At 39.5% G+C, this 72089-nt stretch overlaps 2 protein-coding genes across 2 annotated transcripts; both read right to left on the bottom strand.

Annotated features, from left to right (window-relative positions):
- Window positions 1-19979: 19979 nt before the first annotated feature.
- Window positions 19980-20780, bottom strand: LOC141590102 (uncharacterized). Its single transcript, XM_074410713.1, has 2 exons — window positions 20337-20780; window positions 19980-20288 (listed from the first exon to the last, which is right to left on the bottom strand). The coding sequence occupies exons 1-2, from the start codon at window positions 20778-20780 to the stop codon at window positions 19980-19982; spliced, it is 753 nt and encodes a 250-aa protein (XP_074266814.1).
- A 206-nt stretch (window positions 20781-20986) lies between these two features.
- On the bottom strand, window positions 20987-21604 carry LOC141590103 (uncharacterized). Its single transcript, XM_074410714.1, has one exon. It carries the CDS (start codon window positions 21602-21604, stop codon window positions 20987-20989), a length of 618 nt encoding a protein of 205 aa, XP_074266815.1.
- Between the last annotated feature and the right edge of the window lie 50485 nt (window positions 21605-72089).

Below are 72089 nucleotides of genomic sequence, written 5' to 3' on the forward strand. Positions count from 1 at the left end.
TTTCTATCCTAATTCAAGCTACAAATGCAAATTAAAGTAAACACTAGATACGTACCTGGATTTATCATGATTTGTGGTGGATTTTGATCAAGTTTTTGTTGATTATTTGGGTTGTGTCAAAGAGAAAAGAAGAAGAAAGTTTTCTGTTTAAATGAAATAGAACTCGCGCTGAGTTCTGTTTTACTTAGGCATAGACGAGCTTGGGAGAAAACACGGCAATTGTTGCGCTCTTTCCCCAGCCCATATACCTGCTGCGCCTATTTTCCAGTAGGTTTCACAGCAGCCCTTGCTTTCAATTCGTTACAAATTCGTTATTTACGGGCCCAAGCCCCTTATTTTCCCACTTTTGGATACTTCCTCTAGTGCTAGGGGTATTTTTTTGCTCCGTATGTTTCGTACGGATGTATTTCTTCACTCAATTAGTCTGAATTCTCCCTAGCGGTTGTAACAATTTTTTCCCCAATGAGAGTTCGTTACCGCTATACAGCCCATGTATTTCTTTAATACAAGTTCGATGCAAATTAATTAACAGTGATTGTTTTGGTAAGATTTTACCGACTAAAGATTTGTGAGTCAATACGGCTATTCCAATTAAAATACGATATTAAAGACTTAAGTAGGTCAGTAGTAAGAACATAGCGAGAATGAAAGTAAACAACTAGTACGAAAGAGAAACAAATGAAAAGAAAGAGAGACAAACGACACAAGCAAAATGGTGACGCGGGAAACCCAAAATGTGGGAAAAACCGCGGGGGGAATGGTATCCCACCAATGATCCACTAGTAGTAATAGTATTCGAGGGTGAACCTAGCTGGAACGATCAGGGGGTACAGCAGTGATCTCCAAATGATTAAGTACAAATGATACGAACGATGTATAAATTTCTAAGTGTGTTAATGGTATTAATTGTTGCAGGTGGTGAATGATATTTTTTCAAGTGGAGTCAATGATGAATGCCCTTGAATCTGATGTCCGTTGCTCTTTTATAGCCCTCCTTTGAATTGTCGTACATGCTCCCTACATATGCTCAACCATACGCTCCACTTCCTATGAAATAGGAAGTGGTTGCTGACTTTTTTAAAGCTTTTGCTGATCACTGCAATGTTCCTGCTGGCTGCGTGTTACTTAATTCAAACGTGGCCTTTGTATCACTTGAATGTCTAGGTTCATCCCCCCATGTTCTTCCTTGCGGCAAGCAGCCTGCTGCCTTGTTATTGATCCGTCTGCCTTTATTTTATCCAATTGCGAGTTGCCACGTCATGATGAGAATGAGAAGGTATTTTTACCCATACAATTACCCCCAAGCAGCTGCCAGGTTCTGTTCTTGCTCGATGGATGCTGGGAGTTGCTTCCCTCCTTTGGTGCAAAGGATCTTGCGTCACTAAAGGTTGGCGATCTGCCAGCTTGCGCCTCATGCATGGCGCATTCTGGTTTCACTCTGCATCCTCGCTGAGGATCACGCTCTGGGGATTGGTCTGGGTGACCTCGCCCTGCTCTATACTTTCAGGCCCTATGTTGCCGGGTTTATCACCTTGAGGTCCTGCGACACCAGCAACCCTGGCGTGATCCTTCCTCCCATAGTGAGGGATGAAGGCTGGAATACGAAATTCATCTTCGTTAAGATTGACTCTCTTAACCCCAACCCCGAGTACTTATTTGATAAGTGGGGGGCCTCTAAAGGTAATTTTAGTTTCTGGGTGTCTGTGGTTTTTCTTTTATCTTAATGTTCTTACTGGTGTACTGCTGCAAGTTTGAAGCAGCCAGTTCCCTCAAGAGATCACAACGTGATTAGCCATTTATTTTCTCTTCCTGTTGCAACTCGTTCTTACCCTGGTGTAATTTCTTCCCCTGTTGGTGCATCTGCCTCCGAACCTCTTGACATTAGTGAAAGAGAGCAAGAGGAGGAAGAAGAGAGAGAAGAAGAGGAGGAAGAAGAGGAAGAGGAAGAAGAAGAAAAGGAAGATGAAGAAGAGGAAGTTGGTACGCCCACCAGTCAGCAAGAACCCCCAGCTGCCGAATTCCAGATGTCATCTGGTAAGGGTCTGTTTTTTATAGGTTTTCATTCTTGTTATATGGTCATTTGCGTTTATGCTCTAATTGTGTTCCTGTACTAGGGAATACTTCTGTTTCCTCTCTCTCCCTACTGGATAGAAAGAGGAAGCAAGTTGCTTCTGCCTCCTCCGGTCCTTCTCCCAGGAAGAGGCCATCGCTCCCGCTGAAAAGGAGTTGGTTAACACGCCTGACCTTATTGAGATTTCTCCTCTGGCTGCAGTGGCTCCTAGGCCTCCTCTGCCCAATACCACCACCGTAATCCGCCTTCCCAAGGGGTATGCCTCCAGTGGGGTGCCCCTCTAGCCTCAAATGGAACAACTCCTTCTCCTTGCTGCTGTCCATTCCTTGGGAAATACTCCTCTTCCTACAGTACTAGATGAAGCTCCTGGACGCGCCCTGCAGGTACTTTTTTAATTCCTTTTGTGCTTCATTGGTCTTTTTTTTTGTGCTGCTGACTGTTCTTCTTGCAGGTCTTGTAAGACGGCCTGTTCCTACGTAGGGAGGTTGCCAGCTTGATGAGGGAGGTGAACAACCTCAACGTCAACCCGGGGAAGGTGGAGGCAGATCTGGCGATGGCTAGGAGGGAGAAGGTGGCAACCCAAAAGAAGCTGGCTGAGGAGAAGGCGGCTGCCCAGAAGCAGCTGGATGCTGATAGGAGGGCGGCAGAGAGGCGTATGGAAGAGGCTCACAAGGAGGTAGAGCTGTTGAAGGATCTGCTCTTGGACTCTACATTGGTTTCCGCCTGGGAAACAAATATAAACTGCATCAAGGAGTTTGAGGCGGGTGAACACTCCAACTGGGACCTTGCTGAGGAGGAACAGCTGTTTAATGTTGCATATCCAATCAAGCCGGACTTCAGCCTCATCAACGACTTGCTGGGTGGTGTAGATACCCGTATCCGTCGATATTAGAATTTATAGAGAACCCGACAAACACCCGATGATGATAGGACACATGTATTCATTAGTTTGTCATTGTCATTATTTGGGTTCGTTTTACGATGTAGAATGAGCGTTGTCGACGAAGTATTTTATTAATTTAAATGATATTTAAATTAAAGCTTTTTTAAGGTGAATTCATTATTGCTTTATTTTGAATTTATTTTCTCAAGTTTATTTTATTGAAAATAAAATAAATAATTGATTTGAAAAATCATTTTATGAGTGTATTTGATTTGAAAAATCATTTATTTTAATGTGTTATTTGATTTGAAAAATCGAATTTGAAAATCGAAAGCTCGTTTCAACCACGCGTTTTGGAGCTCGATTATAGCTCGGTTTTTGAGCCCGTTTTCTTTACGAGTTGGCACGAATCTCGAGTACACTAACCAACCTAGGCCTCTACCAATCCAACCCCAGTTCGAACCCCCATATCCACACCCAAATCTCGTCCCAAACATCCCCCCGACACAGCCCAATTTCTTCCTTTACCCGTGTTTGTATAGCCCGTCGAAAGCCTTTCTAAACCGACTCAAACTTGGTCCAAACCCGCAACCCATCACCACCAATCCATGCTCCACATTACCCACAATAACCCAGCACCTAGACACCGCAAAACCCATCCAAATCCCGTCCCAAATACTCCCCAAACAGCCCGCAACACAAGCAGCCCCCCCCCTGTTTTGCGTGCTCAATCCCGAGCCCAAAACCCGCTCCAAACACCACATAAACCCGTGTCCATTAACCCTACACCATACCCTAGTATCCTACCCATATTAACGTAGCTTAACCACCAAGCAAACCCCCCATACAAACCCTAAAAACCCCACGAATAGCTGATGGGCAGCAGCTATGCGAAACAGGCCCGACTGCTTGTTGCCCTACTTCTACCCTTCGAAACTCCTTATAAATACCCCCCCTTCACCATACATTCATTCCTCTAAGTTCTCCATACATACTACCGTCACTTACAAGCTTTAAACTCCAGAAACAAACCCTAATTGCCTCTCAAAAACCCTCAACAAAACCGACATACAAAACTGAGAATCAGTTTGTGTGTCCTCTTTGGAACCCTTCGTTCAACCCTCAAATCTCCATTAAAATTCGAGTTTCTTGTTCCTAATTAACCACACAACATTCATCTACATATTAGACAAAGATTTACGAGCCAAATTGCCCTTGAGAGTACACGAATTCCCTCGAAAAAGAGAGTGTTATACACTCTGTTTTCGCGACTTTTCCTGTCTGTCCAGTTCTGTTTGTGCTCGTTTTTCGTGCCCAATAACTCAAAACGAGCAGGGATTGTTTTAAGATCTCTGTTCTCCTCTCTTTCTAGTTTTCAAAACATCTATTAAATCGAATTTTCACCGTGAAACGAGAGAGAAATCGCAGTTTGAAAGTTGCTGTCCAGATTTGCAAAAAACGTGTTGTTTGCTTTGTTTCTTCGTCGGCGCCCTCTCGAGATAAAATCTACCATCGATTACGACCCAAGACGGTGTCAACGATACATGTAGGTTGAGGGTGCATCAAATCCTCCTCTTTCTCCCTTTTATTTCGTTTTTTTTATGTTTGTTTTTTTATTGTTTCGTTTTATTTTGTTTATCGTTTGTTTTCATTAACTATGAAACTAGTTTAATCCGAGTATGATTTAAAGTACCACCATGAACACCCGCGTTGACTTGAGATGGTAAAGAAATCCGCTACATCAGTCGGTCGTAACCCCCGTCTCATTTACATATCCTCGTGTTCAAGGTAGGGCATTAATAAAACGAATTCTAACTTCGCTCTTCGCTTTTGATCCCTCTCTTGTTTCGTGTAATTCGACCCACCCTAGGACCCATCACATGTTAGTATGACCTCTGATTGTTAACATATAACTCATTTAGATGACATTAGATCAATTTAATAACCTAATTAGACACGTTAGGGTACATCGACGTAGCTTTAAAAACCGATTAACAATTTTGTAACTTAATTGAATGCATCTCTCTCTTTCACATAATTTCTCGCTAGTATAAGAGTGCGTGATTAGCACCTTCTTATTAACACTCGACGAGTTAATTTAATTAGCAAACTTGACCTAATTTGACCCCTTTAGGCCGTGTAGAATACGCGTTTGCAAGACATCTTTTCAATCGATCAACGTCGTTTCTAACTTGTTTTCTAGCCCGCTTTCGAACTTGTTTCGCAAATCTATCTAACTAATGAATCTAACCTAGGAACTAGGGTGGACGTGGGTTTAGGCCGTGAGGGTGGCCGTGCCTCTTCTTGTTTCGTTTGTTTTATATCATTTGTTCTTTGTCGTTTCGTAGCCTGTAATTTACAGTTTGTTCATCGAGTTGTAACTTTCAAGTTTGTTTTACTTTTATCGAGTCAAAACTTCTTCAAAAACCTTAGTCTTGTTTGGTTAGATGGTTGTGCCCCAATGCATGTAAGAGCGTAGTAAATCGCATGTTGTTTAAAGCAACATGGCCCGATTTATGCTAATGCATGCTTTGGTGTGTGACCCAATGTCGAATTCGATAAAATTAAGCGAAAGCACGCATCACGAGGAGTGACCCAAGGCCGTGAGTCATGTAAGCCGTGGGCCACCCCCTTGTGCACGTTTCCCTAGGCCGAGTTGGCCGTGTAATGTGTCGTGTACGGTTTTGTGTATAGCGTTGTATTTTAGGTCGAGTTGTATCTTTAATTTATCGTTGTGTCGGCATGAAATGCCTGGATTGTAATAGGGTAGATCACAACGGCTCCCCCATTCCCATCAAGCCTTGTTTGTTTCGTTTATATGTTGTTAGATCAATCAACCCACATGCTAAATTACAACTTTGACAAAGTTAGTTTAGTTGCATCTAAAACGACATAGAAACTTCACATGTTAGGGTTTTAAAACGATGTTTGCATATCATATATCGTAGTAGCTATGACCTTGTTTGAAATCCGACACTTGACTTAGTAGAGGCCGTTATTGACGGGCGGGGTTAGGTGTCCTTATGGGCTTCCTAACACGTACCCTCACCCCTTACTCAAGATCTATGGTTTGCGGATCCGTCTAAATACCATTGGATTACGAGAGTCATTCAAATCGAGTGATATAGGGTACAAGTCTTTATCTTTAATCACTCGTAGTCGATGGGCTTTATGCTTTTCGATGAAAGGTGTAAAGTTGACTTGAACGGTTCCAAGTTCCCAAAAAACTTGGTGGCGACTCTAATTTGTCTTAATTCGATTCGAAAGAACCTCGAGTCGATTATGCCTAGTGTGGATCCCGCGGACGCAGCTTCCGCGGCGTTGTCCACGATTTGGCGACTCCATTTGGGAAAAGAGGACTAGTTACACTTTGTTTCTAGGGTCTTTTCCTCCGAGGTGAAACTTGAAAAGAAAGTATTGGAAAGTAAAACATTACTCATAGTGCTACGATTCATGCATAAACCCTTAAGGACTTTCCTGGGCCGTCCCAGCGTTTCTTTGTGATGCGTGGGGGGCGACGTCCCACTATGCCAGGAACTTGCACATTGCTTGCTTCCGCTCCTCCTCGTCGTGGTTCTTGATGGTGGGGATGCTCTTCTAGGTACTCTACCTAAAGGCCCTTGCTCTATAAGACCCAAAAAGGATGGAGGGCATATACCTTCTTGTAGAAGACTTGCCGAGACTTAGAGATGTCTAGGAGCATACATCCTTATAACATGAGAATGACAATGTGCAAGGTGTTTTTCCCGAGTCTTTTCAAATTTTCCGTATCGATTTCAAAACCGAACTTTTGAACAACTTACTTTCAAAATAGCATGGTTTTAAAAACGCGGAATGCTGCCCAAGTAGGACTAGATTTTTCGGCCGAAAATGAGCTTTTATAGCCGGCATGCTGCCCATTTTAAATCTCATTTTTCAAATCGATTTTTTCGTTTTTTTCAAATTCAATCCAAAATGTTTCTCGAACCTTAACCAGGCATGAAATGCATCGAGTCGTGTCCGGGTCCTGGCCGTGTTAGGCTAGGCGTGTCTTGCCCCGAGAGTCTAGAACACGACCTTGTTGGGTCACCCAAGCTCACCTCTTTGGCTTCGAGTCATGTTAGTCCACCTTTTTGTCTAGGATAGTCCACAGAAACGTCCAAGCTAGGCCATTGTGGACGTTTCACGCGAACCTATGGGCTATGTTAGTCCAATCACGGGTTTAGTCACACCGAGTCCGGGTTAGAACCAAGTTATGATGGTTCGGATCGTGTCGTTTGTCGAGTCCAAAATGAATCGAGGTCTAAATCCAACCGTGAGTCGAACCTTTTGGTTAATCAGTCTCAAGTAGAGTTTTTGTTTGAGTCAAGTTGGTGTCGTGTCCTTAAGTGTGCAGGGGCTCTTACATTCGAATATTGACTCAGTTCGGGGTTTTCTTGTAGAAAGGCCGCCAAAAACCCGACTTCAAGCAATGGAAGATGCTGTTAACAAACTCACCGAGGCCGTGAACCTCATGATGACCCGAGAATGGATGCGATCGAATCCAAGGCTGGTGAAGATTCCTCTTCATCTACCCCACCTCTGACTGATCTGGAGAAACGGTTCAAATTCATTGAAGACCGTCTGAAACTCTCCTAAGGGAAGAACATCCACTACGAAAATGCTAGGGTCTATGCCCCAGTTCAGGATAAGTTGCCCACAAACATGGTACTCACTGATATCCCAAAGTTTAAGGGCACAGAAGATCCAGTCCACCATGTTAAGGCCTATAAGGGGTACTTAGCACTGAAGGGAGTACCTGCTGAAATGCTCTCTGAAATTTTCGCTCAATCTCTGGATGAACACCCGAAGGCGTAGTTCTATAATCTGGACCTTAAGAACTTCCCTACCTTCGAAGATATCACGGTGAAGTTTTGTAAGCACTATGCTGACAATGTCGAGATTCGGACCAATATAAGAACGCTAGAGGTTATGACACAGAAAGAAAAGGAAGGCTTTACTGAATTCCTTGCAAGATGGCGCGCTGAAAGCGTGAAATTAGCCAAGAAGCCTGATGAAGTTGAAATGGTAGATAAGTTCGTAAAGAATCTACGACCTATTTACCGCAATGCTCTGAAATACCAGAATTTTGGCTCTTTCAAAGAATTGATAAGAATCGGGATAAAGGTAGAAGATGATGTCATAAGGGCAGAGGCTGAAAAGCCGAAAGGGTACCAAGGGGCCTCATCGTCTAAGGGCAAGGCCCCAACAACGGCCCATATTGATGAAGCCATCAATCTCTTAGAAGGGCAATCGAAGAATTCGCAGCGCCAAACACCTAGGGCATTCACCGATATCGGATGCACTTATACATACACTCTCCAAAGGCTCATAGCCCAAGGAAAGCTGAAGCCTATTGGTCCAACTCCGGACCCTCCCGCTGATCAACAAGGTAAATGGTATAAACCAAATGCCTACTATGCCTTTCATCAAGGGAAAGGCCATGATATCTTGAAAGGTGCTATCGATCAAGCACGAAATCCAAGACATGATTGAGAATGGAACACTCCCAATCCCAACTGTTAAACCCAATAACATCACCAATCCATTTGGCGATCACGCCAACTTTGTTTCTGTCGAAGACAATGTCGATTATTCCCATCTTATCCGCCCATGTCACTTAAAAGGGGTGTTTATCGGGAAAATATTTGTGGATTGCTTTGAATTCTTGCCAAACCCGAAGAATGAAATTCGAGTCGGGAGTCTTGCTCTAGAATGTACTCCTCTCATTAACGAAGTTAATAAAAGACAATTCGATTCACCAACCTTCATCATTGGCGTAGATCCTCAGAGGACTACCTCGGGATGGAGGCGGACCATCGAAGGGATCAAGGACAAAAGCCGAGCATCTAAGTTGACAGCTGAACAAGGGAAAGCTCATGACCAGATTTGAAATTATGAGTCGGGATCTGTTTTCTTATCTTAGTCAAGTCGAGTCTAGGACTTTCTTTTCCTGAAGTTGAGTCGTTTGTTCCGCGATGACCTAGGGTGTGTCCTAGGAATCGTTCCTTCGAGTCTTTTAAGCATTTGTCATTCCAATAAAAGTCGCAGTTTCGTTTCCAAATATGTCTTGTTTCCAATCCTCAATCATTCCGAAAACATGATAAAATGCACAACACACTCGAAGGCATCCCTGGGGTGGAAGTATGTCCCGTTTCAAAATGTAAGGATACTTTAGGATCCCATGTCTGTTTCTTTTACCTATTCCATGTCTGGCGGTAGAAAACCTCCATCTGAACCAATGTTTGTGACAAGCTTTTAGATGATTCTATGACGAACCCGGACTAGCTCCTTGTTTCCCCTATCGATGATGGAAGGCAAGCCTTTTCCCCATAAAATCATCCCCTCTCGAAGAGAGAAGAGACCAACCCGTTGTAACAAGGATTTGTTAATTCTGACCCAATTTAGTTGGCGAAGCCCAGTTTTCAAGGTGTATCCCTTTATGACTAAGAGAATGAATAGAAGATCATTTTCAAAGAGAGAAAAAAGATGAAAAAGAATGAAAAGATGGAAAAAAAAGGACGCAAAAAAAAAGCAAAAGAAAAAAATGAAAAATGAAAAAAAGAAAAAGAGACAAAAAAGAAAGAAAAAAAAAAGAAAAAGAGACAAAAAAAGAAAGAAAAAAAAGAGAAAAGAAGAAGAGAAGAAATGTTGATCGGAGTTCAAAGGCGAAGCCAAAATGGTCAGGTAGTACCATCAGCAGTCATCCATACCTCTAAGTCCTTCCCGAGGCATTTACGAGGGAATAGTTAGGGATTTTGAGAATCAGTCTGCTTGTGTTAGTACACCCAAGCCTTTAGGGTCCAGACATGGAAATTTGATCCCACATCGATTTCCAACCCATTTGTACTCGGGTCTCATCAAACCTGAGACACCATTTCCAACCACATCAGCAGCCATAGCCCTTGGCCTTAGCACCACAAAACAAGCCTTCAGAATGATGGTTAACCATTCCAACTTGTTATTACCAAGCTCTACATCCCAAAAGATCCAAGCCTTTTACACCTAACCCCAAACACGGGATTTAACGGTACTTTACAGGCTAGAATGGGATATGACATGATACCTTAGGTGAAACCTTCGAGTGTGTACACACAATCAAAATGCCATGTTTATGCACCATGATCGAACTACGTTGGATTTGATTTCGCTCCACGCGAATACGTAGGCAGTCCTTCAGAATAAGGGATTCAATCCACTCATCAACCAAGTTGTCATCTTGTCGGTTTCTTACGGGTCTTAACCAAGTCCAAATGAAGCCACCTTTGTTTGAGTCGGTCTTAGCACTCGATGTAGGCTAGGATAAGGATATAGGTTCGGATGAATAGTATCGAGTCTCAGAATGAGCTTTATCTAATGGTTTAGGCAAAGATGCTGAGTCACATAGATGTGGGCTTGTGTTGGGAACAGAAAATATGAAAAACCCGCTGAAAAGAAAGAAGGCGTGGAAGAAAAATAGTAAAAGCCCGCTGAAAAGAAAGAAGGCGGTGGCAAGAAATGATGAAAACTCGCTGAAAAGAAAGGAGACGAGGAGAAGAGTGACAAAATGTTCCCGACAAAAGTCATGTGTGATGTCTAAGTGTTCTCATAAAATCAGTCTGTGTTTAGTGTCTGGGCGAAGCCAACGTTGTCGCTCCGTGAGTTTAATCCACCTTGTCAATGCCAAGTGATCTTGATTCCCATGTGCCCTCGGGAGCACGCCCATGCCATACGAAATCTTCGTCCCAAGTCCGACGACCTTGTGATTCCCGTTTGTCATCTTTTCGCGTCAGAATGGCCAATTTACTTTTCTACCCCCAACAGTCAATAATCGAATTAAAACCCGGGCACACTTACGGTTTTATTTTCCTTTTTTGTTTTACGGTAGCGGGCTACGCCCACGTTGTTTACGGGTCATACAGAGTGTCTGAGTCGTATTTCATGCTCACCCATCAAGGTTCGATTTCAAAATGCCAAATATTTCAAAATTTCAAAATTTCAAAAACTTTTTGCGCATTATGGATCGATGATCCAAGTCAAGGTTCAAACCTCAGAGTTCAAAATCAAATTTTGGGTCGATGACCCAGCACCCAAATGATTCGTTTCAAATTCAAATTTCGGGTCGATAGCCCAACATCATAAATGATGTCAAAATCCAAAATTTGGGTCGATAGCCCAATTATTCAAAATTTTCAACATGTTCAAATTTCGGGTCGATGACCCAGTATTTCAAACTCAAATTTCGGGTCGATGACCCAACATTCCAAGTGATGTCAAATTCAAAATTCGGGTCGATGACCAATTTATTCAAAATTTTCAAATTCAATTTTCGGGTCGATGACCCAATCTTTCAAATGATCTAATTTTAGGATCGATGATCCAAATGTGCTTATGTGATGATTATTGCTAGTATGTTTTTGTGTTTCAAATATAGCAGGATATGCTTCAACTGGGGGCTCTAAAGTCTTCGACTTTAGAGCCATTGCAAATCGGGGCTCTCGGCCGTTGGCTTCAGAGACCATTATCAGGATGTAAAGGATGACATCAACCAAGAATTCAATTCAATACAAGAGTATGAAATGGAAGAATTCCGTAGCTGAAAGCAAATGATGAAAGCGGCGGCAACCTCCTCGGAAAGTCCCGTCCCATTTGGACAAACGCCAGCAGATGATAAATTTTGGGCAAATGTCAGCAGATGATGAACTTTGGGCAAATGCCAGCAGATGATAAACTTTGGGCATGTGTCAGCAGTTGCCGAACTACGACGCGGGTTTGATTCCGTCAGAAACGGATACGTAGGCGCCTAAGGTTAGGGCTCAATCCATCATATACGCAACTTTATGGGTCGACGACCAACAACGATGATAATTTGACACAACAGAAGCAAGAGTCAATCCCCGACGAAGTTTCAGGTATGATCTCTTCTTATGGCTGGCGAGCTTATATACGCAAGTCTAATGGACTATAAACGACCCGCAGAATCCTCAGGTCGAGAGGGACCTGGGGTATACTTTGACTTTCGCCTTGTCCAAGCCTCAGTCAAAGTGGGGGCTCTGTAGATACCCATATCCGTCGATATTGGAATTTATAGAGAACCCGACAAACACCCGATGATGATAGGACACATGTATTCATTAGTTTGTCATTGTCATTATTTGGGTTCGTTTTACGATGTAGAATGAGCGTTGTCGATGAAGTATTTTATTAATTTAAATGATATTTAAATTATATCTTTTTTAAGGTGAATTCATTATTGCTTTATTTTGAATTTATTTTCTCAAGTTTATTTTATTGAAAATAAAATAAATAATTGATTTGAAAAATCATTTTATGAGTGTATTTGATTTGAAAAATCATTTATTTTAATGTGTTATTTGATTTGAAAAATCGAATTTGAAAATCGAAAACTCGTTTCAACCACGCGTTTTGGAGCTCGATTATAGCTCGGTTTTTGAGCCCGTTTTCTTTACGAGTTGGCACGAATCTCGAGTACACTAACCAACCTAGGCCTCTACCAATCCAACCCCAGTTCGAACCCCCATATCCACACCCAAATCTCGTCCCAAACATCCCCCCAACACAGCCCAATTTCTTCCTTTACCCGTGTTTGTATAGCCCGTCGAAAGCCTTTCTAAACCGACTCAAACTTGGTCCAAACCCGCAACCCATCACCACCAATCCGTGCTCCACATTACCCACAATAACCCAGCACCAAGACCACCACAAAACCCATCCAAATCCCGTCCCAAATACTCCCCAAACAGCCCGCAACACAAGCAGCCCCCCCCCCCCCTGTTTTGCGTGCTCAATCCCGAGCCCAAAACCCGCTCCAAACACCACATAAACCCGTGCCCATTAACCCTACAACATACCCTAGTATCCTACCCATATTACCTTAGATTAAACACCAAGCAAACCCCCCATACAAACCCTAAAATCCCCACGAATAGCTGATGGGCAGCAGCTATGCGAAACAGGCCCGACTGCTTGTTGCCCTACTTCTACCCTTCGAAACTCCTTATAAATACCCCCCCTTCACCATACATTCATTCCTCTAAGTTCTCCATACATACTACCGTCACTTACAAGCTTTAAACTCCAGAAACAAACCCTAATTGCCTCTCAAAAACCCTCGACAAAATCGACATACAAAACTGAGAATCAGTTTGTGTGTCCTCTTTGGAACCCTTCGTTTAACCCTCAAATCTCCATTAAAATTCGAGTTTCTTGTTCCTAATTAACCACACAACATTCATCTACATATTAGATAAAGATTTATGAGCCAAATTGCCCTTGAGAGTACACGAATTCCCTCGAAAAAGAGAGTGTTATACACTCTGTTTTCGCGACTTTTCCTGTCTGTCCAGTTCTGTTTGTGCTCGTTTTTCGTGCCCAATAACTCAAAACGAGCAGGGATTGTTTTAAGATCTCTGTTCTCCTCTCTTTCTAGTTTTCAAAACATCTATTAAATCGAATTTTCACCGTGAAACGAGAGAGAAATCGCAGTTTGAAAGTTGCTGTCCAGATTTGCAAAAAACGTGTTGTTTGCTTTGTTTCTTCGTCGACGACGGCCTCTCGAGATAAAATCTACCATCGATTACGACCCAAGACGGTGTCAACGATACATGTAGGTTGAGGGTGCATCAAATCCTCCTCTTTCTCCCTTTTATTTCGTTTTTTTTATGTTTGTTTTTTTATTGTTTCGTTTTATTTTGTTTATCGTTTGTTTTCATTAACTATGAAACTAGTTTAGTCCGAGTATGATTTAAAGTACCACCATGAACACCCGCGTTGACTTGAGATGGGAAAGAAATCCGCTACATCAGTCGGTCGTAACCCCCGTCTCATTTACATATCCTCGTGTTCAAGGTAGGGCATTAATAAAACGAATTCTAACTTCGCTCTTCGCTTTTGATCCCTCTCTTGTTTCGTGTAATTCGACCCACCCTAGGACCCATCACATGTTAGTATGACCTCTGATTGTTAACATATAACTCATTTAGATGACATTAGATCAATTTAATAACCTAATTAGACACGTTAGGGTACATCGACGTAGCTTTAAAAACCGATTAACAATTCTGTAACTTAATTGAATGCATCTGTCTCTTTCACATAATTTCTCGCTAGTATAAGAGTGCGTGATTAGCACCTTCTCATTAACACTCGACGAGTTAATTTAATTAGCAAACTTGATCTAATTTGACCCCTTTAGGCCGTGTAGAATACGCGTTTGCAAGACATCTTTTCAATCGATCAACGTCGTTTCTAACTTGTTTTCTAGCCCGCTTTCGAACTTGTTTCGCAAATCTATCTAACTAATGAATCTAACCTAGGAACTAGGGTGGACGTGGGTTTAGGCCGTGAGGGTGGCCGTGCCTCTTCTTGTTTCGTTTGTTTTATATCATTTGTTCTTTGTCGTTTCGTAGCCTGTAATTTACAGTTTGTTCATCGAGTTGTAACTTTCAAGTTTGTTTTACTTTTATCGAGTCAAAACTTCTTCAAAAACCTTAGTCTTGTTTGGTTAGATGGTTGTGCCCCAATGCATGTAAGAGCGTAGTAAATCGCATGTTGTTTAAAGCAACATGGCCCGATTTATGTTAATGCATGCTTTGGTGTGTGACCCAATGTCCAATTCGATAAGATTAAGCAAAAGCACGCATCACGAGGAGTGACCCAAGGCCGTGAGTCATGTAAGCCGTGGGCCACCCCCTTGTGCACGTTTCCCTAGGCCGAGTTGGCCGTGTAATGTGTCGTGTACGGTTTTGTGTATAGCGTTGTATTTTAGGTCGAGTTGTATCTTTAATTTATCGTTGTGTCGGCATGAAATGCCTGGGTTGTAATAGGGTAGATCACAACGGCTCCCCCATTCCCATCAAGCCTTGTTTGTTTCGTTTATATGTTGTTAGATCAATCAACCCACATGCTAAATTACAACTTTGACAAAGTTAGTTTAGTTGCATCTAAAACGACATAGAAACTTCACATGTTAGGGTTTTAAAACGATGTTTGCATATCATATATCGTAGTAGCTATGACCTTGTTTGAAATCCGACATTTGACTTAGTAGAGGCCGTTATTGACGGGCAGGGTTAGGTGTCCTTATGGGCTTCCTAACACGTACCCTCACCCCTTACTCAAGATCTATGGTTTGCGGATCCGTCTAAATACCATTGGATTACGAGAGTCATTCAAATCGAGTGATATAGGGTACAAGTCTTTATCTTTAATCACTCGTAGTCGATGGGCTTTATGCTTTTCGATGAAAGGTGTAAAGTTGACTTGAACGGTTCCAAGTTCCCAAAAAACTTGGTGGCGACTCTAATTTGTCTTAATTCGATTCGAAAGAACCTCGAGTCGATTATGCCTAGTGTGGAACCCGCGGACGCTGTTCCCGCGGGCGTTGTCCACAGGTGGTGATGAAGGAGAGACCAGTGCTAGGACTGAACAACCAGCTGTCGCGTTGGTCGAGGAGGTCAGGGTGGATTCCCTTGTTGCCCAGGGAGGGGAATGTCCATCTGCGGGAGAGGCTATTGTGGAGCCCAACATCCCTGTAGATGTTCCTGCTGGTGCCACCCCGGATTCTGCTGCTGCTGCCTAGTTTAGGTATTTAAATTTAATTTTTTTTATCTTGATGTTTTGTTGAGCACCCTGTGTGGTGGACCATTATAATCCAACTCTTGGTGCCTGGTAGTTTTGGGCACCTTTTAGTACTCTTTTGTTTTTGCCTCGTAGGAGGGGCAAAAATACTTACTTTTCAAGTTCCCCCTGCTGAGGGATGTTTATGAAAATTCCGTTTTGTTCCTTCTGTTATTTTGCTAGCAATTTTTTTGTTATTTCTGTTTGTGTGCCGGCTTCGTACTTGTTGAGGTGTCTATGGTGGTTCGGGGAGCTTTCTGTCCATCAGAATGCTCAAGTCCCTCTGTTTCGACCACGCGCACATTGGGTACTTCCTGCAGGAGGAACAGTTTGCTAGTTCATGTTCATCAGTTAGCCTACTAGGATATTGCCTTAATATTCAACTTACCATATCCACATTCAATCCAAAAACAATGATAAACCTAAAAATGGAAGCAATTTCATAAATCCAAAATAGTTTAGGGAGCACAAAGTGTGTTCCCCCAGAGTTTTACAACAACTTAAAAGAAATAGAGTTTCATTTTGGTCTTTTGAAATACTAAGTACGCTGCTTCCACATTTTGCTCTTTGTGACACCTGTGAAGTTGACACCAAGGGAAAATAAGAAAAAAGGGTTTTGACTCAAAGGATTTGAAAGATACGTTGTAAGTTGTCATTTCCTTAGTAGTACCTGCTGAATTCAGGAGACTTGGCACGTGCGTACTGAACGAAAGACCTTGCCTGGTGACTTAGTTGTTCCCTCTGTCAAAAGAGATGTTACTGTTAGACCAATGCAGGTGGTACAGTCAAGCGGTACGAAATAAGATGATTAGTTCTTTGCGTATGTACCTTATGAGAGAGTGAGCTGTGGCTCCAGCAAGTGGGTTCTGGGGTTGTTCCCCTTCAAGCGATAGCTGCTTAATCAAAGACACTTTTAGCAAGTTAGTTCATGTTCTATGGTTTTTGGAGTACTGAATGCTAGGATTCAAGGGTCCTGGGATGTACCTGTTGGAGGTGGAACTTCTGGGTCCTGCACCTAGAACCTCAGACATAATACTTTTTAAGGTGAATGATGTTCCAGGATCTAGGGACAGCTTCCCCATCCATAGTCTCCAACTTGTATGCCCTATTACCCATGATGCCTTCTATGCGGTAGGGACCTTCCCAGTTGTAGGCGAATTTGCCTGCACTCTGTTTCTTGGTGTTTGGGAATACCTTCCTGAGTACCAGGTCCCCTACCTGCAGCATTCTCAGCCTTATATTTTTGTTGTAACTCCTGGCAGTTGTCTGCTTGTAGGCTTCCATCCTGATTTGGGCGCTGGTCCTTGGTTCATCAATGGTTCCAGGCTCCTGGCCATTTCTACCTAGTTCCTCTCTTCGGTGGCATTGGCATATCGATGCGTCGGTACTTGCACCTCAGAGGGAATAACTGCCTCAGCCCCATATACCAGATTGAATGGTGTTTGACCTGTTGCCACTTTGGGGGTAGTTCTATCAGACCACAGCACGAAGGGGAGCTTATCTGCCCAATTGCCTCCTATCTCCTCCAGCCTTCTTTTCAGGTTCTTCATGACTATCTTGTTGCTGGATTCTGCCTGACCGTTGGACTACAGATTCCTAGGAGTGAACTTAAGTAGCTTGATGTTCCACCTGGCGCAGTAGTCTTCCGTTCTATTGGATATGAATTGTGACCCGTTGTCACCTATGATTTCTGAAGGGATGCCATATCTGCTAACTATGTTCCTCTTGATAAAAGATATCACATGCTTCTCCCGGATCTGAGGGAAAGCTTTTGCCTCTATCCATTTAGAGAAGTAATCCGTCATTGCAAGCATGTACGCCCTGTTTCTAGAAGCACGGGGTAATGTTCCCACAATCTCCATTCCCCATTTCATAAAAGGCCAAAGCGAGATGATCGGATGCATATGTTCTGCTGGCTGGTGGCTGAGAAGAGCGTGCCTTTGGCATTCTTTGCATTTCTTGATGTAATCTATGGCGTCCTTCCTCATGTTAGGTCATAAGTAACCCTGTATTAGTATCTTGTTGGACAGGCTCCTACCCCCTGTGTGATTTCCACAATCGCCACTGTGGATATCACACATTACTGCCAGTGCCTCCTGTATGCTTAAGCACCTCAGATAGGGTCCTGCCAAGGACTTCCTAAATAGGATACCATCAATAAGTACGAATCTGGAGGATTTCATTTTGAAGTTCCAGGTGTCTTTCTGGTCAGGTGGTAATACCTCATCACGTAGCTAACTAATATAAGGCTTGCGCCAATCATCAATCTCTTCCTGGGGCGTAGCAGTACACAGTATCCCTGCTTCGTATTTCCAATGGGTGGTTGTAACCTTACTGGCGTTCTGCTGTTTATTCTGATGTATGGCAGGTTTCATGACATGTGAATGGTATAGTACCCACTGCTCCTGGAGTGAAGGCTGCTTCCAGGGTGGTAAGAGCATCCGCTTCAACATTCCGATCCCTTAGTATCTGCTGGATGTGGAAGGAGGCAAAGAGGAGTTTGAGCTCCTTCGCCACTTCCAGGTTGGCTATTATTTTAGGATCCCTGGCCGGATATACGTTATTCACATGGTTTACGATCAGTTTGGAGTCACTATACAACACGATGGAGCTGATTTGCAATTCTAAGGCTAATTGGAGTCCTAAGATTAGGGCCTCGTATTCAGCCTCGTTATTCGTTGCTTTGAACTCACACCGTACTGCCTGTATTATCTGTTTCCCCTAAGGTGATTTCAGGACCAGCCCTACCCCTGCTCCCTTCTTATTGGATGCCCCATCAACATGTAACTCCCATACCTGCTCCCCTTTAGCCACACTTAGGGTCGAGATTTCACTGAAGGCTTGTTCTTGGAGAGTGGGACTAAAGTCTGACACAAAGTCAGCTAGGGCTTGGGACTTTATGGCTGTTCGGGGTTCAAATTTGAGGTCGTATCCACTCATGTGGACAGACCACTTAACCATTCTCCTTGACAGTTCGGGTTTCCTCATTATGGTTTTCAGGGGGTAGTTGATCACGACTGAAATTGTATGTGACTCAAAATAGGGATGCAATTTATACGACACAGTAACAAGTGCTAAACGAGTTTTTCTAGAGATGTGTACCTAGTCTATGCAGGTAACAGAGACTTGCTTATATAGTTTACTGGTTTCTGCATTCCTTCGTGCTCTCGTAACAGTACAGCTCTTACAGCTGCCTCTGTCACTAATAGATACAAGTACAACGGTTCTCCCTATTCTGGCTTGGAGAGAAGAGGAGGGGTGTTTAGGTACTGCTTGAGCTCCCCAAACGCCTTTTCATGCTCCTGCGTCCACTTAAACTTCTGGCTCTTCCTTAGGATGTCATAGAACAATCGACACCAGTCTGAGGACCTTGATATGAACAGGTTTAGGGTTGCTACCCGACCCGGGAGCCTCTGTACGTCCTTTGGCTTCTGAGGAGATTCTAACTGAAGTACTACTTTGATTTGCTCTGTGCTAGCCTCTATCCCTCTTTGCGTCACCAAGTACCCCAGGAATTTCCCAGAGGAGACTCCAAAAGTGCATTTCAGGGGATTCAGCTTCATATGGTATTTTCTGAGGATCGAGAAGGTATTCTCCAGGTAGAACATATGTTGTTCTGCCTTCTCGGATTTGACTACCATATTGTCAATGTAGACTTCCATTGTTCTCCTTATCTCCTCCTTAAACATTCTGTTCACCAGACGTTGATAGGTGGAACCAGCATTCTTGAGGCCAAAGGGCATCACATTGTAGCAGTACAAGCCTCTGTCGGATCTGAAGGTTGTTTTCTTCTGATCCTTAGGGTCTATTTTTATTTGGTTGTACCCACTCCAGGCATCAAGGAAGGTAAGTAGCTCATGCCCTACTGTAGCGTCTACCATGGAATCAATGTGCGGCAGGGGGAATAGGTCTTTTTGGCAAGCTTTGTTAAGATCTGTGAAATCGACACATGTTCTCCCCTTGTGGTTCTTCTTGGGTACAACCACAACATTCGAGAGCCATTTTGGGTAGTTACTTCCGTGATCTTGCCTGCTGCCAGGAGGTTGTCTACCTCCTGGTTTATCACCTCGTTCCTTTCAGGAGAAAATTTCCGCCTTTTCTGCTTGACTGGAGGAAAGCTGGGGTCTATATTTAGCCGGTGTGTAATTACACTTGGATCTATGCCAATCATGTCGCTATGGGACCAGGCGAAACAATCCATGTTAGTACGTAGAAATTCAATTATCTGCTCACGGATGTTACTTGCACAATCAGCTCCCACCAGGATTGTTCTTGCAGGAAACTGTGGGTTCAGGTTTACTGTGTCGAGTTCCTCCTAGGGAGGTGCGATATACTCCCTCTGGACGCACAGTTTCTGTAATTGCTATGCTAGACCAGCTGCGGTTGGTTTTACAGCGTTCTTGTAGCAATTCCGAGCTTCATTTTGATCTCCCCGTATCTCTTATACCCCCAGGGTGTAGGGAACTTCAGGCTCTGATGGTACGTTGATGGTATCGCTTTCATTTCATGGATCCAAGGCCCGCCAAGTATCATGTTATAAGTTGACGGACCATCAATGACCAAGTATCGTACCTGTTTGTTCATACCCCCTGCAAAGGTAGGTATCACTATTTCTCCAAGGGACTGTTTGGTTTCTCCGCCGAAACCTACCAAGGGTACTGCCTTCTTCACCAGGTCTTTCTCGCTGAACCCCATGTTCTTCAAGGTTTCCAACATTATCAGATTCACAGAGCTTCATGTATCTACCAATATCTTTTTAACAAGGCAATTCCCTATATAAAGGGTAATGATCAAGGCGTCATGGTGGTGTTCTGCCTCATCGGGTACGTCTGCCTCGTCGAATGAGATTGCTGGTAGATTCTGTCTGCTGAACCTGAGGGAGAACTCTGGTTTATCTTCTTTAGTCTCGGTTGCATGGCGCTTTGCTGCTGAATAAGTGAAACCACATATCTCCGACCCCCCTGTGATTGCGTTCACTACCTTTGAGTAAGGTGGAGGTGGGGATGGTTGTGCCTGGTCAGTAGTATTGACCTTTCCAGATTTCGCCCCCTTGGGGAGCAGGTGATCCAAGCATCCAGGACTGTAGAGGTGCTTCACTTCCTTTCGTAGTACTACACAATCTTCTGTATTGTGGCTAATATCGTTGTGGTATTCACACCTTTTGCTGGCATCTCTTCTGTCGTTCTCCATGGGAATAGGCTTCTTGGGCCACCTGGCTACCTGGCCCTCTACCCTAGCTCCCTGATTGCCTTCATTACCCCAGCAAGTCCAGTGGTGAACCCATACTCGCCGAGCTTAGGTGGACCCTCGGTGCTCTCTGTTTCTCTTGAGACTTTGTTCACTGTGTTCTTGCTGTAGGGTTTGGCTCGTTCATTCTTTCTCTCTATTGTGATTTTTTAGCTGGACGACTGTGTTCCATACAGGTCCCTTCTATCCTCATCCTCCTCTAGGTGATAAGTAGCCTCTGCCATTTGCTTGACTTCCTCAAAGGTAGCAGATGGATGATTGGTGAGATCCTTGTACAAATCAGAGTCGCGATGCAGTCCCCTTCTGAAGGCGTTGACTACCGTTATAAGGTCGCACCTAGGGATAGATATTTTTTCCACATTGAATCTGGAAACATAATCCCTGGTGGACTCCTCGAACCTTTGGACGATCCGGTATAGACCACTGGATAATTTTTCTGGTTTGTGACTGCTTGCGAACTGCTGATTGAAAACATTCACTAACCCTGCGAAGCTGGAAATAGACTTGTTGGGAAGGTTAACGAACCACTGGAGTGCGGCTCCTGAGAAGGTGGAACCAAATCCTTTGCACATACATGCCTCCTTTTCAGGCCCGGTTGATGCAACCACCAACATTTTCTGTTTGTACTGGTTGATGTGCTCCAGCGGATCCTTTGTTCCATCATACAACATCATTGTTAGAGTGGTGAACCCCTTTGGCATGCTGATAAGGGCAATGCTGTCCACGAAGGGGGAATCCGCATAGCACTCCGGGGTTGCTACCTCCATGGGATGTGGTAACCCTGGAACCTTGCTGAGTAAGGACCTGATATCCTGCAACTATTGTTCTACATGGCTTCCTACCCCCATACCCTGGTTGTGGGGTACTGAGTAGATCCCATATGGAATTGGCGCTCCTCCAGGAATGTAAGGAGGTACCATATAGCTTCCAGGTAATGGTGTTGAGTTCACAATAGGCCTGAACTGACTGTCTGGAGTATACGGCATATAGGAGCACATCCCGGGATATGCGTTTCATCTTTGATTCCCCGGATTGCGCCCGTACCATTGGCGTCTGGCTTTGGTTGTTGATATGGGATCTGGAGTCAGTGCTCCTAATCCCACAGGATTGAGTACCATGGGGTACGTTTGCGGCATCCTTGGTGGTGATGGGACCCCTGGTGGATGGATCGTACCCTAGGTGGCCACCGTTCCTGCTGGATACACTTGCTCGGGTGGTGTGGTTACCCCTGGTGACAGCATATTGATACGTGCATTTTATATAGTCCTTGTAGGCCTCTTTATGCACGTATTTCTATGCTATTATCGTAGTTTTTTGGTACGAAATGCCCCGAATATGCTACTTTGGTTTGTTTTGTTCTATTTGCAGGAATGGACTAGAAAGTAGTGAAATCAAGCCTTTTACCGTCCGTTTTGCATGCATTTAGAGGAAGAGTGATTTTGAAGCGGAAATGTAGCTGTCTTGGGATGCGTGAAGCCTCTTCGGGAGCTAAAAAGACAAGTCAAAGCTGAACTAACGAACAAGTAGCTGCTGGAGTCATATTTCACTCGATCGAATGCTTATTAGATCGATCGAATGACTTTGGATGGTTGAAGACCTCGATCGAACACTTTCCTTGGTCGATCGAATAGTTGCTTTTAGAGGTTTACTCGATCGAGTGGTTTGGGCTCAGTTTTGCTCGATCAAGTGGTTTCAAATCACTCGATCGAGTAGAATTGCTATTGGGCTCGGGCTTTTTAGTCTTATTTCGTTATTAGGTTAAATAAAAATCGTCTTTGCTATATAAAGGACGACGATTGAAACATATGGGGGATCTTGGAGGCTGTTCCTTGACATCTGATACATTACACTTTTCCATTTTTCTCTGTTAAACATTTATTTTGCTCTTTCTTCTCTGGATTTAATCTGTAACTTTCTCTTTCCCTTTACTCTCTTTATTTAATTTGTTATGTTTCTTTCTTTCTTATATTTTGCTCTTACTTTACTCATTATTATGTCTAGCTAATTCCCCTGCTAGGATTTAGGGGAGTCAATGAATCGTTGTTAATTGCTAATTAGGTTTATAGATCGTTCGCTGTTGTTAAGTCTATGTTGTTAATCACTGCCTTAAACTGTATCTAGCTAATTGAATCGATGCACTTAGCCTTTTTAACCTTGGTAAGCCTTAACCTAGACCGGAAGGTTGGAAGGGGTGAGACCTGCAGTGAACAATAGGATGCTTTAGTGAGGGCGGAAGCTAAGCTAATAGTATTTTAGGGCGAATTGAGACCGGAAGGAGATATTCGTTGCCCCTTAGACCGACACATCGATTGATCTGTGACCTTAGCTGCAATTAAATGACGTTCGTTGATGACCCGACAATCCTAGTTTTCTCTCTTTCTCGTTAATTTCTCTTATCTTTAATTCTCTTCCCTTAATCTCATTAGTTTAGTCCAAACAATTCAAAACCCCCAATTGTGACCTTAGACAGACCGAGTTGACAAGTAGATAGCTACTGCCTCCCTGTGGAGATCGACCCTACTTACCGCTGACTTCTGTTAGTAGTATCTAGGTATTTATTTTTGGTACTGAAACGACGGTATCAAATTTTGGCGCCGTTGCCGGGGAGGCAATTATTTATTTACTTGTCTAATTTTGTCTGTTTTTAGCCTCAAGGGATTTATTCCTTGAGGCCGTTCTAATCTTTTTCTTTAGTGCTGTTTTGATAGGTCCTATAGGTCCTACCTAGACAGTTCTAGGTAAAAGATCATCAAAGGGAAGGCTTGAGTACCTTTGACCTTCCACCTATGTTCCATTCTATGGCGCAGCAGGTGGTTTACTGTGAGAGATGTGGTGGTGCTGGGCACAATGCAGCTATTTGCATGGCAGAAAATGACAAGGTCTATGCGTTCAAGCACCGTAGACAAGCTAGCCATTCCTCTGTAGGTGTGCCGCCACATCTACCTTATCAACGAGGGTATCAAAAGCCTCTGTTTGTCTGGCCACCGCAACAACAAGCTCCTCCTCCTGATAAACAGAAAGAAGAGATTGCTGAGTTGAAGTCTTTAGTGAAGGCGCTTGCACTCCAAGTGCAAGAACATGATAGAAATACTCGCGCGCAAATTGATGAGCTCGAGTCTGAAATAGCTCAGTTAGCTGCTGAGTCGAACATTGGGCAACCAGAGGAAGTCTGCGTTACCTACGCAGAGAGTGGTCTTTCCCACGAAGGACCCGCGTTGCCAAGAGTTGCTGATGATTAGGACGACTCGGAAAATGAAGATCTATCAGATAATGATGCCTCACGCGAAGAGTTCTGCACTGATCAGCAAGAATCACTCGATCGAATGTATTATGTTGGTCGATCGAGTGAAATACCAGAAGAAACGTTCTATCGAGCACAATACATCACTCGATCGAACCGCTGCTTAGAGGAAGTACTCAATCGAGCTGTTTCATATACTCGATCGAGTGAAAATCATGAGGAAATCCTTCGATCGAGTAATAATTCCACTCGATCGACTGATTTGGCCAGAGAGAGCAATGAAAAGTCACTTGGGTTCGTTTTAGATGACGACTTCGATGATGATAATGGGTACGGTGAATCTCCCCTTTTCAAGGCCGAGCTGGATGCGCTAGAGGTTGCGATTTATGGGACGGAACCCACGGAGGAGGCAGCTGAGTCAGTGATTGGTCCTAGTGCGGAAGAGGTAATATCTTCCTTTGTCAATGATTCCATCATTGAGAGCAACCAAACCGAGGTAGTTAACGATAATTATATTATTGTTTGTTTGAATAGTACAATGCCTCATTTGACTCATACTTCGTATTTCAATACTATACCCCCTCCCAGTTGGTCAGATAATTTAACAGTTTTTCACCGTTCTTGTCATCATAAATTTGTTAATCTGAAGCGGTATCCTAATTTCTTACTAATTGCTCCTGAGCTCCTTTATTTTGTGGATAAATTTGGGAGCTGTCATAGGAAATTTGTTAGGCTTAAACGTTTATACATTTTATTTTCCTATGCTTCTGTTCTACTATAGTGCTACTTACAGTTTTGTATAGCACATATGCAGCTGTTTGATCGGTTGTTGCGCGCTTTGAGTTGCTTTGATTCCGACTGTCTGAAGCAGCTTTGAAGAAAAGAAGGTCGAGCTGGGATCTATCCGAAACTAGCGCTACCCGGGAGGCAACCCGGAGGGATTTTATTTTTAATTATTTTTCAAACATTTCATTTTAGTTGTAATAATGGTTTTCATACCATAGACTGGATCGGCTATGTTTGTTTTGTTAGTTTTGCGGGCTATTTTATTGCGTCCTTGCAGGAATATATTGAGGATGACTCGATCGAGTACTTTTTTGTACTCGATCGAAATCTTTTGCTACTGTTTTTACTCGATCGAGTATATATCCTTCTCGATCGAGTACCTGCTAAAGGGAAGCCTTCGATCGAGAGCCCTTCTTCCTCGATCGAATTGTTTTAAGATGCCCAAGTCACTCGATCGACTAATCTACTCTCTTGATCGAGTGCTTTTGCTTGGATTAGCTTCCAGTGACGATGTTCTGAGCTATTTAGCGACCTCCCATGTTGTTGGCTGGTTTGGGGAGGTCCCTATTCGCGTATCTTGTGAGTTTTCCGCTTCTCCACTCTCTCCTTTTTAGTTTGCATTTCATTTCCCTATTTTTGGTACAATGAGGGCATTGTACGGTTTGGTTTGGGGAGGCTATGCATCCATATCTGTGTCTACATAATGTTTTTATTGTATTTCTGTTATCACGTTTAATTTCTGTATGCATTGTTGTGTATTTTTAATAAAAATTCAAAAATCCCTTAAAAATAGAAAATTTTCAAAAAAAATCAAAAAATTTCACGTTTATTTTAGCATATAGGTTGAGTCGGAACGGTAGATTTCAATGATGAAATTGCACTGCAATTGTCTTTTTGCTTAAGCCTTGCATAGACTATTATTCTTTTTAGCATTGTCTTTTTGCATATCTACGAGTTTATGTTAAAATTTAGCTGAACAAATAGACTTGACCTGAAAATTTTGGCAAACTACTTATTAATTCTGAGGATTTAGAGCCGTATAAACTGGTGTCATTTGTGACCAGTTTCATGTAGGATTGTGAGTAGTTACTCCTTGCATATCATGTATCATCAATTAGCACATTTATGAAATTCAATTGCTTTTTGCCTACATACATTCGGGTTAGTGGTTGGTGTCACATGCAAGGAGGTGCTTACATTCCCTTTTCTTTCATTTTTACCCATTTAACTCCACATTAGCCAAATTTGCCTTTTGACCCTTAACTACATCCTAATTTAGCCTGCCTTGTCAAGCTAGTTAGTGTATGTTTCGTGGTATATATTTCATTGTGCTAAGTTTGGTTTGTATCTATTGATTTGGAGTTGGTAATTTATGAAGAAAAGAAAATTGAGAAAAAAAAGGAGGGTGCTGAAAAAAGACGTGAAAAAAAAATGAAAAAAACGCGATCGAAAAAAAAGAAAACAAAAAAAAGAAAAAAAAAGAAAAAAAAAGAAATAAAAAAATGTTGTTTGATGAGAACGGTTTCGCTCCTATGCTTTATTTACATTTATTGAGGAGTATTTTCAGTTCGGTTGGGTGAGTTTTGTGCCAAACGAAGGGCGCATGTGCTTAATTTTATAATTGAGTAAGGATGGATGTTGTCATATGGTTTTGTTTAGGTACTAGCTTGGCCGCCTATACCTCCACATTCCCATAAATGTTTTGCCTTTTCTTACCCATTGCCTCACTTTACCATATTTTTGTAAGCCCTCGGCTGTGACGGACCTTGTTTGGTTGGAATGTATGTGTGGTAGTTAGAATTGTCTATCATATTAGTTACAAGCATGTTTATGTGGGTCGTAGTTTAGGTGAGCGACAATATTTCTATCTCTCTTGTACTTATATGCTTTCCCTTTGCTTCATGAGAGAAGAGTGACCCGTGAGAGTCCATTATTAAAGGTCTTGCAAGGTCGACGGTTTAGCTATTTTATAAACATCCTATAACTCGTTTGCATTTGACTGCTTTGCTATAAGTGTTAGTTTGCTTGCATTAAATTGGTTTAAGTGGGCATTTTTAGCTAGCTCTGAGTTTTCTTTTCCATTCCTTAGTTTGCATTTAGTTTACTCGAGGACGAGTAAAGGTTTGGTTTGGGGAGATTTGATATGTGCATTTTATATAGTCCTTTTAGGTCTCTTTATGCACGTATTTCTATGTTATCCTCGTAGTTTTATGCTACGAAATGCCCCGAATATGCTACTTTGGTTGGTTTTGCCTTATTTGCTGGAATGAACCAGAAAGTAGTGAAATCAAGCCTTTTACCGTCCGTTTTGCATGCATTTAGAGGAAGAGTGATTTTGGAGCGGAAATGTAGCTGTCTTGGGATGCGAGAAGCCACTTCGGGAGCTAAAAAGACAAGTCGAAGCTGAAACTAACAAAGTTATGAGCTGCTGAAGTCAAAGTGAATCGATCGAATGCTTATTTGATCGATCGAATGACTTTAGATGGTTGAAGACCTCGATCGAACACTTTCCTTGGTCGATCGAATAGTTGCTTTTAGAGGTTAACTCGATCGAGTACTATTACTGGTCAATCGAGTGGTTTGAGCTCAGTTTTGCTCGATCGAGTGGTTTCAAATCACTCGATAGAGTGGAATTGCTAATGGGCTCGGGCTTTTTGTTTTATTTCGCTATTAGGTTTAATAAGAATCGTCTCCTCTATAAATAGGACGACGACAAACACATTTAGGGAACCGAAAAAAACAGTTCTTGGACTCCGTTCCTTGATATTTTACTTTACTCTTTCTCTGTAAACATTCCTTTCTCTCTTTTTCTGGATCTACTGTAATTCTCTCTTTTTCCCTTTTCTCTTTATTTAATGATTATTTCTCTTTCTTCTACTTTTGTTCTTTCTTTTATCATGTCTAGCTAATTCTCTTTGCTAGGATTAGGGGATTCGATGGACCGATGTTAATTGCTAATTAGTTTGCAGATTATCGTTGCTGTTTTTGTCTATGTTGTTAATCACTGCTTTAATTGTATCTTGCTAGTTGAATCGATGCAATTAGCCTTTTTAATTTTGTTAAGCCTTGACCTAGACCGGAAGGTTGGAAGGGGTGAGACCCGCAGTGAATGATAGAATACTTTATTGAGGGCTGAAGCTAAGCTAATAGTATTTTAGGGCGAATTGAGACCGGAAGGAGATATTCGTTGCCCCTTAGACCGACACATCGACTAATCTGTGACTTTAACTGTAATTAATTGACGTTCATTGATGAACCGACATCCTAGTTTCCTTTCCCTTTGCTTAATTTTTCTTATTTCTATTTTTCTTGCCTTAATCACGCTAGTTTAGTCAAAACAATCAAAATCCCCACTGTGACCTTAGACAGATCGAATTTAACAAGTAGATAGTGACCGCCTCCCTGTGGAGATCGACCCTACTTACTGCTAGCTTCTGTTAGTGTAACTAGATATTTTATTTTTGGTACTGAAACGGCTGTATCACTTACGTTTCTTGATACAGTTAATTTGATGAAGGCTATGAGTGAGAGGAACAAGCCGAACATTTCAAAGAAAAAGACCGTCTTTTACGGCTCCCGGTGTGGTTATAGATTGATTAAGACGAAACTTGTAAGTACATAATTCTTATAGTATTAGACTATTAGGTGTTTAGTCGGATGTTATATATGTTCATATTAATCATACATATTTTGATAGGATATCAATGTGATGAATGAATTGTAGGCAAAGTTTGGAAAATTAAGTCGTCACGACGCTTGGGTGGAAGGTCACACTCCTAAGAATGGAAAGACGGAAACTGAATATGATAAGGACATCAAAGAGAAAATTGTCTGTTTGAATAAATATGTCACTCCTACCACTGGTGGTCGGAATTATATATATAATTGTGAGTTGCTTATTAGTTTTATGTGTATGTAGAGGATTTGTGACAAGGAGGTACAAGAAGGAAAATGGAAGCCTCAAGGACGTGATGACATTATTGCTAGAGCAATCGACAAATCAGAGCATCCAGGTCGTGTGAGAGGGGTATCGACGCATGTTGGTATCACTAAGTATTTTGGGAAAACTACTCGAACGATGATGAGTGGTGATGATTCCAAGAAGGTAACTGTATAAATACTATATTTGAACCAACGTAATTTATAACTATATATGCTGACATTAATTTCTATTACGCAGCTACAGAAAATAGCGAGGTTGATGTTGAGAATGTTGGAAACTGGGGAAAAGCCATCAGAAAAAGAGTTGGATATGGTTCAAGAAGTCATAAAGGAAGCAGAGGAGGAGGAGGAGGAGGAGGAGGAGGAGGAGGAGGAGGAAGAGGAGGAGGAGGAGGAGGAGGAGGAGGAGGAGGAGGAGGAGGAGGAGGAGGAAAAGAAGAAGAAGAAGAAGAAGAAGAAGAAGAAGAAGAAGAAGAAGAAGAAGGAAGAAGAGGAGAAGGAGGAAAAAGAGGTAATATATTTATGTCTTATATACAGTGTGTTATATGATTTGGAAAATCAGTACGTGTTATATGGACAAGTGTTAATGTACAGAAGGAAGCCGAGGATAACATAGCAAGGGAAAAGGAAATGGCAAAGGAGACTGAGGTAGGAGCCGAGGATTGATATAAGGCAGTTGAAGAGGAAGAGGATGCTAGGAAGGCCGTGACACGGGAGGAGGTGGAGCTAGTTGATGATCAGATGTTCTTCTCAACACCGAAAAAGGCAATAGCTAGCTGCTAGTTTATAATTATTCATATCATACACGTTTTTTACTTATGAAATTTATTAAAGGTTTTGAATGTATGTGTACTAATTGATTAAAGCTGTCGTGAAGGACGATTGCAAGGTGGCTTGTCGTTTGTTCTATTTACAGGAAAAACAGAAAGTTGTTGTTGCCAAGGGATACGTGTTCAATTACGAACGACTTCAACAAGTTAAGGTTCATGGTATACCCCTTCGTGACAAATGCAGGAAAGTGGAAGTGTCCCAATTATATAAAGACGGGTATTGGGAAGTAAAAGTACCATTTCCTAATGAGGAGGTCACTTATTTGGAAGAAGCCCTAAGCTCTTATGTGCAATGGCCTGACAACCTCATCAATGTTGCCATCCCCGAGGTACCTATATGTAGACGTTAATTATTTCTTGTTCTTTAAATATATTAGGGTAAGAATATTAACATATCATAAGTACTTTAATATTTACATTTGCAGAAGTTAAGCAAAGTCATGGTGGCATCTAAAGCAATTACTACTACGTCAACGGACAAGGTCACCGAAAGGACTACGTCTTCCCCAAAAACAAAACCACAGGACATACAATATAAGCCAGCTACGAAAGTTGTTTCAGTCAAGCCTGCTTATGATTTTTATTATGAATCGTGTGAATATAAGAAAAAAATGAAAACTACTTCGCTGAAGGCTTTGCACAACCTGGCTGTGAAGAGGTCACCTAGAGGGATGTAGTCATGATTAACATTGAAGAGGAAATTATGGGCGCAACTTATATAGCCGTACTGGACCCGAAGCAACTGATGGAATTTGTCGACCTTGATAATTTAGATGTTGTTCACATTCTGGTTTGGATGAAGTAAGTTTTATTAATAAAACTATTTAGTCATTTCCATTTACGAATAATGATGTTTGTTTAAATTATCAATTACAATAACAATCTTCGTTCCATGTGGCGTAATAGGTACCTCAATAATCAGTTGGCTGAGTTGAAGGTCCCAATTCACACCTACGGATTCTTGAGTCCTAAGGCGTTCTCTGTGCACATAATTTCATACGAAGAACAAATCAATAGTATCACTCGTCGGTTGATGTCGTCCAAAAAACTATGCCTTGCCCCCTACGATGAGAATATGTATGTATAGTATGTGATTATTGTAATGAATCACGGTTCTATAAATTTATTATTAACATGGTTAAATGCGTGTAAATAAACTAACTTTTCAATGTCCCAAATTGAATAGGAAGCATTGGGTACTACTGGCAATCCAAGTGGAAACAAAAACAGTGTACTTGATTGACTCTCGTGAAGGCAAACCCTCTGACAGTTGTGTAAGAATGAGAAAAGAGTAAGTTTACAAACCTTCAATAATGTCATTTGTTATTGTATGACTTGAGCCATATATATGCAAATAATAATGGCATGTGTGTATATTTATGAATTAGTGTTTTTGAAGAAAAAAAAGATTATGTCCACTTGGGAAATATGAAAGCAACACTGTTCCCAATTTTATCGTGCCATTAGTAAGTGCATTCTTAATAATTACTCGTATCATTTAATTAATGTTTATGCGAGAGGTTGATTATCTAATTCAGCTGATTTGTGTGTGATTTATATAATAGTCTTCTAAAGCACCAGACGACAAACAGTGCGCCTTTTACGTTTGTCAGTCCATGTAGAAGGTTATCAACGGAAAACTTTCTACCACTCCGATACGGATTAGTGTGACTTAAAAACTATTTCAGACGTAAATTGAGTTCAATTCTGTATACTTCCATATATTATATCTATTTTAATTATGTATATTTTGAATTGTAGTTTCCACCAATACTCAACAAAGCCCTAGAATATTTGCCAGAGGACATCAACCAGATGGGAAATATGAGGGCCAGTTATGTTGTTTCATTAGCGGAGTCTCAATAATTTGCTCATGCTTTATGTACGTGTGTGTGTATATAGCGCCATTTGTGTATTGGCTTCTTTTGTTTTTTTGAAGAAGTTGTGTTTTGGCTTTTGATCATCCTGATTGTACTGTTTTGAGTTTAATTGATCACGGGGTGCAATATTTTCATGCAGGATTGAATTTTTGCAGTGCACAGCTGCTGGAATGCTATTTTCAGCAGCAGCTGAAAAATAGCATTCCAGCAGCTGTTACAAACGCTGCTGAAAAAATAGCATTTCAGCAGCTGGTAAAACAAGACAAAATCATTTTTAAAAATAAATAAATAATTAAAAACGATAACGGTTAAAAACACCCCGTTGCAAACAATTATTTGACAACGGTTTTATTTAGATAAATAACCGTTGACATCTTTTCCCTCCCATTCAAACAGCAAAAAATATAAGATAACGAATGATAACCGTTATCGAGTTCAAAACTTTTACAACGGTTTATTTAAGAAGAACCGTTGTCAAAGTTTCATTAATAAAAATATATAACGGTTACATACCGTTGTCAATTGATAAATATAACAACCGTTTTGCAAGCAATAAAACCGTTGTTAAATTTTGACATTTAGTTAAATAAGATAACGAAATGAACCGTTATAATATATAATATTTAACAACGGTTTTGGAACCACTAAACCGTTGTCAATAATAAACTATGACAACGGGTTTGAAACCGTTAGATTTAATAACGGTTTCTTAAAAGTATACCCGTTGCCATAAACATATTTAACAACAGTTTTATAACGGTTCTTGAGTTGTGATAACGGTATTATAGATCCGTTATTGATGTTATATAACGGTCTCGTGTTTGTATACAACCGTGGTATATATATAACAACAGTCGTTTCAATAACGGTTCCGTGTTTCTATTTAATAACGGTAATTGCATTATCTGGCAGTTATTGAAGCTTTTATTTGGCGTAGTGATATAATTTTGGACCTAAAGTTCCAAAAGATTTATTTATAAAGATATATTCACATTGTGACTTTGGGCTGAAGTTCAAAAACTTAAAGCAGTGTAATAATTTAACACCATCTTGTCTATACAATATATTTATATTGTATAAGTAGTACAAGTGATGACCAGAAGTCCATATGTAAATGCTAGTGGCCAGAAGTTCACAGCTGCAATGTTTTAGCCGCATTTGAGTTTCAAATGAATAAAGCGTTTCTTATTAATGGGAAAATTATTTCTAAATTGATTCTTGTTCATCTGAAGTTGAACAATATAATGAAATCTAATATTGTATCCATTCCTTGAAGTGAATGTGACATTTCATAAAGACTTTGCCTATAGCAGAGATCGAGAACATGGCAAAATGTTAAGCCTAATATGGTTTTTGGCGAGTCAAGCAAAAAGGCCTTAATTGGGCCAAATGTATAATGTTATCTTATTTGAGTTTATTTTTGAAATAAAATATCTCCTGTAGGAAAATATTTCATGAAAAGAAATGTGGGACTCCTATATGTAAAAAGATTGATATGATATGTGTAGAGAAAAAAATGATATACGAGTTGATTGATATTCATACTATGGCTTGAAATTCATAGTATTTACGGATCCTAAAACTATGGCCAGAAGTTCATAGTGTTCTAATATTATGAAACTATGATAAGAAGTTCATAGTGTTTACCTTACTGAATTATAACCTGAAGTTCATAATGTTTAAAGATATAAAAATTGTAGCCATATGTTCACGGTGTGAGTATTAATAGAAAACTTATAAAAAGATAAAACTGTTGTAACACCCTCACATACCAAGGTGCCTTACCAATACCACCCTAGAATGAGATACTGCTACCATCTCGGTTTCCGAGGCTAGTATATCAAATTTACCATTCAAAAATAACATTTTATAAAGTATAAAGAGTTAACCGATTACATGTTCCAAAACCAAATCCGAAACAAATGTTCGCTAGTGCTCAACAACTGAAACTAAAAAAATAAATCTCATGACAGCGGAAGCTAGACTCGAAGTGATGACTCCCATCTCGTCCCTAAAGCTAAAGACCATCATCACCTATCACAATCTGCTCACCATCCTCGAATGGATCACCACAGATTTTACAAAACAACAACGGGGTTAGTTCACTGCATAATCAAAATAAAACAAGTACGATAAAGATAAACATCTGTTCACATTCCACCTCCAACTCCTAATCTCATCACGTAACTGACTACACACTAAAGTGTGTATTCCCGCCAGTGGGGGATCGCGGCCTTGCCAACCTAAGCCCCCGCTCATCAACAAGCGATAACCCTGTTCATTAATGTGCACATCCCCTCCTATGGCGGGTTCCATAGAGGACGAAACTAGGGCGTGAAGCCACTCCCGCAAGTGACTCAACTCAGCCGAGGACGCACCTCGTGAACATTATCAACCATCTCAACACCAACACCAAACTCTAATTCAACAACATTATATTAGATAATCACAATATCAATCGTACAAACAATCACAACACATATCTTAAATCAATTAAACAGTAAACCGAGTAGGGAAACCCTACCTTAGCACAAACTCAAATGAGACACTCAAGCAGGCTAAAACGGCTCCTCTATGAAATCTCCACCTAACAATAATTATTCAATTTTCAATTACAACATGCCAAAATCCCCTTTCCCACAAATCATAAACTATGGCAAAATTCTAAAAGACAAATTGATAAAACTCACAGAACTAGAGGTTTACCGACACAATCGACGCAAGGAAGGATGAACAACACTCACGAAAGATCCAAGAACTTGAGAGAGATTTGGAGATGATTAGAGTTACGTTGCAAGTTTAGGTTTTGTTAAAAATGATTAAGAAACTAAAATCCTCGATATATATAACTGTAATCCTCTCTAAATCAAACCGCGGAAATAAAAATCGTCAGATCGGATACTCGGTCGAGTATAGAGTATACTCGGCCGAGTATCCTCTACTCGGTCGAGTATTCCCATACTCGGCTGAGTATTCCTAAGCAGTAGTCTGTCCTGAAACACACGACACCCTTACTCGGCCGAGTAAGCCATATTCGGCCGAGTAACAGACTTAGAAAACCATAGTATTACAATCTTCCCTCCTTAAAAAGAACTTCGTCCCCGAAGTACACACTATACACACAAAACAAGACCAACAACTACAATATAACTCCTCAACAACTACTACTAGAACCAAACAACTCCCACTATACAAAACAAAACACCCAACTCAAACTGAAAAGATGACACAAACATAGGTATGCTAACTCAACCTAACCCAAAAACAAGCATGCGACCATCTCCTAACCCCCCTTAAAACACAACGGTTACGTCCCCGTAACCAAATATACCTGATAAAAACGGTGAGAAAAATGCTCTCTCTTCGACTCTTTTGGTTCCTATGTGGCTTCTTCAATATTGTGATTAGACCAAAGTACCTTTAGTAAGACGGTCTCACTGTTCCTTGTCTTGTGCACTTTTCGGTCTAATATCTCCTTAGGAACCTTCGCATAAGTTAGAGACTCATCAAGCTCTATGTTCTCAACCTTAAGCACATGTGAGGGATCAGTCACATACTTCCGGAGCTGCGAAACATGAAACACGTTGTGGACTCGATCCAACGCTGGTGGTAAAGCTAGCTGGTAGGCTACTTCAACTACACGATCCAAGATCTCATACGGGCCGATAAAATTATGGCTCAACTTTCTTTTCTTTCCAAACCTCATCGCCCCTCGCATAGGTGACACTTTCAGAAGGACTTCGTCACCCACTGCGAAATCGATGTCCCTGCGGTTCAAATATACATAACTCTTTTGACGATCTTGAGCTGCTTTCATCTTTTGACGAATCAGATGAACTTGCTCAATTATCTTGCACCATCGATGGTCCTAAAACCACCGCCTCTGCACTGTCGTCCCAAAAAACCGGACTCATGCACTTCCTGTCAGGCAAAGCCTCGAACGGTGCCATTCTTGTACTGGTGTGATAGCTGTTGTTGTAAGAAAACTCAATCAAATCCAGCCTATCTTCCCAACTCCCACTGAACTCCATGGCACAAGCCCTCAACATGTCCTCCAAAGTCTTGATAGCCCTCTCAAACTAACCATCTGTCGCCGGATGAAAGGCTGTACTCATCTTTAAGGTCGTTCCCATCAAATCCTGCAACTCCTGCCAAAACCGTGATATAAACTCGCATCTTGATCCGACACTATATCCTTTGGCACACCATGTAACCGAACCACGTGCTTTCTGTAACCCAAGGCTAGCTGTATCTTGGTCCAAGTATCCTTCATCGGAATGAAGTGAGCTGACTTAGTTAAACGATCGAAGATCACCCAAATCATATTGTTACCTTGTTGTGTCCTTGGTAACTGCACGATAAAGTCCATAGAGATGGACTCCCACTTCCACTCGGGTACCTAAAGTGACTGAATCTTACCTTGCGGTCTTCGTTGCTCACCCTTTACTTTCTGGCGTGTTAGACACTTAGCCACGAACTCGGCCACATCCCTCTTCATATTAGGCCACCAAAACGTTTTCTTAAGGTCCTTATAAAGCTTGTCACCCCTGGGTGAACCGAATAAGGAGTGCAATGAGCCTCTGTCAAGACTACTCTCCTCAAATATGCATCATTAGGAACACACCCTCTCCCATCAAAATGAACACTCCAATATGTGTGGATAGAAAACCTGGAAACCGTGCCACTTTCCACCCTTGACTTCCATTCTTGAATCTTTGGATCAAGCTCTTGTTTCCTCTTTATATCATCATACAAGTCTGGCTCGATCGTCAAGTCCCCATAAAGCTCCATCCATCTCTTCTGTCGCATGTTAAGCTCTTTCTGATTTTAGATATACTTCACTCTTATGATCGGAAAAAACCTTGAAAGTTGCACCATAAAGATAGTGCCTCCAAATCTTAAGAGCAAAAACAACTGCACCTAGCTCCAAATCATGAGTAGGATAGTTCTCCTCATACGGCTTCAGTTGCCTTGATGTGTAAGCTATAACCTTCCCAGTCTGCATCAAAACACAAGTCAAACCATTCTTTGAAGCATCAGTGTATACTTCAAAGTTCTCACTTCCCTCAGGTAAAGCTAAGATAGAAGATGTGGTCAAACGCTCCTTTAAGGTTCGGAACGTCGTCTCAAAACTCTCATTCCACCGAAATATGGTCGCTTTTCTCATCAAAGCTGTCGTAGGCCTCACGATCGCAGAAAAGTCTTTCACAAACCTCTTGTAATAACCATCTAAACCCAAGAAACTTCAAATCTCAGCAACATTCTTCGGTGATTCTCACTTGGTCACTGCCTCAATCTTTATAGGATCCACCGACACACCCTCTTTAGATATCACGTGACCCAGAAAAGCCACCTTATCTAGCCAAAACTCGCACTTGGATAACTTGGCATAAAGCTGATTATCTTGCAAAGTCTGTAAAACTAACCTTAGGTGTTCCTCGTGCTCCTTCTTAGTCTTAGAGTAGACCAAGATATCATCAATGAAGACGACCACAAACCTGTCCATGAACGGGCTAAAAATACGGTTCATAAGATCCATGAAAATAGCTGGTGCGTTCGTCAACCCAAAAGGCATCACTACTGACGAGAGTGTCGTTGGGGCTCTCAATCAAACACATTTATAATACTCAACAAACTACTAGTTAGCGGTAAGTCGAGGTCGATCCATGGGACGGTGTGCTTTGGGTTCTAAGTCTATCTATATCAATTTATGCTAGTGTCACGATTTGTTTGGGTTTGTAGTTGTGTCTAGACTAATGCAAACAATAAGGTAAAACAAGCAATAAAGGGAAAGATGTAAACAATTGATAAAAAGTGCTAGGATATCATGGGGTCATGGGGGATTCATGGTGTTGATCATACAAACATGTTTACAAGGTTGCAAGCAATTAATGTTGTGGAGGAACCGAGTTGGGTTATATCTTACGGTTCTTAGGAAGAGTTGGGTCCCGGAGCCGAATCGATTAGATTGTACAACACCTACAAGTCGACTTACTTTCCTCCTAATCAACTTCTATGCATGGTCTAACAAGACTCGAGTTGGTTTATATCTTACAAGTCAAGTTGAGTAGATAAGAGATGGTTGTAAATGCAAGGATTCATAGGCTTAGCATTTCATCAAACACAACATGTGCATAAAGTTGACATCACAACAAGCAAGCAATTTAATCATGTGAACATATTAGATTAAGCATGAATCAATCCCATGTTGGCTTCCCCTAATTACCCACTAATCCTAGCTAAGTAACTACTCACTCATTATCATGGGAAACATGTCATTAATGGTGTCAATCATCACAACAAGTATAAACATGATAATAGAATGAAGAAATGAACAATAAAGATTAAAGAGTAAAGGAATTATACCAACTTAAGATGATCCAAATAATAATGCAAAGAATAATAGAAGAACTTGATGATTGATGGAAGGTTGTCAATCTCCCAATAATAACCCAATAATCTTCAATTACCCAATAATAAACTTGAATAATAAACTTGAACAATAATTAAAGAGAGATTAATGTGTAATTTGTGGAAAGATTAAAGAGTAATCTATTCTAATCTACTCCTAATCTAATCTAAAGAAGGATTTTCTACTCTAAAACAACATAAAAGGATCCCTTTGATTATTTACAAATGGGGTATTTATAGTGGAAATTAGGGAGGATGCATTAGGGTTAACTAAGGGCTAAACTAGTAATTACACTTTTTTAAGTTGGGCAAGGAGACTCCGGGATTCTCCGAGAGAAGGGCTTCTCTTATCGTTGCTAGAAGAATGAAAACGTGCTGTGCTGAAATCCGTGCGGATGGGAGTCGGGACGGCCGGATCTGGGCTAAGGAATCCGAGCGGATCCTTGGGCAAGACGCTCGGATTGGCGAGGGGGAATCCGAGCGGATTGTAGGGAATCCGGGTGGATTAGGGGAAGACGGGCGGATTGGGGACAATCCGGGCGGATTAGGGGAAGACGGGCGGATTCCTGCGAAGACGGGCGGATTCCTGAACAGCTTCTTTGTTTGACCTCGGATTGTAAAACGGACGTCATTTTCTCATCCGGACTCCTATTGGAGTGATTCAAAAGCCTAGATCGCTTGTTTTTTCGACGCCGTTCCATCTAACATATTTTCAGAGCCAAAGGAGCAACTCTTGTTTTGCGTTCCGAGCCATTTTCTTCATGAAGTGCCTTCCCTCTCGTCATTCTTACTTTTAACCCTTTGGTCCTTCTACATACACTTTATTCCTACATCTTTGGTCATCATTCTTGCCTCCTCTTCATACTAGTCCATCTAATATCATCAATAAGCTTCCAAATATGCACGAAAGACGGGAATTTCCGCCTTATTATCTCCTTTTCTACAAAACATATGAAATGCGATAGAAAAGCAAATAGGAAGGTTTTGACGGATAAAATGGCCATGAAATGCTATAATAGTATGCAAAATAGGCTCAATTAGGGGACTAAATGTGTGCTAATTATGGTCACATCAAATATCCCCAAACCGAACCTTTACTCGTCCCGAGTAAAGAGGTGACTAAAACTAGACCTTTATTTAAACTAATCTAATAATATAGCCGATATGAGACAATTAGCGGGTCTCACTCCGCCCCTTCAACTCACAACAAGACATCCATGAGGTAGGATGCCTTCTTGCAAGGCAAGGTGGGGCTTGCCAAAATGGCGATACATCCAAACATTAAAGCACACAAAACAAGTAATGGATGCATCTACAAAAGAATAGCCACTTTCCTCATCTAAGTGGCGGAAATTATCTACAAGGGAAGCAATTCAAGGGTACACAATCCTTCATAGATGCAATTTGTTCAAACTACTAAGCCTAGAAGGATACCAATAAATCACCTCCAAGTTGTGTCAAGCTAGGGTACCTTTGTCCTCAATCGTTAAATGCTTTTGTCAAGAGTAGACTCCATATGGCGTTAGAAACACTGGAGGATCGCGGAATTCCCCCTCTTGCCTAGACAAGAAGAAGGGTCGTCCCCTCTCTACCATGCACAAAAATGGATACGATGGATAAAGGGATCGATAGGTATTTGAGTTTCATTTTGGGAGTTTGCTTTCATTTTTGTTTTCCCCCCAATTTCTTGTGGCACATAACATTTGAGAACACTTTCTTTGCCATTTCTTTTTGATTTTTGGCTTTTCAATACTTGACAACTTTTTTTGCATTTCTTTTTGAACATTTTCAAAGTCACCCCAATTAGTAACGAGGGTGCCTTGTATTTGAAGCTTTTAGGAGTCTATTTTTGCTCCTCTTTTCATTTGATGCAATTTTTGCAAACTTTCTTTCACTTTTCATTTCATTGAACTCAAATTGATTTCTTTTTGTGCCCATTCCCTTTGATGACAAAAATGTGGTAGAACATGGATGATGGATGGATGGATGCATGGTTTCAAGGGTCACCTTGGAATAAACGGTAGCCAAGGAGTTATCACACCACAAGGTACTCTTGACTAGGCCTTAATCCATGGGTCAAAGGATACTAGCATGACACATCCTAGGGTGTTTTACAAGTATTCTAACAAGCAAAGTCTTAAGAATAAAAAGCATCTACTAGGGCCTATATACACTTGTCAAGCTTCCCAAGTAGACGGTTTCGCAAAATTTTTCTAACCATGCAAAACTACATGCCATGATGCAACTAACATATATACATCCTAATGCAAATGATTCTACCAACTAATATGCCATATAAACTAAATGCAATCCTAAGTTCACATTGTTTTTACCGCATCAATCAAAATAAAGCCACATAGTCATTAACATAAAGAGGAAAAAGGATATTGGAAAGATCATACCATGCGGTCTTCAATATCCTCATGTCTCGGATGTGGCGTAGTCAATCAATGTGAAAAAGGATGAACAAACACAATATATACAAAACAATATATACAAGTCTACAATACAAAGGAAATGAACTTGTTTTTGGATTTTTCAATTTTTCAAATTTTTATGGTTTTTGTTTTTACGAAATTAAAAGATATATTTTTGTGATTTTTCGAAATTTTTTCAATTTTTATGCATTTTTGGAATATAAATTCCCATCCCCCACTTTATTTTGGACATTGTCCTCAATGTACATGTAGGAGTAGGAATAAAAAAGAAATACATGTTTTTGGATTTTTTTGATGATTTTTTTTTTTTTGAAGTAAAGTACGAATGCAATGTTATGGTATGAATGAATGCATGCTCTAACTAAATGCAATTCTATATGACATATATAACAAATGAATGCAATCTAAACTATACTATATGATGCATGTTTTAAACTATGGTCACTTATGATCAAACCTCCCCAAACCGATTTAAACACTATTTCTAGTGTAGAAATGAATAGGATTGGTCATTAGTGACTATGCATGAATTCTAGTCTACATGCAATTATCTACATGAATCATGTTACAATGCAACTATATTATATGAACTAACTAATGTAAATGCAATATGATATATAATACAAATGCAAGATATATGTAAATAACTAAATGCAAGAGCAAATTCAAAGAAAAGGGTATCTTACAAATGGTGGTTTGAGGTAGGACTCCACCAAACTATGTTCAAATTGTAAAGGTTCTTGTCCATAGAGCTCAAGGCTCTTAGTAGAAGATCAAAAGCTTGTGAACAAGCTCCAAATAAGCATAAGTATGGTTTGCTTAACTTCAAGACGAAGCTTGGCCAAGGAAATTTGTCATTCATTCTTGCTTTCTTCCTCTTCTTGGCACTTGTATACTTTCGATGCTTCAAACCAATTAGCCCATGATTCTTGTCAACATAAGGTAGGAAGTATGGTTCATGGTTGTTTGGAGACTTCCACTCACCACCTTCTTCTTCAATTTTTGTGATGATGATAGCATTTGAATTTATCAATCCTTCCAAGGTGGAAGGAGAATTCTCATAACATTGATGACCGGAAACCTTAGGGGTTGATGTTGTGGGTGCCAAATTTCCACAAGCAAGCTCATTTACAATTTTCTTCTTGAGCTTTTCCACCAAGTACCCTTTATATGATGTTTTGACTTTTTGGAGAAGATCCACCATATCATCTCCAACAATCATAGGTTCCATGGTGGGTGCAAAAAGGTCTTCATGGTCAATAGGAAACAGACATTCATCTTCCTCATGGAAGGATACCTCAAATTTCTCAAGGATGGGCTCCTCAAGTGAGGCAATCTCACAACTCCATTCCTCTTCTTCAATGCAAGACATATATTCCGCACAAGCTTCTTCCATAGGCTTGTCATCGTCGCTATCTCCATAAGAATCATAAATGGGGGCTTCACTCCTCTTCACCAACTCATTCTCCAACACCTCAACATCTACTTCAAATGACACACCCTCATACTCACAAAGGCTAAGAGTATTTGGCTTACTCAACCTCATGTCTTCATCATCAAATACCACACTTTCATACTCACAAGAGCCCAAAGAGGTTGGCTCTTCCCACTTCTCATCATAGGTAACTCCTTCAAACTCACATTCATGGTCAATGTCCAAGGAGTGGTGGGGGGTGGTTTCTTGGGATTCTCTCATTTGGGCAATTTGAATCTCCAACTCCTCTCTTTGGACAATAATGCCTTTAAGAACATTATCTTGTTTTTGGCTCTCTTCTAGCATTTGTTTGAAGAAGTTTTGTTGATCTCCCATCATTTGGAGAATCACATTTTCAATGGGTTCATTTTCTTGTTGTGGGTAGGTGTGAAAGTGGTTGTATTGTGGCAATTGAAGTTCATTGTGAAATGGGTATTGGGTGGGTGGTTGTTGTTGATATTGGGTGTGGTGATTTTGGTGGGAAAAATTGGGGTAGTGGTTAGGATTTTCGTTGTACAAATAATAAGGTAGGTTTGTGTTGACTTGCTCCTCAAACTCCCCATACCCATAGTCATACTCAAAATATCCACCACATACTCCATGTACCAAGTCTTGGGTCATCATCATAGGTCAAGATAGAGATACAACTACAAACATGGAAACTACAAGAAAACGGTAAAAACGATCCTTGAGGAACAAGTTCCTCAAGGTGAAAGCACAATTAAAATAGACAAACAAGTAAGAACTTAATCACATAGCACCATCCCCGGCAACGGCGCCATTTTGACGAGAGTGTCGTTGGGGCTCTCAATCAAACACATTTATAATACTCAACAAACTACTAGTTAGCGGTAAGTCGAGGTCGATCCATGGGACGGTGTGCTTTGGGTTCTAAGTCTATCTATATCAATTTATGCTAGTGTCACGATTTGTTTGGGTTTGTAGTTGTGTCTAGACTAATGCAAACAATAAGGTAAAACAAGCAATAAAGGGAAAGATGTAAACAATTGATAAAAAGTGCTAGGATATCATGGGGTCATGGGGGATTCATGGTGTTGATCATACAAACATGTTTACAAGGTTTCAAGCAATTAATGTTGTGGAGGAACCGAGTTGGGTTATATCTTACGGTTCTTAGGAAGAGTTGGGTCCCGGAGCCGAATCGATTAGATTGTACAACACCTACAAGTCGACTTACTTTCCTCCTAATCAACTTCTATGCATGGTCTAACAAGACTCGAGTTGGTTTATATCTTACAAGTCAAGTTGAGTAGATAAGAGATGGTTGTAAATGCAAGGATTCATAGGCTTAGCATTTCATCAAACACAACATGTGCATAAAGTTGACATCACAACAAGCAAGCAATTTAATCATGTGAACATATTAGATTAAGCATGAATCAATCCCATGTTGGCTTCCCCTAATTACCCACTAATCCTAGCTAAGTAACTACTCACTCATTATCATGGGAAACATGTCATTAATGGTGTCAATCATCACAACAAGTATAAACATGATAATAGAATGAAGAAATGAACAATAAAGATTAAAGAGTAAAGGAATTATACCAACTTAAGATGATCCAAATAATAATGCAAAGAATAATAGAAGAACTTGATGATTGATGGAAGGTTGTCAATCTCCCAATAATAACCCAATAATCTTCAATTACCCAATAATAAACTTGAATAATAAACTTGAACAATAATTAAAGAGAGATTAATGTGTAATTTGTGGAAAGATTAAAGAGTAATCTATTCTAATCTACTCCTAATCTAATCTAAAGAAGGATTTTCTACTCTAAAACAACATAAAAGGATCCCTTTGATTATTTACAAATGGGGTATTTATAGTGGAAATTAGGGAGGATGCATTAGGGTTAACTAAGGGCTAAACTAGTAATTACACTTTTTTAAGTTGGGCAAGGAGACTCCGGGATTCTCGAGAGAAGGGCTTCTCTTATCGTTGCTAGAAGAATGAAAACGTCTTTGTCTTTGAAATCCGTGCGGATGGGAGTCGGGACGGCCGGATCTGGGCTAAGGAATCCGAGCGGATCCTTGGGCAAGACGCTCGGATTGGCGAGGAGGAATCCGAGCGGATTGTAGGGAATCCGGGCGAATTAGGGGAAGACGGGCGGATTGGGGACAATCCGGGCGGATTAGGGGAAGACGGGCGGATTCCTGCGAAGACGGGCGGATTCTGAATGCGCTTCTTTGTTTGACCTCGGATTGTAAAACGGACGTCATTTTCTCATCCGGACTCCTATTGGAGTGATTCAAAAGCCTAGATCGCTTGTTTTTTCGACGCCGTTCCATCTAACATATTTTCAGAGCCAAAGGAGCAACTCTTGTTTTGCGTTCCGAGCCATTTTCTTCATGAAGTGCCTTCCCTCTCGTCATTCTTACTTTTAACCCTTTGGTCCTTCTACATACACTTTATTCCTACATCTTTGGTCATCATTCTTGCCTCCTCTTCATACTAGTCCATCTAATATCATCAATAAGCTTCCAAATATGCACGAAAGACGGGAATTTCCGCCTTATTATCTCCTTTTCTACAAAACATATGAAATGCGATAGAAAAGCAAATAGGAAGGTTTTGACGGATAAAATGGCCATGAAATGCTATAATAGTATGCAAAATAGGCTCAATTAGGGGACTAAATGTGTGCTAATTATGGTCACATCAAATATCCCCAAACCGAACCTTTACTCGTCCCGAGTAAAGAGGTGACTAAAACTAGACCTTTATTTAAACTAATTTAAAAGTTGTTGAATTATTATATATAACCCTTGAAGGGATTTATTAATTTTGTAAATTAAATGGTAATAAAGTTGATTATCATGTTATGTAACACATTAACAAAAAATGTGATAATAATGTGTATGTCTCATTATATATGTTGACAATTATAATTAATGATCTTATCATATAATTATATATGAAAATACTCAAAAGAATAATATAGTCATGTTCTATATTGGAATATTGATAAGTCTTGCCTACATTATATGAGCTACAAATTTCTCTTTTCTTTCATTTTTACCCATATAACTCCACATTTAGCCTGCCTTGTCAAGCTAGTTAGTATATGTTTTGCGGTATATAATTCATTGTGCCAAGTTTGGCTTGTATCCATTGACTTGGAGTTGGTATTTAATGAAGAAAAGGAGGATGAGAAAAAAAAAAGAAAAAAAAAACGTGAATGTGAAAAAAGAAAAAGAAAAAAGAAATGTGAAAAGAAGAAAAAACCGAGAAAAAAAATGATGAAAAAAGATGTTTGTTTGTGACGGTTTCACTCCTATGCTTTATCATTATCATTTGAGGAGTATGTTCGGTTCGGTTTGGTGAGTTTTTGTGCCAAATGAAGGGCACTTACGCTTAATTTTGATGGATTAGAAATGGATTTGTCTCATATGGTTTTGTTTAGTTACTAGCTTGGCCGCCTATACCTCCACATTCCCATAAATGTTTTGCCTTTTCTTACCCATTGCCTCACTTTACCATATTTTTGTAAGCCCTCGGCTGTGACAGGACCTTGTTGGTTTGAATGTATGTACGGTAGTTAGAATTGTCTATCATATTAGTTGCATGCATGTTTATGTAGGTCGCAGTCTAGGTGAGTGACTGTTTTCTCTTTCTCTCTTATACATATACATTCACCCTTTGCTTCATGAGAGAAGAGTGACCCGTGAGAGTCCAATTTTAAAGGTCTTGCAAGGTCGACGGTTCAACTTTATTATAGACATCCTACAACTCGTTTGCATTTGACTGATTTGCTATAAGTCTTAGTTTGCTTGCATTAAACTGGTTTGAGTGGGCATTTGTAGCTAGCTCTGAGTTTTGTTTTTCGTTCCATTAGTTTACATTTAGTTTACTCGAGGACGAGTAAAGGTTTGGTTTGGGGAGATTTGATACGTGCATTTTATATAGTCCTTTTAGGCCTCTTTATGCACGTATTTCTATGCTATTATCGTAGTTTTATGCTACGAAATGCCCCGAATATGCTACTTTGGTTTGTTTTGTTCTATTTGCAGGAATGGACCAGAAAGTAGTGAAATCAAACCTTTTACCGTCCGTTTTGCATGCATTTAGAGGAAGAGTGATTTTGGAGCGGAAATGTAGCTGTCTTGGGATGCGTGAAGCCACTTCGGGAGCTAAAAAGACAAGTCAAAGCTGAACTAACGAACAAGTAGCTGTTGGAGTCATATTTCACTCGATCGAATGCTTATTTGATCGATCGAATGACTTTGGATGGTTGAAGACCTCGATCGAACACTTTCCTTGGTCGATCGAATAGTTGCTTTTAGAGGTTTACTCGATCGAGTACTATTACTGGTCGATCGAGTGGTTTGAGCTCAATTTTGCTCGATCGAGTGGTTTCAAATCACTCGAACGAGTGGAATTGCTATTGGGCTCGGGCTTTTTAGTCTTATTTCGTTATTAGGTTAAATAAAAATCGTCTTTGATATATATAAAGGACGACGATAGAAACATATGGGGGATCTTGGAGGCTGTTCCTTGACATCTGATACATTACACTTTTCCTCTTTTCTCTGTTAAACACTTATTTTGCTCTTTCTTCTCCGGATTTAATCTGTAACTTTCTCTTTCCCTTTACTCTCTTTATTTAATTTGTTATGTTTCTTTCTTTCTTATCTTTTGCTCTTACCTTACTCATTATTATGTCTAGCTATTTCCCCTGCTAGGATTTAGGGGAGTCAATGAATCGTTGTTAATTAGGTTTATAGATTATTCGTTGTTGTTAAGTCTATGTTGTTAATCACTGCCTTAAACTGTATCTAGCTAATTGAATCGATGCACTTAGCCTTTTTAACCTTGGTAAGCCTTGACCTAGACCGGAAGGTTGGAAGGGGTGAGACCTGCAATGAACAATAGGATGCTTTAGTGAGGGCGGAAGCTAAGCTAATAGTATTTTAGGGTGAATTGAGACCGGAAGGAGATATTCGTTGCCCCTTAGACCGACACATCGACTGATCTGTGACCTTAGCTGCAATTAACTAACGTTCGTTGATGACCCGACAATCTTAGTTTTCTCTCTTTCTCGTTAATTTCTCTTATCTTTAATTCTCTTCCCTTAATCTCATTAGTTTAGTCCAAACAATTCAAAACCCCCAATTGTGACCTTAGACAGACCGAGTTGACAAGTAGATAGTGACCGCCTCCCTGTGGAGATCGACCCTACTTACCGCTGACTTCTGTTAGTAGTATCTTGGTATTTATTTTTGGTACTGAAACGACGGTATCACATATCCATATCGAGCCTGGTTACTAGATTTTGCGACATTAGCCTCCTTGAGTAATTCCTGACATTCCCCTGGTCGAGTGTTGACCTTGCCATCTACTGGGGCGTTCCCAGGGGTGACACTGCATCTATCTTCTCCTGTAAGGACTGGTTGTCCCTTTGTAACCCTATCACCGCCTGCTGCAAGGATGTCATCCCTTGGAGCATCTACTGTATCGGATCCGGTTGTGATGCTCCTGGGAGACGGGCCCCTATCAGGTGTCCTGGTGATCTTGGGCGCTGCGGACTCCCATCCTTATTAGGCTTTGGCATAGGATTAATAACTGGTGATTTGCCAGCCTTCCCTGCTCCCAGATCTGTGATTTTGGGGGAATAAGGAGGCTTTGCTGATACTTGGGGCTGAGCCTGGCCTGTAGTCACTCTGGTGGTAGGGACCGCCGTTGTTGGAACACCGGAGGTTACTGGCGTCGCCCCTACTACTGGAGTTTGCGCTGATGTACTCATTGGATCTGATACGTTCTGATTGGATCCTGACATTACCAACTATAGAGATGTTAGGATATTTCGAAAAAAGGTATTTTAACCAAGATTTAACGACAAGGCCCCACGGTGGGCGCCAAATTGTTTTGGTAAAATTTTACCGACTAAAGATTTTTGAGTCAATGCGGCTATTCCAATTAAAATAAGATATTAAAGACTTAAGTAGATCGGTAGTAAGAACATAGCGAGAACGAAAGTAAACAACTAGTACGAAAGAGAAACAAACGAAAAGAAAGAGAGACAAACGACACAAGCAAAATGGTGACGCGGGAAACCCAAAATGTGGGAAAAACCGCGGGGGGAATGGTATCCCACCAATAATGTACTAGTAGTAATAGTATTCGAGGGTGAACCTAGCTGGAACGATCAGGAGGTACAACAGTGATCTCCAAATGACAAAGTACTAATGATACGAACGATGTATAAATTTCTAAGTGTGTTAATGATATTAATTGTTGCAGGTGGTGAATGATATCTCTTCGAGTAGAGTCAATGATGAATGCCCTTGAATCTGATGTTCATTGCTCTTTTATAGCCCTCCTTTGAATTCTCACACATACTCCCTACATATGCTCAATCATACGCTCCACTTCCTATGAAATAGGAAGTGGTTGCTGACTTTGTCAAAGCTTTTGCTGATCACTGCAATGTTCCTGCTGGCTGCCGGTTACTTAATTCAAACGTGGCCTTTGTATCACTTGAATGTCTAGGTTCATCCTCCCTTATTCTTCCTTGTGTCTAGCAGCCTGATGCCTTGTTATTAATCCGTGTGCCTTTATTTTATCCAATTGTGAGTTGCCACGTTATGATGAGAATGAGAGGGTATTTTTACCCATACAGTGATTCTCGGAATGTCTTGTCTTCTATCAAGTAAATATCAAACGGTTGGTTCTCATAAAGTCCTGTTGTCAAGACGATTATTCTTTAGAGATTCTCGGAAATTTCTGCCTTCAACCAAAATAATGATTATTAGCGGTTCTCAGAAAGTTCCGTTGCTTCAAGCGTTTCTCGGAAAGTCTCGCTCCTCTATAACATCAAGTTTGCTCGGCGGTTCTCCGAAAGTAATCCTTTTTACTCAGTAGTTCTCAGAAAGTCCCGTCTCTGTCCAAGCAGTTTCTTCTAATGTTCTGCTATCAACATCATTCCCCATGAAGTGTTCGCCTACACCTCAGGTATGGTTTCTTCTTATGGCTGGTGAGCCTCCTTACGTAGTCTAATGGACTTTAAACGACCCACCCCGATAGTCGACAGGCTCTAAAATGTTCTCGAAGACAGGTGCTTGTCTCAGACCCCATAAGTTGCCTCGCGTCACCATAGTCTTCAGGTTGTAATCTTCGATTGACCTGGAGGCTATACTTTGAATTTTGACTTGTCCAAGCCTCAGTCAAAGTGGGGGCTCTGTAGACACCTCGTTTCTGCACCTCCCGCAAACCACCCAGTGATGATTGGGCCGCTTGTTTAATTACGTGGAGCGATTTATGCCATTTCGTAAGTTCGTTGACACGTGATAGCTCAAACATTCGAGCCAACCTCATGATCGTCATCTACGCGCCGATACAGTCGTTTTGACAGTAATAAGAGAACAATTGGAGTCCGGGTCAAAAATCGCTTCCATTTTCTAAAACCGTCTTAAAACCGAGTCAGAATATTCTGGAATTTTCCGGAGTATTATTCTTAAATTTATCTTTTATCACGAAAATATCTACCTTGCGGAATAAGGAAGCATACATCTTCCTTAATTCCTAAATAGAACCGCAGAAATCTTCCTTGCTGAGGACGAAACTGCCCAAGAGAGAACGCAGCAGGAGCTGCACCTCTTGGAAGGATCGCAGTTCCTACTGCGCCTCTTCCTGGGCTGCTTTTTCTCCAGATTTCAGATTTCTTTCCTAATCCTACTTTTACATAAATTCCTTCACGTGATTAGTATAAATAAAGGCCTTCGCCTCACATATTTCTCACGCGAGTGTCCGCCCTTCTCCTCCCTTTGAATTCTAAGACCGCATTCTTGGTTTTCAACGCCTACGTGCTTGCTCTACGTGCCTACGTAAGCTCAGATCATTCTGAGTACCAGTCACGTTGCATAGACCGACCCACTTGACCACTACATTTTAATCAACTCAATCAATTTGTTCTAAATCCTCTTTAGAGGGCACTTTCATATTACACCGAGTCGAGCAATCACTAAACGACAACTTAATTAATATCGTTTCGTCAAACATGTAAGTTTGAGGGTGTAAATCCCAATTTTGTTTAATTTATTTTATTTTGTATTAACTAATGTACGGATTTTATCATAAGTATGCTCAAAACCGTTTTCAAAACCACGCTTTAAAACTCTTTTTTGGCGAAACAGCAGCGATATGACGTCAAGAAGAAACGCATCAACTGATGCACCTTCTGGAATAGTCGCAGCATCTACTACCCCTCTTCCAGGGGCTGCTTATCAGTTGCTGCTCTTCTATTTCTTCTTCCTCCTGCCACTGTTTGTTTTTATCTTTTTTCGTTTTCTTCTTTATTTCTCCAAATCTTTCATAGTTTCAGTTTCCAAATTATTTTATTAACCCTTTCCAATAATTTTTCCGACTTAAATCCCTTATAATTAATATTTGCGGGTTTAAGAGGCTCGGTTTGTTCATATCAATTCCCTTGAATTCGTCTTTGATATATGATTTCCATTCTATTCCATCGTCAATCTTTTTTTTCCAGTTTCCGTCTTAATCCATCTTCAAATTTTGCCCTTTTCGTTTTCGATGTCATGTAAATTATCCTTGTAAATCATTGTAAAGTTTCGTTCATTCGCCCTTTTATTGCTTTATGACAGTTCCATATGCATGTAATATGATTAACTCACTTCTACTCGAGTTATATACCAATAATCAACATTAACTAACCAACAAACAATAATGGTTTAACGAGTCTGACTTTCACAGTCAGAACCCAACTCAAGAACAGGCGTACGGTCTGATGCACCTCTTCTATGGGACGCAGTAGATGTTGCGCCTGTTTTGAGGTGGTTTCTGCCTTTGAACTCATCTGGTTCAGATGTAGCTTTGGTTTAAGGCTTTAATCGACTGTTATTTCGTATTATCGCTAATAATTCGACGTAGTTTCATATGTTAAATTGGTTTATTTTATTTTCTTTTTAAACCCTTCTGTTTTGAAGAGTACTTATGACATAAATTCAAATTATCCATTGTAATTCAATTGTAATTCATTTATTTTAATTTATTTATGTTTATTTTGTATGATTTATTTATCCGGCTTTCACATGCAATTAATTCTAAATCCAACTTCGACCCATTTAATTGCTAAATTACTTGTTGACTGACTTAGTCTAATTTCACATGATAGGATTAAAACTTGAATGTTGCATTGCATGCATACAACTGATGACATATCAAATAGAAACAACTTCCATGATCATTAGTAGAGGCCGTAATCTAGGCGGGCGGGATTCGATGTTCAAATAAACGAGCTTCCTACTACGTACTCTCACCTCTTACTCAAGATCTCTGTGAACATCCATGTCCATTGGTATCACGAGAGTCATCCTAGACATAGAATTCTATGGGTAACAGATTTCTTAGTGTTCATGTCACTACTTTGTGTCTTGACATGACGCAAAGTATTATAACAGTTCCAATTTTCCATAAAAATTGGTGGTGTCTCCACAAATGCAGGTTTGTCAAACCTTACACCGGTTTCAATGCCTTACAAATCGGTAACGGCCCCATGACGTGCTTTGGCTCGCGCCGGAGTTCCGTGGGAGAAGTGTCACCACCTCGAAACCAACGCGCGGCGCGGGTGGCTGTGTCCAAACTGGGAGTCGATTACGGTAGATCTGCAAGAAAGAGCAAGTAAGAACAGTGAGATCAAAAGAGAAAAACAGAACTTCAACAATAGAGATTACCTTCAACAGGAGCCAACTTGTCAAACAATTAATCGAGGGTAGGGGAGATGAAATCAATTAACGAAAATAAAGCGCTTTAACCACCCATCATCCTTCACTTAAGAAGAAGGATCACCCCAACGTTCTTCCTGTTACAGGACTGAAAGGTCACTTGGCCATGCCCAAGAGGCCTGTAAGTGTACAGAGCAGCTAGATCCTCAAAACCCAAGCTAAGTTCATAATCCTCATCTTAAATACACAAGGAGACCAAGACACGCCAAGCATGCGACATAAGTTGACAGACCGCCAGCTGATAGAAGGCGAGAACTCATTGGACCAAAGAAGGAAGGGGAAGGAAAATGCCAACTGTAATAGGTACTCATACAAATATATCCACCAAGGGCAGTAGAAGTCAGGTGCCTCACCCAGCCGGGTAAAGTGAATCACCACATGCTCACCTAACCCAAATTTCCTCACCACCAAAATATTAGGTTCATATACCTATTATTAGACTCTTCTAATGGTGAACTAATTAACATTTTAATATGAGTTCATTAGATCTAGTGCATGCATAACTAAATAAGTGATTAAGTGAGAAAAAACAATGTCCCTCACATTGTTGAGTGGCTCGAAAATAAGGGCACAAATAAGGTCACCTTCCTTATTTGTTCTTGAGCTTAAATGTAATGGATGATCCTCCAAAATCCCAAATGTAGAGATCCTCCTTTGATTTCACCCAAGACAAATCCCTTAAAATAATATAGTAATTTACTAGATTAGTGTATTATTATACCTTAAAATAAATTCTAATATTATCACTATTACTACACTTGTAATCTAATATTTATGATTGTAATCTAATATTTATGATAATATTGGATGAACAATATCTATTTCTAAAAGCTTGTTTTAGAGAGAAGTTGAGAAGAGAATATGAGATAATGCATGTAGAATGAATGAATAATAGAGTAGTATAAAATGAGAACAAATTATCATAATAAAAGGAGGAGGGGAGCCGGGTAGCGTGAAGGCAAAATGCCAAAATATGGCATCTCCTTTTACTTTTACTCTTTTCCAAATATGTAGGTGTATAAGCTAGTTTAGGTTAGACATGATTAGGTTATTTTATCTCATAAAATAATTCACCCACTAACAACTTCCACCCTCAATATTTCGGCCCATATCTGTAGAATGGACTACCATTTTATTTTGTCAATTTGTCATTTGTCACACAATATGTCACATGTAGTATGTTATATGTTATTATTTAATTTAATGCATATTTATCAAATAAATATCATTTTATATATTAATTAAATTACATACAACAAATTAACTAGTGATTCTTGATCACATAAATAAAATGGGTCATATAATTATAATTCACAACATATTGCAATTATAATTAACCATTCATTCTTATCTCTATTGTTTCACAAAAAATAAACAATTTTAGTAATAAAATATTTTAATTACTAAAATAAATCTTATCTAATCCAATTACAATAAGATATAGATATTCTCTCTCACAAATGTATTGTTCTATTTTAAGGAATTGATCAACTTGTATCGTCACACAATTAATTAATTTGTCTATTAAGGGAATTGTCCTATAGGTGTGACCTTAAGGGATCAACTGATCACCACCGTCAAACAACGGTAATGTCAAACTCTAGTTAGCCAATCATTACTGATTAATGTTGATCAGTTGACTATATAAATGAATCATCCCTTACGTATTCTTAATTTGAGATTTAAACATGTGATCGCGCTATTGTTGAGGACACATACTCCAACAATCTCCCACTTATCCGAGACAAATGTGCGTCACCAATTCTCTTGTCCTATTATAATCTTCCACTCAATGCAATGTGTCTCATAGGTCGTACTTGCATTTGATCACATCTTGAGTGGTTTCCTCGATCTAGAGAGTAACCGTCTGACCGGAATTATCTACCCTAGATACCTTTCGAGCGTGGCCACGCATTTTCAGTTCACTACTCCTCGAGTGGCCTTGAGATTTCAAGTAACCCTGACAAGGGGGTGGACAATTCCTATTGCACTATTCCCTTCGTATAGCCACAGTTCATCATAATCCAAAATGTACTCATTTGACTTCAGTTACGACTGTCGTAGAGTATAAATCAAAGCCATTCATAAATTTGTGCCAACTTGGGCGAATAGTCTTTAGTCAAAAGAATTGACTCATAAAAATACTATAGCAGCTTTCGCCATGACCAGGCTTTATGAATTACCAGAACTCTTGATGGGTGATGTCGTCGGGTCTCCCAATCAAACACATTTATAATACTCAACAAACAACTAGTTAGTGGTAAGTCGAGGTCGATCCATGGGACGGTGTGCTTTGGGTTCTAAGTGTATCTATCTCAATTTATGCCAGTGTCACAATTTGTTTGGATTTGTAGTTGTGTTCTAGACTAACGCAAGCAATAAAGTAAAACAAGCAATAAGAAGAAGGATGTAAATAAATGATAAAAAGCACTAGGATATCATAGGGTCATTGGAGATTCATGAGAAATGACCATACAAACATGTTCACAAGGTTGTAAGCAATTAATGTTATAAAGGAACCGAGTTGGTTTATGTCTTACGGTTCTTAGGAAGAGTTGGGTCCCGGAGCCGAATCGATTAGATTGTACAACACCTACGAGTCGACTTAATTTCCTCCTAATCACTTCTATGCATGATCTAACAAGACTCGAGTTGGTTTATATCTTAAAAGTCAAGTTGAATAGATAAGTGATGGTTATAAATGCAAGGATTCATAGGCTTAGCATTTCATCAAACATAACATGTGCATAGGTTGACATCACAACAAGCAAGCAATTTAGTTATGAAAACATATTAGATTAAGCATATTTCCCATGTTGGTTTCCCCTAATTACCCACTAATCCTAGCTAAAGGACTACTCACTCTTTATCATGGGAAACATGTCATTAATGGTGTCAATCATCACAACAAGTGTAAACATGATAAAAGCTTAAGGAAATAAACAATAAAGAGTAAAGAGTAAAGGAATTATACCAAACTTGAGATGATCCGAATAATAAAGCAAGAATAAAAGAAGAGAACTTGATTGATTGATGAAGGGTTGTCAATCCTCCAATAATAACCCAATAATCTTCAATTACCCAAAAGTAACAAACTTGAACAATAATTAAGGAAAGATTAATGTGTAATTTCTGGAAAGATTAAAGAGTAATCTATTCTAATCTACTCCAAATCTATTCTAAGAGGATTTTCTAATGTGGAAGCCCCCTTTGATTACCATCAAAATGGGGTATTTATAGTAGTGTCTCATTAGGTTAGCTAAGGCTAAATTAGTAATTAACAATTCTAAGTTCTAAGTAGGGAAATGCAAGTATTTAGGGGAGATGCGCATCCTTGCTGAAGACGCCGAGGGACGCTCGGATTCAAGGGTAAGACGAGCGGATTGTAGGCAGGAGGGACGCTCGTCTCGAAGGTCGGGACGCTCGGATTCCTGGGTACCTGGACGAGCGGCTCCTGCTTTGGACCCCCGGATTGTTGTTGAGAATGCTTCCTCTCGCATACTTCTTATTCTTGCAACGTTGGTCTTTAGTTCTTGCCTCTTCTTCTACACTCGTTCTACCAAGATCGTCAATGTCCTTCCAAATAAGCTCAAGAGACGGGAATTTCTGCCTAATTGTCTCCTTTCCTACAAAACATATGAAATGCACTAGGAAAGCAAAATAAAAAGCATTTGACGGACAAAATGGTTATGGAATGTTATAATAGTATGCAAAATAGGCTCAATTAGGGGATTAAATGTGCGCAAATATGAGTCACATCAACTCTATAAGCGATCACTGCCCGACAGAGTATCCCATACAGTCTGCCTATGTGATCGACTAGTCATCCCATATGACTCTATGGCACTTGAACTTGCCATCACTCGCATCACACTCTAGACACTTTGAGACGTCATCTCCTTTAAGTAACCAGAGTCGAATACTATGTTAATCCAGTTCACTTCAATGGGGTTTAATATTGTCTCAATAACCCATTTGGATTTAACAAAGTAATAAATGAGTTTAAAGAAACTCAAACGATAAATGCGATTATCGTATATGAATAGTCAATACACTATTACTACTTCATATCTTATAATCTACAGTGTACCTTTTACACTAGTTGAAATGCAATAATAAAAGCTTGGCAAGTGGATATACCATGTATCCAAACTTTCAACTTTATGAATTGTTATTTCCTTCTATTCAATGTTATTTCTAATAACATGAATTTATCTAAGTATATGTCTAGTCTTTTTACTAGACTTGGGCTCTTTAGCTTGAAAGATGCTACCACTGTTATCTCATAACTTGTGATAAAGTCACTAGTAGAGGGATTCACTCTTATTCCGTATGTTGACCATTTTATCACAATTTACTTAGATTTTGTTTGTAGAATCTGCAATGAACAAAACTAAAACACCTCTCTAGTCTCTTACTCCTAAATCAATAAAAAACAGCCAAGGATTTCGACAAATCCTTTTCTGTTTGAAAACTAAAGTTTGTGCAACCCTTCAACACACAACTCAGTATATCATCCAAACATATGAACGAATCCTTAATTCACTTCAGGAATCTCAATGGATGTTCTTTAAGGCTTTCACAAGACCATCTTATGAATTAACTTGTTATTGATTTGTTATGCTCCAAGCATATGATTCATCACAACGTGTGCATTTAATGGCATACATGATCGTTCTAATGGCGGAAACATTAGAAATCGATTTCATATGATCAACAACTTATTAGGTTCAGTGAATGACTATGACTCTATCATAGCAATTCCACTTTCATCAACATGATTAACCTACTCAACCTTGTTGATGTTAAACAGATATGAAACATCTTATCGTCATAAGACTCTCGATTCTATGCCAATATTTTCTTAGATAGATTCGGAAATCTAAAATACATTGCACCTTTTCAAGTCTCCCAATCATTCTTTCTCAGAAGAGAGCATTGGTACATTATTCTCAATAAGTAATATGTTATCAACATATAAGACATGGAAAAATAATTCTGGCTCCCACTTAACTTCATGTATAAATATGATTCATCAACAATGTGAATGAAATCATTCCCAATTATCACATGAACGAAAAGTATAATCCTTTGATGCTTGATTAAGATGATTCTAGGATCACTTAAGAAAGCTTTGCATAATATGTTAGGATTCTTAGATCTTTATCTAAGATTTTGTGTTCCAAACACATCCTTCTCTAAATTCCCATTTTGGAAAAGCGAATTATTAATATCAATTGCCATTTTACATCAAAATGAAATATGGCAATTCCTAACATGATTTATCTTGATTAACATCTTCATGTCAACTATGCACTTAGGTACTCTAAAGCTCTATTTACTTTAAAGAGACCATCGCCATAAAGTAAATCTTCTCTTGAGTAAACTTTCGGATTATAATACTATGGCTCGTATGCAATAAGGTCGATTTGGGACAAGGTCATAATACCATTACTTTCGAAAAGCAACATTTTAATAATAAGACATGTGTGCTATACTCCCACTAGGCTATACTCCCACTCTATTATAATAGATTATAGTTCCATTACTTTCAAAAAGTAACACATTAACTATAAGACATGTTTGTGACGATCTACTCCCACTCTATCTCTTAGAAATACATCTATCTTCTTAAGAGATAGCTTTGTGAGTTACAAACATATATGGTGAGGTATTAGAAGTTTGTCTAGACTAATGTGTTAGCACATAAAAAGACCAGCTCTATCATGGCAGCTTGATTCATATAATATACGAGCCTGATCCATGTTATTTGTTAAATAGACTCTCTATTTTAGGTATCTCCTGGGTTGACCATTCATTTTTAATAACGTGTTCGTTTTGTATTGCAAATTCCTTAATATGTGAGTTCAATAGCTCAACATAACTTTATAATTGATCTTACATAAGTAAGTTGTTACTTTCAGTAACAATGGCATAAGGAGAATCGAATTCATAGCTTATGGACATATAATGATTTAATCATTATAATTGTCTATTTGATCAATTTAAGTCAATAATCTTATGTTTCTCGATGCAATTAGTGTATGATGATAAATTTTAGAACAAACAATACGATAAAGTAAGTGACTTGGGTTGCAAACCAAGTCACCAATATCCAAAATACAACCATTTTTTAAAGGAAACAAACAAATTTCCAAGTCAAACGAGGAAATCAAAATATTTCTAAAATTTCAAAATACAACATGAAAATAAAGACAAAGTAAGCCCTAGCTTCCATAGATCTAGCACCATGGGAGGCTACATCTAGCTTCCCTCAAGATCTTCTAAGCTTGTTTTTCTTTGCCCTTGTCCTTGCTTGGATGCCCTAATTACAATAAAAAGGGTAATGATCACAACTTGTATAAAAATAGAAAAGTTGAAATCGAAACATAAAAGATAGGGATAGTTATATTCCTACTGGAATAACCTTTCCAGCTTTAATATCGCCAAGGTACTTTGAACAATTCTTCTTCCAATGCCCAACACCATTACAATAGTGGCATTTGTCCCAGACAGGGCACCCTTCTTGGGCTTAGAGGAGCTAGCTTTACAAGCCTTTCCTTTGTTCTTGTAGGGAGTTTGCTTTTTTTCCTTATTGCCACCTTTCTTGAAATTCTTTTTGCTCTTATGATTAATGTTGAGCACATCCTTGGTGGTGTTAACACTTAGCTCCATGTCCCTCTCGGCTTGCACAAGCATTTTGTGCAATTCATCAAGGGAAACTTTCAAGTTTTGCATATTAAAATTCACCCTGAATTGAACATATGCCTTAACCTTGCTTAAGGAATGAAGAATTCGGTCAATGACGAGTTCCTCGGGAATCTCTACCTTTTGCAATTTTAGAGTCTCAACATGCTCCATGAACTTGAGCACATGAGGGCTAACTTTTTGGCGCTCCTTAATGTTGAGATCAAAGAATGCGGATGCCGCTTCATAATGAATGATCCTTGGAGCTTGGGAAAATATGGTCACAAGCTTCGTATAGATATCATAGGCGGTGCTAATCTTTATAGCACTCCTTTGGAGTTCGGCTTCCATAGAGAAGATCAACACATTTTTGATCGCGGCCGAATCCTTTTGGTAAGTCTCATAGGCTTGCCTAGCGGCGGGATTAGTCCTAGCGTTATGTGCGGCGGGAGAGGCCTCGGTGAGGTAACGAAGCTTGTCATCACCCTCCGCAGCCAAGCGAAGTTGAGCGTCCCAATCGGCGAAGTTGGACCCATTCTTTTCTAATTTACAACGATCCATGAAGGATCGGAGCCATGAAACATTGGTGAGAGTGTTTGAGCTAGTGGTTGCGGATGAAATTGGAGTTGCCATTGCAATTGAGAAAACAATTTTGACTACAAAATAGGAAGTGAAGGAATTAATAAACATCTATCGTTTTAATAATACTTGTAAAGAATTTAAACAAGTTTTAAGCATTTATATAGTGACCTCTACCTAACTATAATAAATGATCCCGAGATCCAAATTCATATCAATTTGGGCACGGTGAGCCGATTCATCCCTTATCAACATAACTCGGTGGATTAACTCTTTAATCGATTCTACTTCTAGAACTCTCGGTCGATAAAATTACGTTAATATTTATCTTTAGCCCGGAACACATGCGACTACGGTCACGAATACTTCCGTTGAGCTCAATCCAAATTTCGATGTAATAACAATTTACTACCCACTTACCCAACGTAACAAGTTTAGCACCCCGGTGAGCCGAGCCTACTTCCTTATGAAATTGGGATTCATGGTTCTACTATTTGGTAAGGCTAATTCTCAATTATTATTTAGTGAGAGGTCTTGTCAATTTATTATCTATCACGTTTTAAGTGAACTAAAGCGGTGAATTATGATAATTATAATTGACACGGTCGATGACTCGATATGAAATGCATGTGTTGTTATGGCGATTTGGCAATGCATGCAACATATTAAAATAAATGCAAAGCAATAATAATAAATTCTTAGCATGACCTTCCTAAAATAGAAAATCAAATAATCTATTACAAATTCGGAAACCAACTCCTTTGGTCCCTTGAATCTTCAAGTGGCACGCCTCCCAAGAACACCGTCTTTGTCGAAACACCTTTCTGAATGGTACTGTCTTGAAGGAACTCCGGAATTACAAATAATAATAAAAATACATAGCTATTCCTATTATACATTTGTAAAATGATAAACTAGTAAAAATAGAAGTGATACGAGATCACATTAAATTACAACCGAATCAATATTTCCTTTCATTACGGGTAATATCAATTTAAAACTAAGGTCATACTAAGATAAAATTACATAATTTAAAATTATATAAATAAAAAGACATGCATTCCACAATTGAAATATGCAGCATTATAATATGTGACTATCATGCCAAATTATGTGCCAAATCGCTCTATTTAACGTATATCGTTTATATACCCCGATTGTATGGAAATGCGTGATAATAACTAATTTACTTAAAATTAAATTTAAGCTCAAGTTAATTATCCTAACACACTTAGGTCTCAAAAATTAGTCATCACTCAATTTTTGACAATAATTTAACTTGATATAATTTTATGCTCATTTTAACCTTAAAATCATAACTATTATGAAATAAATCCAAATTAAATTACAATAATTTCAATATTTGAATTTAAAATTTTTGAACATTCTGGAAAATATTTTCATGACACTCATAATGTCAAAAATTATGGTTAAAATTTTCGAATTTAATTTCGAGAAAATATAGTTGCAATTTATCGGTTTTAGCAAATAAAACATCTAAAGTATTCAAAAATTAATCTAATAAATTTTACTGTAATACCTGTGATTTTTATAAAAGCATTTTATATTTCATTTTAATAATTTACTATGAGTCGGGATTAATAAGTAAGACGGTATCAAAAAAAGAAAAAAAAAAGACAGAAACAAGATAAATTCACTCGGTTGGGCCGTGTATTAGCTGAGCATCTTTGACCCATGATACATATACTATAAGACAAAAGAAGATGCCTTATTTCATAACCTAATCAAAAAAATAAATAAAAATAAAAAGGGAAGCACAAGTGAGAGACCACCAAAACGCAGCAAAACAACGAAGGATTTGGGGGTTTTGTTCTATCTTAAGACCAATTTCTAGCTCGGATTGTCATTCTAACTCGTAACGGCTTCGTCGAGGAACCATTTTAGCATTTGTTAGCTGAGCTTGGATATTTGCTAAAGGTAGGCTAGCTACTCAACATTTACTTGCGTGGTTTTAATGTGTGCTTAGCTGCGGTAATTGCTTGTTAGTAGTCTACATTGTTGTTCAAGCTGCCTGATTTGTTGCTAGTTGAGTTAATAGGCGAAAGTGTGGGCTCTTGGCTGTGTTATTTTATTGTTCAGGAATATTTATTGGTTGTGGATATATTTGTTTGGAATGATTGTTTAATTCATTGGCAATTTTATCATGTTGCATACATCATTGGTTTGCTAATGTATACATATAATGGAACTTGGTATTGTGGCAAGGACTTTGTTTATTCGGTACATGTATATATTGTTATCGTGGCATGAATTTCAAGAGCATTGTCACTGGCTCTAGTACTGGTACTGTTTTGGTATCGAGTTTGCGAGATGGTTGTGATTTGTATAGGCCAGGCACGGGGATGTGGAAGAGCCGTGGACCTTGGACGTATAGGACAGGCACGGCACGGTGTAAGGAGTTTGCCCTGGACCTGGCGTGGCTAGTCCAGATGGTGTGGTTGAGCACGGACTAAAAGCCTTGGCAACAGACTACTCGTGACATATGAATGAGACAGTGTAGCTTGGCTCGATATTTATTTATTTGTTTATTTTATATTATTCACATATTGTTCGTTTTATTTATTATAGATCATGAGTTGACTTGTTTTGGGTGTTGTGTTTTATATATCTGTTTCCGTCATGGAAACAGATTAATACAGGTATATTAGTGTTGCTGGATGATTGCTTGGGATGGGACGAGTGCGCTGAAATCGTGTCATCACCAAGTTTTCGACTTAAACATTTATTTACTACTAGACTCATTATTGGTTTGTAATTTAATTAATTAAACTAGTTCTTTATTCATTGGCATGTTTAGGCCGCGTTTATTGTAAGTCCAATGCGGACAAGTATTTTTTTTTACCATTCGCTAAATTTACATTTAAAGTACCTGGCAACGTTGTTTCTTATACTATTTACCTCAGGTAACTGAGATGGTAACACCGTCTCTTATCTTAGAGGCCTAGCATAAGGCTCTTGGATAAGCGGGGTGTTACAAAGTGGTATCAGAGCGACGGTTCTAGGGCATAAAACAAATGAATTAAATGAACCTAGGATGTGTCTAAATAAAATGAACACCGGGTAGAAACTATTAGGAGCCCCTTTAGCTCGAGTTAGGGAGACGTCTTTGATTCGGGTTATGGCCCTTCTAGTTTTGAACGGGGCACCTCGGTGAGAATAAGTGAGAGTGGGTAGTTAGAGTGGATGCTTTTATGTATTATTTTGTATGCTTTTGTAACTAAGGAAAGTTGCAGGTACAATATGATAAAACTTTGGCCTTAATGGCAAAAAGGTAAGTACTCGTGGAGGGTGTAGAACCGTAAGGTTCAGAGAAATTAATTTAATTTGCCCAATGCCAAGTTTCCATAAAATATGCCAAATAAAAAGAGGAAATCATACTGCATTTGCATTATAACATGTGTGGTGATTAATGTTTTCTTAATTAACATGTTAGTGTGTAAGAGAACGTGTGAATTCTTCTGTGCACTATATTGTGAATATAACATGTGGAATGTGTGCCCCTAAGCCAAGTACTAAGTTTAGTGTATGATAAAGTGAATGTTAGAGTGGATAGAAGAAATTGAGGACTGAAATTTGTGCTCTTAAGAGGGCTGATTTCTAGATTATTTACCTCAGATCGGGGTGAAATAAACCCAACCTAAGTAGTTTATTGTTGATGCAGGGATTTATTCTTCTCATTTATATTTATTCTCCAACTAATAGTAGTATATACATAATATATTAGCTCCAATACGGAAATGCTTATTCCTTATCTCATAAATCTTATTTATTCTTAATAGAATTTCATAATGCCTCCAAAGAAATATGTCCCTACTACAATGTCCCAAGAAGAGATAGACCGACTGATCGCTACAAATGAAGCCTTGACTGCCGCGTTGAAGGCTAAGAGTTCGACCCAAGATCCTGCAAAAATGAGTGCCACTATTGCAAGGCACAATCCAACAAAGTATGATGGCATGGGTGAACCATCATTACTAGGAGACTGGTGTAGCGAGTTTGACAACATATTCGAGCTATTGAATTGTCCAGCGGAGATGCAAGTGGATCAAGCTGCGTTCTACTTGAAAGGAAAAGCTAGGATCTGGTGGACTCGCAGTAAGGAGGTTATAAGAGAATCTGTTGCTAATAATAATAGTCCGTATGTGAAGTGGAAAGGATTTAAGAAGATTATGCGGGCTACATTTGTTCCCGAACATATCAGGAGCAAGATGAGGGCAGAGTTCGATTCTTTCAAGATGACAGATGACATGACCGTAGAGGCTTATCATAATCGGTTTATGGAGCTGTCAGAGTATGTAGCAGACTTGAATTTCAATGAAGAGATGCTGGCGATGAGGTTCGAGAAGGGTTTGACTGTGAGCATAAAGAAGAGGCTAGTAGCTGGTGAGCCAACCACTCTGGAAGAGGTTTACCAGCGAGCTGGTCATGCGGAGAGGATAGCAGATATGATAAAAGAGGAGAAGAAAGTAAAGGGGGAGAAAAGGAAGGCTGAGACGGTTAGTGAAGGAGCAGGTGGGAGTAAGAAGCATAACCAGTTCCGAGCCTACTTCTCCAATGCGGCCGGACAAGGCGGATATGGAGGAAATGGTGGGGGTGGCCGTAGTTACAGTAGTCCAGTGAAGCAACAGTGCTTTGGTTGTGGGAAGTTCGGGCATAAAAGAGCTGAATGTAGATCAGGAGGAAGAAATAACTACAACAATGACAATAGAAATAGTGGTTTCAGGACTCCTCAGTCCGGTTATAGAGGCAATTCGGGGTATAACCAGAGAAGTAACTACAACAGCAACAACAGGTACAACCAATTCCTTAACCAAGGGAGTAACAATTATGGGAATGGTTCATATCAGAGGAAGAATGAGAGTAATGGAAATCAGGCAAGTGGAGTAAAGGCGAGTAACCAGTCAGCCACAACTGTTCAAGGTTCGGGTCAGAAGTCAGCTGGGAAATTATTTATGGTTGAGAAGGAAGTAGCGGAGAACGACACTCACATCGTTTCGGGTACATTTTCTGTGAATCTTAAACCTTCTTTAGTGTTATTTGATTCGGGAGCAACCCACTCGTTCGTGTCTTGTGAGCATGCCAAATACCTAGAATTAAATGACCCAGTTCTTATTAATGATAATGTGGGGATACCTTTGGGAGAGTCTGTAAGGTGTACTAAAATATATAAAGATGTAAAAATTAAGATTGGTGAGGTGATATTTTTAGTAGACTTGATTGAGTTTCCTGTAGGAAGTTTCGAAATAATTCTGGGAATGGATTGGTTGATTAAACAGAGAGCCTTTATAGATTGTTACCAAAGAAAAATATCTTTAAGAGGACCTAAAGGGGTGAGAGCATCTTATAAGGGTTTTCTGATGAAACCAAAGGTGAAATTTATAAATGTTGTGACCCTAAAATCGTATATGAGGAAGGGATGTCAAATTTATTTGTGTCACGTGAGGGACACGAGAGAGGCCGAACCTAAGGGGGATGAAATCCCAGTTGTGTGTGAATTTTCTGATATTTTTCCTGAAGAAATTCCTGGGTTACCACCTAAGAGGGCAATAGACTTTAGCATTGACTTAAAACCGGGGACTGGACCAATTTCAAAGGCACCCTATAGGATGGCACCAAAGGAGATGGAAGAATTAAAGAAGCAGTTAGAGGAGTTGCTAGAGAAAGGCTATGTGAGACCGAGTGTTTCACCTTGGGGAGCACCTGTCCTATTTGTAAAGAAGAAAGATGGAAGTATGAGATTGTGCATTGACTATAGGGAGTTAAACAATATGACTATCAAAAACAGATACCCTTTACCTCGCATTGATGACCTGTTTGACCAACTGAGTGGCGCTGGTGTGTTTTCTAAAATTGATCTGAGATCGGGGTACAACCAGTTGAGAGTCAAGGAAGGGGATATTCCTAAGACAACTTTTAGGACTAGGTATGGCCATTATGAATTTGTGGTAATGCCTTTTGGGTTAACTAATGCACCTGCTGTATTTATGGATTTAATGAACCGGGTGTTTAGTGCCTACCTAGATCAGTTTGTGGTTGTTTTCATTGATGACATTCTTGTTTATTCAAAAACTAAAGAAGAGCATGAACAACATTTGAGGTTAGTTTTACAGACCTTAAGGGATAATAACTTGTATGAAAAATTGAGTAAGTGTGAGTTTTGGCTAGAGAAAGTAGCATTCCTTGGCCATGTGATTTCGAAAGAGGGAGTGTCGGTAGACCCAAGTAAGATTGAGGCAGTGTCTAATTGGGTAACACCTAAGAATGTGGCTGACATTAGAAGTTTCTTGGGGTTAGCTGGGTATTATAGGAGATTTGTGAAGGATTTTTCAAAAATAGCTAAGCCCTTAACAACTTTGATGAGGAAGGAGAATCGGTTTAGGTGGGATGAGAGTTGTGAGACAGCATTCCAATCTCTTAAGGAGTGCTTGACCACGGCTCCTATCTTAGCCTTACCAAAGGGGAGTGAAAATTTTGAGGTGTACACTGATGCCTCAAAGAATGGGTTGGGGTGTGTCTTGATGCAAGGTGGAAGAGTGATAGCCTATGCTTCGCGTCAGTTGAAACCATATGAAGAGAATTACCCTACCCATGATCTTGAATTGGGAGCCGTAGTATTTGCACTTAAGTTATGGAGACACTACCTATATGGCGCGACATTAAAGGTGTTTTTAGACCATAAAAGTTTGAAGTATATTTACACCCAGAGAGAGTTGAATATGAGGCAGAGAAGGTGGATAGAGCTGATTAGTGATTATGATATGGAAATTGTGTATCATGAGGGGAAGGCAAATGTGGTGGCAGATGCACTGAGTAGGAAATCTATTCATCACTTATGCAGTGCTTTGTCACGCGTGAGCTTGAGAGATGAAATTGAAAGGATGGGAATCCATGTGATAAGAAAAGGAGAAAGTATTGGTGATTTGACTATAGAGCCTGAGTTGTATTCTGAGATCCAGGAGAAACAGCAATATGATTCTAGGATGGCGAAATGGTGGGCCCTTACTGCCAGTGGGGAGACTACACAGTTTGGGTTAGATGCTGATGGTAGCCTCCGCTTTGAGGGTCGTTGGTGTGTTCCTGATGATGAAGAATTGAAGAGGAGTATCTTGTCTGAGGCTCATAATACTCCATATTCAGTTCACCCTGGAGGAGATAAATTATATAAAGACTTGAAAAAAACATTTTGGTGGCCTGGAATGAAAAGAGAAGTAGCGGAATTTGTAGCTAAGTGTTTGACTTGTCAGAGGGTTAAAGGAGAGCATAAGAGGCCTCAAGGGAAGGTGCAGGCCTTGGAGGTTCCTGAGTGGAAATGGGAGTGTATATCTATGGATTTTATTGTGGGATTACCTAAGAGTCAAAAAGGGAACAATATGATATGGGTAATAGTGGACCGATTAACTAAGTCTGCTCATTTTATTCCTATGAAAGATACTTGGAGTAAGGCTGAGTTGGCTAAGGCATATAGGAGGAATGTGGTGAAATTGCATGGGATTCCTAGGGATATCGTGTCAGATAGAGATTCGAGGTTTATATCTAAATTTTGGAAGGAGCTGCAAGAGTCTTTGGGAACCCAATTGAAAATGAGTACAGCATTTCATCCTGCAACGGACGGTCAGACGGAGCGAACCATCCAGACACTAGAAGACATGCTTAAGGCATGTATTTTGGAGTTTGGAGGGTCTTGGGAGGAGAAGCGGGATTTAATTGAATTCTCTTATAATAATAGCTACCATGCCAGTATTGGCATGGCTCCTTTTGAGGCCTTGTACGGTAGGAGGTGTAGAAGTCCAATTTGCTGGGATGATAGTGCTGAGAGGATGGCGGTGGGACCTGACATGGTCCAAGAGATGATTGAACACGTTCAAATAATTAGAAAGAAGATGAAAGCTGCACAAGATCGTCAGAAAAGTTATGCAGATTTGAGGAGATCCGAAATTGAGTTCAATGTTGGTGATAAGGTGTTGGTTAAAGTGTCACCAATGAAGGGAGTCATGAGATTTGGGAAACGTGGAAAGTTGAGTCAGAAATATGTGGGACCATATGAGATTCTGGATAGAGTTGGGGAGGTTGCATACCGTCTTGCCCTACCTCCAGCTTTAGCAAGAGTCCATAATGTGTTTCACGTGTCACAGCTGAGAAAATATGTAAGTGACCCGTCACATGTGCTGGAAATTGAGAATATTGAGCTGGATGAACAACTGACGTATGAAGAACTTCCTAAGGAGATATTGGATACCAAAGTTCGCAAGACTAGGAATGGTGAAGTGTCTTTAGTGAAGGTGCTATGGTCTAATCATGAAGTGGAGGAAGCTACCTAGGAGACAGAAGCCTCCATGCGCGAGAAATATCCTCATCTTTTTCATTAGGTACGTATATGGTTACGGGGACGTAACCTTCCTTTTAGGAGGGTAGAATATAAAACACCATCTAAATTTAATAATTTATGCTTTTAGTAGGTTTGTCTTGTGTTAGTCTTGGGTGAACTTCGGGACGAAGTTCATTTTAAGGAGGGAAGACTGTAATACCTGTGATTATTATAAAAGCATTTTATATTTCATTTTAATAATTGACTATGAGTCGGGATTAATAAGTAAGACGGTATCAAAAAAAGAAAAAAAAAAGACAGAAACAAGATAAATTCACTCGGTTGAGCCGTGTATTAGCTGAGCATATTTGACCCATGATACATATACTATAAGACAAAAGAAGATGCCTTATTTCATAACATAATCAAAAAAATAAATAAAAATAAAAAGGGAAGCACAAGTGAGAGACCACCAAAACGCAGCAAAACAACAAAGGATTTGGGGGTTTTGTTCTGTCTTAAGACCAATTTCTAGCTCGGATTGTCATTCTAACTCGTAACGGCTTCGTCGAGGAACCATTTTAGCATTTGTTAGCTGAGCTTGGATATTTGCTAAAGGTAGGCTACCTACTCAACATTTACTTGCGTGGTTTTAATGTGTGCTTAGCTGCGGTAATTGCTTGTTAGTAGTCTAAATTGTTGTTCAAGCTGCCTGATTTGTTGCTAGTTGAGTTAATAGGCGTAAGTGTGGGCTCTTGGCTGTGTTATTTTATTGTTCAGAAATATTTATTGGTTGTGGATATATTTGTTTGGAATGATTGTTTAATTCATTGGCAATTTTATCATGTTGCATACATCATTGGTTTGCTAATGTATACATATAATAGAACTTGGTATTGTGGCAAGGACTTTGTTTATTCGGTACATGTATATATTGTTATCATGGCATGAATTTCAAGAGCATTGTCCCTGGCTCTAGTACTGGTACTGTTTTGGTATCGAGTTTGCGAGATGGTTGTGATTTGTATAGGCCAGGCACGGGGATGTGGAAGAGCCGTGGACCTTGGACGTATAGGACAGGCAGGGCACGGTGTAAGGAGTTTGCCCTGGACCTGGCGTGGCTAGTCCACATGGTGTGGTTGAGCAGGGGCTAAAAGCCTTGGCAACAGACTACTTGTGACATATGAATGAGACAGTGCAGCTTGGCTCGATATTTATTTATTTGTTTATTTTATATTATTCACATATTGTTCGTTTTATTTATTATAGATCATGAGTTGACTTGTTTTGGGTGTTGTGTTTTATATATCTGTTTCCTTCATGGAAACAGATTAATACGGGTATATTAGTGTTGCTGGATGATTGCTTGGGATGGGACGAGTGCGCTGGAATCGTGTCATCACCTAGTTTTCGACTTAAACATTTATTTACTACTAGACTCATTATTGGTTTGTAATTTAATTAATTAAACTAGTTCTTTATTCATTGGCATGTTTAGGCCGCGTTTATTGTAAGTCCAATGCGGACAAGTATTTTTTTTTACCATTCGCTAAATTTACATTTAAAGTACCTGGCAACGTTGTTTCTTATACTATTTACCTCAGGTAACTGAGATGGTAACACCGTCTCTTATCTTAGAGGCCTAGCATAAGGCTCTTGGATAAGCGGGGTGTTACATTTACAACTTTAGATATAATAAGTGGGATATAAATGCAACCTAAAATAATTTTCTCATGCCATGTAATTCGTTTTAGCTATTTATGCTAAAATAGTCACTATTTATGTCATTTTTACACTAAAAATTCATAAATCATGCTAAATGAAACCATTTCATCTAAAAATTTACATACAGTGTGTAACTCATGCATGTGACGATATATTACAATTTCATGGTCTATTTCGAAATTTAACTATATTTAACCATTTTACCTCCATTTAATTCATTTTTATCTCATAAAAATCATAAATCATGCAATATTAATCACATTAATACGAAATTTTACATACAATAAGTAAAATATGCATGTGAGGTCATATAAAAATTTCAAGGTTAGAAACTTAGTTTAACTATTTTTAGCATTTTAATTTCCATCTTAGTCATGAAAATGTAATAAAATCACTAAAAATCATTAAAATGAGCAATAAAATACCATAAATCATAAAAATGACCTAAAAATATTTTAGGACCAGAATATATAACATGCATCAATATTTCGTGAGTTTATCTAATAAATCACAAATTTGTAGTTTCAATTAAGTTACTAATAACTCGAAAAAACTATAAATCGATTATGCATGCAACATCCTATGTTCTGATACCAATTGTTAGGTTCATATACCTATTATTAGACTCTTCTAATGGTGAACTAATTAACATTTTAATATGAGTTCATTACATCTAGTGCATGCATAACTAAATAAGCGATTAAATGAGAAAAACAATGTCCCTTACATTGTTGAGTGCCTCGAAAATAAAGGCACAAATAAGGTCATCTTCCTCATTTGTTCTTGAGCTTAAATGTAATAGATGATCCTCCAAAATCCCAAATTTAGAGATCATCCTTTGATTGCACCCAAGACAAATCCTTTAAAATAATATATTAATTAACTAGATTAGTGTATTATTATACCTTAAAATAAATTCTAATATTATCACTATTACTACACTAGTAATCTAATATTTATGATAATATTGGATGAACAATATCTATTTCTAAAAGCTTGTTTTAGAGAGAAGTTGAGAAGAGAATATGAGATAATGCATGTAGAATGAATGAATAATAGAGTAGTATAAAATGAGAACAAATTCTCATAATAAAAGGAGGAGGGGAGCCGGGTAGGGTGAAGGCAAAATGCCAAAATATGGCATCTCCTTTTACTTTTACTCTTTTCCAAATATGTAGGTGTGTAAGCTAGTTTAGGTTAGACATGATTAGGTTATTTTATCTTATAAAATAATTCACCCACTAACAACTTCCACCCTCAATATTTCGGTCCATATGTTTAAAATGGACTACCATTTTATTTTGTCAATTTGTCATTTGTCACACAATATGTCACATGTAGTATGTTATATGTTATTAATTAATTTAATGCATATTTATCAAATAAATATCATTTTATATATTAATTAAATTACATACAACAAATTGACTAGTGATTCTTGATCACATAAATAAAATGGGTCATATAATTATAATTCACAACATATTGCAATTATAATTAACCATTCATTCTTATCTCTATTGTTTCACAGACAATAAACAATTTTTGTAATAAAATATTTTAATTACTAAAATAAATCTTATCTAATCCAATTACAATAAGATATAGATATTCTCTCTCACAAATGTATTGTTCTATTTTAAGGATTTGATCAACATGTATCGTCATACAATTAATCAATTTGTCTATTAAGGGAATTGTCCTATAGGTTTGACCTTAAAGGATCAATGGATCACCAATGTCAAACGACCGTATTGTCAAACTCTAGTTAGCCAATCATTACTGATTAATGTTGATCAGTTGACTATATAAATGAATCATCCCTTACGTATTCTTAATTTGAGATTTAAACATGTGATCGCACTATTGTTGAGGACACATACTCCAACACAAAATATCAGGGTGACCATAGCAGGAATCACACAGGTATAGCTCGGTGAGTACTCTAGTAAAAGACAATGGGTAAGAGGAAATGGATGGCAATGGAGAGAGGCGAGGAGAGGGGCAACGGGTATATTTTTTAGTCATGGCGAAATAGAAAGAAAAAGTAAGAATAGAGGAAGAGAAATACCTAAATAAGAGGGTTTGAGAGAAGAGGAAAAGAAAGAGAAAGAGGGAGGTTGGGGGTTATTTATAAGGAAGAAAGTTGGAAAGAAAAGGGAGTTGGAAGTTGAGATGGAGTGGGAATCATGTGGAAGAGGATAAGGGAAGTAACTGCGGCAAGTGGCATGCATGATGGGACTATTGAGTGTCCGTTCTCCCGGGGAATGCAATTCCCATCATTACATTGGGCAAGTGATGTCAATTACTTTGGGGATAATTGTTTGGGTAAATTCCTACCACATATTCACTTAACGACGTGGCGGCATACGATTGGAGCAAAGCAATGGCAATGGATCAATGACATGGCACATAAATAACTTAAGCAAAGGAATGAAAACTAAGTCAAGCCCATTACTCAATCAACACAACAAACTCCATAAAACAACGAAGCTTGAGCAAAAATAGGAGGCATGCGTTGAGAAGGAGCGTATCAAGGAATTTGCTATAAATAAGCATACAAGGCCAAGCCACAGGGGACATTCATTCACTCACAACATCTTTACTCCATAAAGTCATCAACCATCACCATTCGAGAGTACCACACTTTATTTCTGTCATAGATTGTATTATCACGTCGTTCTTTCTCAGTACCCCAGAAAGTTATAGTGTATACATTGGCGGGATACCGACTCCCCCGCGGTTTTTCCCACATTCAGCTTTTCCGCGTCACCAATTTCCTTGTGTCATATACTTTTTTGCACCTTTACTTTGTTCCATCTGTTCTCCAATTCTTTCAAGTCACCATTTGATTACTCACAATTGACCGCTTTAACCCTCCTCAAATAAAATAACTAGTCGCTAATTTTTACCAAAATAAACTAATGGCCTAAGAAATAGTTAACAACATCCTAAGCCTAAGCTAACATAAGCTATAAGCAAGGACTACAAAAGACTATACAATAGACTAAACAAATTACATAAAACAAGGAGAAGAAATAGGATCATGTGCTGATTGTTTGTTGTACGGTTGACTTCGGCTCATCATTGACGAGATTTAGATTGATATCCTTAATACGCTCCCGCAAGATGGACGGTCGAAGAGTAAGACTAATCTTGGATGTA

This window comes from Silene latifolia, chromosome 7 (genome assembly GCF_048544455.1).
Source record: "Silene latifolia isolate original U9 population chromosome 7, ASM4854445v1, whole genome shotgun sequence".
NCBI lineage: Eukaryota > Viridiplantae > Streptophyta > Magnoliopsida > Caryophyllales > Caryophyllaceae > Silene > Silene latifolia.

Excerpts from the sequence above, each read along its gene's own strand:
- LOC141590102 (XM_074410713.1), bottom strand. The coding sequence starts at position 20,780 with ATGGAGAACGACAGAAGAGATGCCAGCAAAAGGTGTGAATACCACAAC. Across the intron at positions 20,289-20,336 it reads GCCTTGTTAAAAAGATATTG|AACATGGGGTTCAGCGAGAA; the intron begins GTAGATACATGA and ends GAAACCTTGAAG.
- LOC141590103 (XM_074410714.1), bottom strand. The coding sequence starts at position 21,604 with ATGGAGGTAGCAACCCCGGAGTGCTATGCGGATTCCCCCTTCGTGGAC.